A 70,457-nucleotide genomic window follows, 5' to 3' on the forward strand; every position below is an offset into this window, starting at 1 on the left:
TCCTGGCCCCCCATCAAAAAAATCTTCAGTGACACCACCACTTCTGAGATCAAGTTCAAATTTCTCAGCTTGGCATTCTGGGCCTCCATGACTCACCAAAATGTCGAGAAGATAAAATGGCAGAGCTAGAAGATATCATAGCAACCCGAAAGTCTAGCCCTCTTTGTCCAGGAAGAGGGGACTGAGACCCAGAGAGGGGAGGGGTTTCCCAAATATCCCAGAGCAAGTCAAGGGCAGGATGCAGGCCGGGGTTGGAAGCCAGTTTGCTTATCCCAGTCAGTGCTCTCTCTGCTTATCCTCCAGGCTCCTCTGGCAGCTACACCCCTGAGACAGGCTGACAGGCTCACTATATTAGAATTAGCTCAGCTGAGAGTACAGGAAAACCCAAAATAAGAGTGGCTCAATCCAGACAGAAGCCTATTTCTCTCTCAATTTTCCAGACATATACAGATAATCTGTCCAAGGTTAGTATGGTATTTCATGGTGCCATGGACCCAGGTCCCAACTCTCCTTTGCTCTACCAAGGGTAGCTTCCGTTCCCCAGGTCACCTCATGGTCCAAGATAGCTGCTGAACTGCAACCATCACATATGCATTCCCACCAGAAGAAAGGAGAGCCAAAAGAAACAGCTCACGCTCTCTCCCTTTAAGAACACTTCCCAGAGATCAGCTCGGTGGTGCTTTGTGACCGCCTAGAGGGGTGGGATAGGGAAGATGGGAGGGAGACGCAAGAGGGAGGAGATATGGGGATATATGTATAGCTGATTCACTTTGTTATAAAGCAGAAACTAACATGCCATTGTAAAGCAATTATACCCCAATAAAGATGTTTTTTAAAAAAAGTAAAGTTTGGGCTAAGGTATTGGATAATGCAAAGGTATCAATGCAAGTACCATGCTACCTTAACAATGAAGAATTCTGTAAAAGGAAGTTACCTTCTTCGTGTCCTAGAAGAGAGATAAGTGTGCTTTTTACTAGAATAAGCCTTCTTGAGGACAGGGACACTGCTGTATCCCAAAGGCCCCAAATGATGTCTGGAATAAAGTCGGCACTTAAGAAAAAAAAAAAGAAAAAAGAAGAACACTTCCCAGAAGTTGCACCCTCCACTTCCACTTCTATCCCTTTCTCACATGGCCACAACAAACCGCAAAGAAGGCAGAAAAATGTAGTCTTTTTTCCGGGTAGCCAGGTGCCCAACTAAAAAGTGGGATTCTACCTACTGAGGAAAAGAGAGGGAACAGGCATTGGAGGACTACTAGCAGTCAATGCTGCACTAAATCACTGCTAAGTCCACCATGCACAACAGCTCCTCACCTTGCCACGTGCCAAGCATCTAGACCTTCTTCCAGTGTCTGGTTCACCCCAGATGACCAATGAATGTTTCCATGAATGAACACACCGCCTGGACGTTTCTGGGATGTGTATTGTTTTTCCAGGTAAGCTGGAAGTACTTTGAGATCAAGGACCCTATGTTAGCTCTTTTGTATTCACCTCTGCCAACCTCCTCCCCAGCGTCCAGGTGCCAGGCACACTGCTAGGCACATTTACGCCAAGCCCAGCCCTAACTCTGCTCTTTCCACTCCTTCCCGGGCCCTTACAGAGGACTGTCTATTGCTAACATGTGGCTAAGTCCACTTGACAGGGAGACGCTTCAAAAGACCAATACATCATCTCCTCCTGGACTAGGCCTGAGCAAATGGATCTCTATCTTCCCCAAAAGGAAGGAGTTTTAAAAAATTAAAATGGCAGAAAATAAATAAATAATAGATGACCATCAATCTGGAAACAGTTCCCTCATTCGCTTTTTTTTTTTTTTTTTTTGTGGCTGCACTGCACTGCTTGTGGGATTTTTAGTTCCCTGACAAGGGATCAAACCCAGGCCCTCAGCAATGAGAGCATGGAGTCCTAACCACTGGACCTCCAGGGAAATACCCATTCCTTCATTCTTTTATTTAATAATTATTTAATAATTTTTTTATTGACCACCTGCTATGGGTCTGATGCTCTGCTAGGTACCCAAGAATCAGTGGATGGATAAACAAGGTCCTACTGTATAGCACAGGGAACTATATTCAATATCCTGTGATAAACCATAATGGAAAAGAATATTTTAAAAGAATATATAGGGACTTCCCTGGTGGCACAGTGGTTAAGAATCCGCCTGCCAGTGCAGGGGGCACGGGTTCGAGCCCTGGTCCTGGAAGATCCCACATGCCGCAGAGCAACTAAGCCCATGCACCACAACTACTGAGCCTGCGCTCTAGAGCTTGCAAGCCACAACTGCTAAGCCCACGTGCCACAACTGCTGAAGCCCGTGAGCCTAGAACTCCTGCTCAGCAACAAGAGAAGCCACCGCAATGAGAAGCACACTCACCGAAAAGAAGAGTAGCCCTTGATCGCTCGCCACAACTAGAGAAAGCCCGCACACAGCAACGAAGACCCAACGCAGACATAAATAAATAAATAAATAAATAATTTTTTTTAAGACTATATATATACACGTATAACTGAATCGCTTTGCTGTACAGCAGAAATCAACACAACACTGTAAATTACCTATACTTCAATTTAAAAAAAAAAGAATCAGTGAAGAGCCAGGCATATGTGAAGGGGTCCTCGCCCCCATGGAGCTTACAGTCTATCAAATAAGGTTGACATTAGTAAAATACCGCTGCAGATGAATAAATGACTGCAATCTACAAGAAATGCTTTGAGAACTTATTCTAGAAATACCCCACCTGGCCTGTGGAGTCCAGGGGCTTTCCTGCAGAAGTTGCATTTGAGCTGCACTCTGCAGAATCCCTGGAAGCTCGGAAGCCCGCAGAGAAAAGCCGTCGTGTTCCAAGCAGACAACAACATGTGCAATGGCCCTGTGAGGAAGTAATGTGATGTGAGCGCTAAGCCGCACCACTGAGTCAGAGAGCGCACGCTCTCTGTAGGAGCGCTGTCTGGGGGGCGGGGGACGGCGCTGAGGAGGGCTGGGGGCTGAGCAGGCCCAGGCTGTGGGCCAAGGCAGGGCCTGGGGCTTTATCCTGGGCGGCAACATTGCAGGGGGCTAAGTAGGAGAGTAACTGAATCTGATTTGCATTTTCTTTTTTTTTTAAAATAAAGTGAATGATTTATTCATTTATTTATTTATTTTTGGTTGCACTGGGTCTCTGTTGCTGCACGCGGGCTTTCCTCTAGTTGCGGTGAGTGGGGGCTACTCTTCCTTGTGGTGCGTGGGCTTCAGTAGTTGTGGCCCACGGCTCTAGAGCGCAGGCTCAGTAGCTGTGACGCACCGGCCCTGTTGCTCCGCGGCACGTGGGATCTTCCCGGACCAGGGCTTGAACCCGTGTGCCCTGCATTGGCAGGCGGACTCTCAACCACTGCACCACCAGGAAGCCCTGCATTTTCTTTTGATTTGCGTTTTTTAAAGTGCACCTTGCAGACATAGAAAACAAATTTATGGTTACCAACGGGGATATGGGGGAGGGGCCAGGGATAAATTAGGAGTTGAGGATTAACAAATACACACTGCTCTATATAAAACAGATAAACAACAGGTTCCACTGTATAGCACAGGCAACCGTATTTAATATCTTGTAATAACCTATAATTGAAAAGAATCTAGAAAAGAAGAGAGAGAGAGAGAGGAATCACCTTGCTGTATACCAGAAATTAACACAACATTGTAAGTCAACTATACTTCAATATAAAAAAAAAAAACCCAGCACCCTGGCAAGGGGCCCAAGGGACTCTTCTATGACACAGGAAATGTTCTATATTACAGTGTGAATGTAAGTAAAAATCCATCGAGTACTTTCTGCATTCTATTACATTTGGTATTATACCTGAGCAAAAAAATAACAAAGGGGGCTGTGACTGGCCAAGCTTGGCTCCCTCCACCCTTGTGGCCCCAGAGAAGCGGTGCTGTGAGGGTCGCACCTACCAAAACCACAGGGTAGCTGGAAAAACAGCTCCTGAAAGAAGAGAGATTTTAATACCTGCCTCACAGGATCCTTGGAAGGTTGAAATGTGCTGAAGCACAAGATCTACCACCAAATAGGTATTAAAGAAATGTTAGCGTTCATCCTTCCTCGGTGTCTCCCCTAAATGAGAATTGGAGATCCAGCTCCTTTACATCATTAAATACTGAAAGGTAGATGAGATGGTGTCTCCTAAATGCCGAGTGTCCTTGATCACATAGTAAATGCACAATAACCAAGAAAGGAAGGAGGAGGGGGAGAGGGAAAGGGAATTCTCCCTGGAGCTTTCCTGCCTTTCCCTAAGCAAGCAGCAGGTCGGGGGTGTGGAAACTCCAGGAGAACATTGGTGGGGCCTTTGGCTGCCTGCCCGCCCCCTCCCCAACCATGTGCCCACTGCCCCCGGGGCAGGGCCCAGTAAGACAGGTGGCTGGCTTCCAGGAGGATCGGGTGGGCTACAGTTGAAAATACTGACTTGGGGCCTCAGTGGACAGATTTCTCTCACTGGGTACTGCGCCTGCTCTGGGCTCTAACACCACCCTCTGGGCTCCAGGGACCTAGTAAGATGGCCAGTCACACATGAACAGAGGGCAGAAGGTTGGTACGGTTTTATGAAATTTTTCTTTCAGTTATATAGATATAAACGTTTGCAGGGGCTTCCCTGGTTGTGCAGTGGTTGGGAGTCCGCCTGCTGATGCGGGGGACGTGGGTTCATGCCCCGGTCTGGGAAGATCCCACATGCTGTGGAGCGGCTGGGCCCGTGAGCCATGGCCGCTGGGCCTGCGCGTCCAGAGCCTGTGCTCTGCAACGGGAGGGGCCACAACGGTGAGAGGCCCGCACCGCAAAAAAAAAAAAAAAAAAAGTTTGCAGGTTGTGATTAAAATGAATTTCGTACTGAGAGCTGCTGCCACAATAGTTGAGACACTGCTCTAGATAATGGCACTGTTAAATTTTCTCATGGAAGAGTTAAGTCCTTTATTGTGACAGAGTCCAGAACCCTGGCCCTGGTCCCAGGAATGGGTGGAGGGGGCGGAGGAGGTAGAATGCCGGGGCTTGGTCCGGAAGCAGCTCCATTGAGGTGGGCAGCTAGGGAGGTAGTGAGATGGGCCCCTGGTTGGGAGCCCAGGACCTGGGAAGCCTAGAGTCCAGGGAAAGGAGCCCTGGGAGACCTCACAGCAGGACCAGAACCTGAGCTTCCTGCTCCAGGCTGTCCCAACTACTGGACCCTCTGCATAGGTTTGTTCATTCTCCTTTAGTGTTTGGGAAAGTCTGAAAATGCCCCCATCTCAGCCATTCTAAGTAAGGGCATGTTCCACACTTAGTCCAGCACTAAGGGGCCAGCGTGTCTGCCGGGTAGTCCATGGGTGGTGGCAGTGGAGCCACTGCTCCACCCAGCCCCGCTCCTGCCCCGAGACAAGCAAAACCCCTTTACACACTTCACAGGACCCATCCACACCCAAATACACACAGCACGCCCTCCATCTGCAAACACAGAACGCACACACCCTTTACATACTCAGCTGTATATGGTACAAACACTGCATGTAAATGGGTGGAAAGGGGTGGTGGGGAGCCATGGGGGTGGGTGTTACCGAGTGAAGCACGGAAGAGGCCGTCTGTCAATGCCAAATCCTATACTATCTTGGCTTTTAGAAATTGTGGGTGTGACACACCCAGCTGCTGAGAATGGACTTTGGGGCTCTGAAGGGATGGGAAAACCAGGATTCCTTGTCCCCAGCTGCTAAGGAAAGATGTACAAAGACACCTCTCCCACCGAGGAAATGCCATATGCCTGGCTGAGGAAGACAGGCTTGAGAACTGGACGGTCCTGGGTTCGAATCCCAGTCAGCCACTTTTTAATTAGGCTAATTACTTGGTCTCTCTGGCCCTGGTCCTGATGCCGACCTCCTGTGAGGCCTATGGGAAAGGAAACCTCCTGATATTCCAATCTAAAACCTGCTCTGCTCCCCAGCAGGGTTTGTTGCACAGATAAAATGAAATGGGGTATTTGAAACCAAGGCATCAACGAGGTTTTTCAGCAAAGAAGTCTCTCTGGGAACAGCCTGGAGGAGGCCAGACTTTCCTCCACGTGTCCCCCAACCCCAGCCTTCTGATCCCAGACGGAGGCCTCCTGACCACCTCTCTCCCACCCCATTGACAGACAAGGGCTGCACACAGCAAAATGTGTTGGCAGAGCCAGCTGAAGCTTTATTCTGAAAAAGACACTTGGATTGGCTTTTAGTTGGGGGCATGGGCAAGAGAGGGAGCCCCAGGCAGTTGACTCCCCCAGGGCTGGGCTAAGGACGGGACTGAGCCTCAGGTCTTTGGTTCCAACACTCCCCTGCCTAACTCCTTCTTGCAGGAGCAAGTGATCAGGGAGGCTGGGAGGAATCGCAGGAGCCTTTCACTTAGGCAGGATGTCAGAGGACTCGGACACCAGCTTCCCATCACGGGTCTCAATCTTCTTCACAACCACAGCCTTGGAACTGCTACAGCTGAAGGAGCCAGAGCCCCCTCCAGAGCCCAAGCCGTAGCTGAGGCCAGGGGTCCCATAGGCTGAGGTCAGCCCACCTGGTCAGGAACAGAGGCAGCCACGTGAGCACAGGAGCCCATGCACACATCAGGTGCCACTCCCCCTTCTCCCTGCTACTCCGGACGGACGTGGTCCCCAGGGATAGGGAACCGCCCTGGTTCACTCCTCCAAGATGGTTGGGGAAAACCAGGAGCAGGGCGGGAAAGAGCTTTGCTCTTAGCTACGTGACCTTGGACAAGACATTTAACTGGGCCCCCAGGTTCCTCAGCTATACCAGAGGGAATTGTATAGGAGTTGCCCTCCTGACCTGCCCCCTCCAGGACCAGGACACTCACCTGAGTACCCGCTGGTGGTCTTGGTGTGGATGCTCATGTTCTGCATCCCAGACTCCAACCTGTACCCCGAGGACACATGGGATGTCAGGACCAACCCCTGCCTTATTCCCAGGACAACAGGACTCAAGTCCCACCCCTCCCCACCCCAGCCAGGTCCCAGGGATGGGGCACCAGGGCCGGTCAGAGAACACCCACACCCACCTGCTCTCCTCGCCCTCCAGCAGCTTGCGGTAGGTGGCGATCTCCACGTCCAGGGCCAGCTTGACGTTCATCAGCTCCTGGTATTCGCGCAGCTGCCGCGCCATGTCCTGCTTGGCTGTTCTCAGAGCGGCCTCCAACTCGGCCACCTTGGCCTGAGCATCCTTGACGGCCAGCTCCCCACGATGCTCCGCATCGGCAATGGCGGCCTCCAGGGAAGCCCTCTGGGGGAGGACGGGACAGGTACGCAGTTAGAGCAGAGTCTGCTTGCCTCCTGCCCTCCTCCCCCTGCACCCGCTCTCCCTTTCCCCTCCTTTAGGGACCCCCTCTCCCTGACCTGGACTAACCAACTCCACCTGGCTCAATCCAAGAAAATGCTACAGGTGGGTGAGATTCAGGAAGCGGAATGGGAAAATATGAGCAGCTTCCAGGCACTTCCCCCGCACAAACCTCTCACCTGGGACGCTGTGTGGCATTATCCCCACCCCCAGCTGGACTAGATCTCTGCTTTCTAAACTTCCTTAAAGCATCAGAGCCCAATCTTACCCTGATATAAAAGACAGAGATAATAAAGCAGGCTTGGGGGGACCCATCCTGGACCCCCAACCTACCTGCCCGACCCTCACAGAGGGGCCTCCTCAGCACCCCTCGGCCTCCCAGGAGCAGTCTGGACTCTAGCTGCCCCTCCATCTTCTGACTCTGGTCTAGGATTCCATCCCCAACCCCCAGACCTCTCACTCTTCCTGCATTATCTCCTCTCACCTGGAGGTGTCCCAAGACCCTCTCCCAGCCCCAGCCCAGCCCATACCTGGCCTTTGAGGCCCTCGATCTCAGCCTGGAGTCGGCTGATGTTCCGGTTCATCTCGGAAATCTCCGTCTTCGTGCGACGGAGGTCATCCCCGTGCTTCCCAGCCAAGGTCTGCAGCTCCTCGTACTGCAGATGTGAGACAAGGAGTGAGGTTGAGAGGGGACTCCCCGATCCCTCCGAGGGAGAATGCCCTCTCAGCCAAGTCACCAGAACCCAGGTCATCTCTCCCCTATCCCCCTCTACACCTCTGGGCCCAGGGACGTCCCTGTCCCCCAGCACTGCTCGGCAGCCCAGCTCGCAGCAGGCAGAGTCAAGTTTGAAATCCTGCTCCCTCCTCAAGGACTAGGGCACAGAACTAGCCAGAAGGGGAACACCAGCCTATAGTGACCCAGCTCTTCACCTTGATCTGGTACATGGTCTCAGCCTCAGCCCGGCTGCGGTTGGCGATCTCCTCATACTGGGCCTTAACCTCGGCAATGATGCCATCCAGGTCCAGAGAGCGGCTGTTGTCCATGGACAGGACCACAGAGGTGTCAGAAATCTGAGACTGCATCTCGCGGATCTCCTGTGGTGGGGAAGGGAGGTGGTGAGGCCCTGGGCCCGCACACAAGGAGTTCCCTTCTGCAGAAGGGCCTTCCATAAAGGACAAGACAGTGGAAGTTAGGGCTGGAGAGGAGGCAAAGTTCCTAAAGAAGGAAGATGGGTCAAAGACCTGGAACTTGGAGGGAAGTAAAAGATGAAATGAGGCCGGGATAAAAGGAAATCTGACTTTGGGTGAGAAACCAGAGGGGCAGAGCCCTTCCGCACTCTCAGTTAACAGTATGGTGCCCACAGAGGGCTCTCATTCGGCCCAAAGAATCTAACTAACGCCCTGGGGACAGAGCAGGCCTGAGCTGCAGCTGGGTCACCACTCTGTGTATGATGACCTTGGACAGGCTATTGCAGTTCTCTGAGGCCATTTTCTCATCTGTGAAGTGAGATAATAAACTCTCCCTCATGCAGGGGGACAGAACATATAGAACATCCATGCTGGGCTACTATGGGCAGCTGTAATTATTCAGTGGTGGGCCCTTGTCTGTTGATGCACTGGGGGCTGGGAGGAGCCTCTGATGGGGCTGGGGAACCTCAGTCTCCAGCGCCCAGGAACGTACCTCTTCATACAGTTGCCTGTAGAAGTTAATCTCGTCAGTCAGCCCTTCCAGGCGGGACTCCAGCTCTACCTTGTTCATGTAAGCTTCATCCACATCCTGCGGGGCAGGGGGAGGGGAGCCTGAGCTGAGTGCCCACTCCTGACCCCAAGCCAGGGGCACCCAATGGCCTGGACTTAAAACTTTCTAACTAATTGTCTTCCCCACCTCACTGTGTGTGGCCTGACCCAGTCCAGTCTCTGCCCCATCACACCTGCATCCCCAGCCCCAGCACTTTTACCTGCTTCCTACACACCCTTCCCTCTCCCCCACTTCCCTCCTCCTCCTCCTCCTCCAAGAAGCCTTCTATAGCCAGACCTCAAATTCTACTGCTCCGTTTTCTTAACCATGTCCCATCATTGATGTCCAGAGTTCTGTCCAAATGCACCTAACTACCTCTCTGTCCTTCTGTGCTAGATACCTAGGAGGCACCCAAATGTTGTCCCATTACTTAGAAACATTTAAGAACAGAAAGCCTCTAGCCTGAGTCTCTAAGCGCCAGCCTCCAGTGTCTGGTGGGGGAATGGGTACTCCCTCACCTTCTTGATGATGACAAATTCATTCTCCATGTCTGTGCGCTTTTGGATCTCTTCCTCATACCTGGTGAGAAAGAGATATAATCAGAGGATGGAGGCAAAGGTGAGGTTGCTGTGGGTCTTTCCAGCAGGTCAAGGATAGCTAGAAAATTCAGTTAATGGAACTGCAAGAAGATATGAGATGGCTGGTCTGGTCCTTCAGCCCCAACCAGCTACTGTTTCCCCACCCTTACTCCATGCTATCATCAGCCAGTGGGGAGGCCTGGAGCAGGAAATCTCTCTTCAGATCCACAAATACACATTGGATTAGGCATATGAGGAGGATTAGCAACAGGCACCGACATGAAACCTCAGACAGAACTTTCTGGAATGTGCTGGAAATCAGGGGTAAGGAAGAAATAGAGTCATGGGCTATTAGTTTACAAGAGAGGCCTGTTGGCTACCTCTGTCTCCCATTTTAGGTTTACTGTGTAAACATTAGCAGATAATTTGTTGTCCAAATTGGGACAGCTCTGAGATTGAAGGGGGAAGGGAGGTGCTATTAACAATGGACATAAACCTAGACTGTCCTGAGAAAAACTTGTCCTGGGGTCACCCTAATAATATAAGACTGCACTGCCCAGCAAGCAGAGGGCCTTGGCGTCTTAGGCCTCTGGTCCCAAGGGGCCGGGCGGGGTGGGATGACTTCAGGTGGGGAGGACAGAGGCTCACTTGGTCTTGAAGTCCTCTACCAGCCCCTGCATGTTGCCAAGCTCCACTTCCAGCTTCAGCTTCTCCTGAGCCAGGGTTTCCAGCTGCCGCCGGAGGTTGTTGATGTAGCTCTCAAACATGTTGTCTATGTTGCTCCGGGCTGTCTTCTGCTGCTGCAGAAGGTTCCATTTGGTCTCCAAAATCTTGTTCTGCTGCTCCAGGTGCCGTACCTACATGATGAGGCAGAAAGGTCCACATCGCACATCAGGCCAGGGCTCAAAGTCGGGCATGAAGCAAGCACTGTCTTTTCCCCTCATCCACTCCCCAAGCAGTGGGGTCTCTGGAACCCCATCAGTGCTGAGTTGGGGGGAAAGAAGGGGATACATGGTTGTAAGAGGATAGCTAGCAGTTATGTTGAAGCTATATTTGCAAAACAAATGGGTCTTATTGACTTCGATTGTATATTGCAGTCAATAAAAGTAGCCAAGTTTTAATTAACACTTTATATATGATTGAAAAAAATGTAGATTGTTCACAGCAGATAATATTATCATCATGATTATTATTTGGAGTGGCTTTGAGGGACTCATTGACTATAAGGAAACTTTAGCCCTACAGCCTGGAGAGCATTCGCCAAAAGACCTAGGTTTTAGCCAAACACTGCTACCTGATCTTGAATTGCTTCCCCTCTCTGAGCCTGGTCTCCTCAACCCAGCAATGGCCTAGAAGAACTCAGGTATGCCCTATCCAGAGCCCCACCCCTGTGCAAAAGTCCCTTTTAGCCGGGGAAGAGGCAAGAAACACGGTAAATCTGTCTGCAAACTGAAGACCCTCCTCCCCACAGCCCTCCCTTTGAGTTCTCTGACATCCAACCCCACCCCACCCTACCCTACCCAGAATCCACAACCCTGTCCTCCTGTCCCAAACACAAAGGTCCTAGGTTCCTTGGGGCTCAAGGAATCCAGATTTTAGGATGAAATTAAGGCACGTTGGAAGGGAAATTTGTAAAAAGAAAGAATAATAATAAACTTGTTCCACGAAGAGGAAGGACTTTTTTTTTTAAAAAAAAAATCAACCCAAAGTTGGACTTCTTTTAAATTGGGAGGACTTAGAAGGTTATCTTAAGGGTCTGGTCCAGATCCAGCAAATCCCTCTCTGTAAATCCCTTTCTTCCCCAGATGATTCTGCCCCAAAATTATAAAAAATAAGTGATAATAACATTTAGCCTTATTAGACTGTTGAATGTAGGCCAAACGCTGCCAAACTCTTACATACATTATATGCTTGAACAGGCAAAACCTCTTTGCCTTAGGGATTTGCGTGCCCATTTTGTAGATGAGGGAATCAGATCTAGCAAGGTAGTCCATCAAAGGAAAGGGAAGAGCAGTGGGAACCTTCGGCCTGTGCTTGGCTACCCCGGGCCTGGCGCATTCCCTGGGAAAGCGGAGCCAGTTCGTTGGGGCGGAGCCGGGGTAGTAGGGAAGAGTGAGCGGGTACAAGGGCCCGGCGGGGAGAGGGGAGTTGGCAGACAGACGCCTTATCTAAAGCCGTAAATCGTGGGGTTTAACAGGACAGGAAACACAGGTCGGGTGTCGCACGCCCGCAGACTTTGAATCCTGGATGGGCTTTCCTGAAGCCAAGCCCTGGCGTCCACCCGACCCCGATACACGCCCCCAGGCAGAGGAGCGGGTCCCCAGTACCGCGGGCCTCGGCCCCTCAGCCCTCGGTGGGGGCGGATCTCGGCCCCGCCCGGCGCCGCCCACACGGCCGGCTCCCGGGGCCCTGGCCAAGTTATGACTCATCTTGATGCCCCCAACACTCGGGCCCCGGTACGCCGAAGGCCTGGATCAATATTTGCCTGTTTGAATCAAGACAGCCGCTTCCTTCTCCCAGAATCCCATCAATCTCCTATTTAAAAAAAAAAAAAAAATTTAAAGCACAGGAGCACTGTTGAGAAGCCTTTGGGGCCATGCTAGGGAGAAGGGTGAACCTGAGGGAGGAACTGCCCTCCCACCCGCCAGGTGAACAGCTGGGACTTTTCCAGAGCTGAAAGCTTTACAGACGATCAGACCTCGAGTTGGGGTGAGATGGGCAAGTGAGGGAGGGAGCCCCAAGATTTAGAGTCAGAAGCCGCCCGGACCCCCTCTCTATCCCTTCCCCAGCCCAAACCAAAGTGCATGGGGCGGGGGGAGGGCGCCGAGACATCCGTCGGAAGCGAGAGTGCTGCCAGAGTGGGTGGGGCCCAGCAGGACGCCAGGAAGGGGCTGGAGATGTGCCCACCGCGGGTGGGGTGACCACGAGAAAGGGCTGGGATCCTGGTCCGGCCCCAGGCACCGCCGGCTACGCATGGGGAGCCCTCACCTTGTCGATGAAGGAGGCGAACTTGTTGTTCAGGGTCTTGATCTGCTCCTTCTCCTGGGTGCGCACGGCCTGGATGTCGGGGTCCACCTCCAGCTTGAGGGGGCTCAGCAGGCTCTGGTTCACCGTGACAGCTGTGATGCCCCCCAGACCCGGGGCCCCACTGTAACCTGCAGCCAGACTCATGCTGCTGCCCAGGCCTCCCCGGAAGCTGCTGCTGCTGCCCACCCGGGAGAAGGCCGAGGAGCTGATGCGGGCGCCCGGCCCACTGGTGTACGAGCGGCTGCTGAAGGACCGGGGGCCGGAGGTGGACACCTTGTAGGACTTCTGGGTCACCCTGATAGACATGGTGGAGGCTGGAGAGGAGGCGAAGAGGCCGAAGCACACAGAGACTCGAGGAGTTGCGAAGCTGCTCCTAGATGGGGTACAGCTCCCGGATGGCCTTTTATTAAAAAGAGCCCAGCCCAGGAGGAGGGGATCGGCCTTGCTGCTGAGTGGCTAGGCCCTGAGGGGGCAGGGCCTAACCTGACACCTGCCACCTACAGGCCGGACTCAGGTGGGGGCAGCAGAGAGCTGCTCCCGCCCCGGAGCCCACCCCTGCACCACCGCAGAGCCCAGGAAAGGGTAATTCGGTGAATGTGAGACGTGCAAGGGCTGCCAGCCTCTACCTGCTCCCTAACAGAGCCTTGCGGGGTGGCCCAGCCACTGCAACCCTGAATCCTGGGTCTTATCTCCTTCCCTCCTGTGGGAAGTAAATGCACAGACTGGGGAGCAGAGCAGGAAAGGGGTCTGTGGCATTTGGGTCTCCTCTGAGCAGCTGACACCCCAGAGACACCACCCCGTGTCCTTCGTGTTCTTCTCTCCACTTCGAGTGATTACGATGTTCTGCCCAGTTTGGAGGACAGGGCTGGGTTCCGAATCCTTGAACCCGAGGTCAACCATTTGCCTAGTCTCTCCTCAGTTACTGCTGTGCCCTCAGCGCTCGGTGCAATGCCGAGAGGGGCTGGGTAAACATTTGTGGAATGAATGAGTGAACACACACACACACACACACACACACACAGGCTGTCATCCCTCTGGGGCTGTACGTGCAAGTTAAAGTGAGGTCCAACACAGCACTTTTCCTGGACACAATCCCGTGTCTTTCTCTCTTCCCAAGATCACAGGATTCCCCGGACCAGGCTGAAAGGCACAGAGAAGGATGAACAAGAGCAAAAGGGCAGGCTGGAGAGCTCAGGAGAGCAGGCAGCTACATCGTCGGGGACTTCATCTCATCGCTCTCCTTGCTGCTTGGGGGAGTCATTCCCATAGCTCCCAGTGGGTGAATCACAGGAAAGGAGGCAGGACTGTGGAGTGGGGGGCACCGATGGTGAGTCAACCTGCACCCACCTGGGCCCTCCTTCTCTTTCTCTGCCCATGCCGCCAGATGGCCAGAGGAGAAGGGGAAGAGTCCCTGCACCTGTCTCCACAAAACCATTATGAGAATGAGTCAGGAGAGTGGGTTGGGGCACAGCATGCACCTGCAGAAGGCTGGAGAATGGGGAGCTGAGTAAGGCACCCCAGGCCTGGGTGGGGCAGGCTGTAGGTGGAAAACAAGAGGTTTGGGTCCCTGAGGCAGAGATTCTAGCTTCGAGATTCTCTAATGGCTGAGGCTAGATTCTCTGAAAGATCCTGCAGGGCATGAAGTGGGGACTGGATGGCTGTTAACTAGAGACCGACAGATCCCCTGGAGATAGAGGGACAGATGGCCCACAGCCCCCAACCCCCAACCCAGGGGAGAGGGTGACTGCTACCCTGACCACCTATCACGAGGGGGCAAATGTGCAAATGATTCCCTATCCTTCTCCAGTAAAGACACCCCGGGTTCCAGAAGACAGACATAGAGACCCCTACAGAGGGACAGCGAGACCAGAAGCCCCCTCCTTGGAAGACAGACAAATCCAAAAAGACAGACACACAGGGCTTCCCTGGTGGCGCAGTGGTTGAGAATCCGCCTGCTGATGCAGGGGACACGGGTCCGTGACCCGGTCTGGGAAAATCCCACATGCCGCGGAGCAGCTGGGCCCGTGAGCCATGGCCGCTGAGCCTGCGCGTCCAGAGCCTGTGCTCCGCAACGGGAGAGGCCGCAACAGTGAGAGGCCCGTGTACTACAAAAGAAAAAAAGACAGATACACAGATAAGCTCCCCTCGGATCACACACACCAGATCACACACAAAAGGACACACTTTGAAGTCCCTTCTGGAAAGCCAAAGACTCTTAGAGGGGACACATTGACCACATCCCTTTCTCCCCTCCCCTCTTTTCTCCTCCCCACCCTCCCCAGCCCTGGCCTCCTGCCACATGGAACCAGGCAGTACCTGTTTGTACCAGGCCCTCTCTCAGCCCCTTTAAACAATGCTTAATTTTCCAAGCAGTGATTTGAATGCAAGCTACCCCTTCCCCAACAAACTCCCACACCGTGCAGGGCAGAGACTTCACCTCCCTGAGACCAAAGGGAGGGGTATGGGCCCAGTGCCAAACCAGGCACAGAGAAGGCGGAAGGAGAGAGGGAGGGGCTGGTCAGACAGGTATGGCAGCCCTGGGGAGGGAGGACGACCAGCTCCCCATTTCTCCTCCCCAACAGAGTACACCTGGGCAGACTTGGAGGGGAGAGACCTCACCTGAAGTCCTGAACACAGAACTGCAGCCCAAAGCCCTCCCTGAAATCTCAGCCCCTCCACCCGAACTCACCTGGTTCTCTGGTTCCAGGAGTGCCTTTTGTTTAAGGTGAGGACAAAGCCGGCTACAAGGGACCCTGTGGTTTTCAGGCTGTAGGGCGGCCCAGATCTCACCCAGGGTGAGTCCCTTTTTGCTGGGGCAGCCCAGAACAATGCTCGTCAGCTCCCTGTCTCCCAAAGACCCCAGCCAACCCCTCCCCCATGCCCCAAGCCCAGCCTAGGTGCAAGAGAAGAGACCAAAGCTGCCCTCTCCCGTGGCCTCTGCCTGGGATTCCAGGGTGGAGGCAATAGGGGGAGGCCCCAGGATGAGGGCCTAGTGGTGAGGGAACAGAAAACCGGATTAAGGTAGCCCGTGCGGACAACTCCTTGTAAGACTGTCTCTGGCCACTGTGGTCTGCACACTGCTGCCTACCCAATGAAAGGGAACGTGTTTTTGGTGACTGCCCAACCCAGACGATTCTGCTCCAAACTGCCTTTCCTGGAGATCAGAAGAGGGAAAGAGGAGACGCGTGCCCCCTCCACCCCGATGGTGATGGCACAGGATGACACCGAGGAGGCCCTGAAGCCCTGAGCAGTTGTGTCAAGGCTGAGGGCAGAGATGGGTGATCAGGATAGCTCTTATCACTGCATCACTCACAATCATCGGAAAAGATGGTCTGAACACGTTCTTCTCGGTGATCAGGAATGGTGACACAAAGACGCCACATTCACAGCAGCTCTATTCACAGCAGCCAAAATGGAAACAACACGAATGTCCGCCAACTGATGAATGGAGAAACAAAATGCAACATATCCATATGATGGTATATCATTCTCAGTAAAAAGGAATGAATCACCAATACATGGTACAACGCAAGATCACATATTACATGATTCTATTTATATGAAACGTCCAGAATAGGCAAATCTGTAGAGACAGAAAGCATATCTGCGGTTGCCAAACCACCTCCAGGCTGGGGCGAATGGAGGTAATTGGTAAAAGTATGGGGTTTCTTTTTGGAGGGATGAAAATGTTCTAAAATTAATTATGGTGATCGTTATGTGAATTATAGCTCAATAAAGCTGTCACAAAAAAGAAAATCCACAAAAGCATAAATTAGCCACATATATAAAGTACGGACTTCGTGGGCCAGCAGACGGGTCAGGGGATAGAAGGGAAAGATTTTGTTTAGATGCTGAAGGTAGATTCCCTGCCTCTAGGTTAGTAACCAGGGCAGCATCTCCAAAGCACTGAAATCACTTTAAAAGATGAGCAATTTAAAATCTTATTGTTGGCATGGAAATATCTGAATTTAGCACCAAGGCAGCAAGAACAATTCATTTAAGTGGGAAGCCACAGATGGCGGGAACACCCATCAGTAAGCCACATCATGAATATAATAAAGTTGATTTGATTGTTGATTTTTGTGCCATGTGCCTCAAGGCCAAAATTGTTCATAGTCAATGCTCAGTAAATGGTAACTATTTGTCTTCGTGATAAACACAGCTCTGATGATTAAAGCCAGCCCAAATGGGAATGGACTGCCTAGAGAGGAAGCAAGCTCCTGTCCCTAGAAGTCTCGAGCCCAAGGTGTGCTAACCAGCTGTCCACTGGGTTCATTGTAGGAGGATTCCTAAATCAGGTAAGGGTTTGGACTAGAACATCCCAATCCTCCCCACTCTGAGAGCCTTGATCCATATTCTACCATCACAGAGCTTTACGCTTTGATTAGGCATCCATGAATGTTCTCCGAACCGAAATTTTGATTTTGATAGAAGAAATTATTAGAACAAGCATGGGGAGAACCTTCCCCATGAGGTAAACCTTCTTAGGGAGGAAAGGAGACAAGCCTGACAGCCTGGAGACAATGAGGTCTCCCACTCACCTTCCAATCCTCACACCCTTGTTTCCACAGATACCAAACCAGAAGAGGCCATCCGTTGGATGGACAGTCAAGCCTAGCTCAGCCGTTAGGGTCCTTCCCCTTAATTCTGATTCTCTGTCTGGAGCATGCACACCAAAGTCACCCAGCCTGCACCTGCATGTTTTATAAAGCTTCCTTGGTGCAGCCAGGGTTGAGCACCTGGCTTTGGCTCTGCTCTCACATCAAGACCTCCAGGAATACTCTTCTCTTACCCCTGGAAGAATACGTCAGAGCCCAGTCCAGTGCACTGCAGGGTCCCTGCTCAGAAAGGATGATACACCTGCGCCTCAGGGAGTAAAATAGAGAGTGGCCAGTCCCCAGAGCCTGACACTCGACTGGGGTGGCCAGAGACATAGAGATGGAGAGAGGACCCGAATGGGTCCCACTCATGGAGGTGAGGACAGCATGCGAGAGACCTGAGCGATGGGAAATGGGAAAGCAGGGAGTCACTGAAGAAGGCTCCCCAGGAGGACGGGACCCTAAGGAAGTATTCACACAGCCCAGCCCCGCTACACAACTCCACTGCAAGAAAGCTTTCCTAAAGGTGTGTCAGGTAACCAGACAGGAGCGCAGGAGCTACAGCCCCCAAAACACACACACACCACCACCCCCTCCAGCACTGAGAATTACCCCTGGCCTGGGCTGCTGGGCAATGGAGCTGTTGTCCACAGGTCTTTTGTTCTGAATTTCCTGCCCAGCAACTTGAGGACCAAGGTGGGGAGTCAGGGGCAGGGACTCCAGGCCTTTATTCCCTCCTGTTTTTGTTCACTCATTCATTCACTTGTCCACTCATTTACTTATCAGGAACTAGCCTAAAAAGTGTGGTGAGATAGTTTTTGTTCCTTTCACACCAGTTCAGTACAGGGAGGAGCCTCCTACGACCAAAGCAAGGTGTGGCCTGAAGGCTTCTGTTGAAAGGTGAATATTAGGAGTCCTTAGTCATTAATTCAGTATATTGGTGGCTGGCTATACATTGGGCACATGCTGGGAAGGCTCTGAGGGAATTGGGTCCCCAGTGGTCTTCACTGTGTGCAGGGAGAGACAGACAGACACGTAATGCCACTTATTCTAATAGGGTAATAATATGGTACAAAAATGTTTTCCAAGTATTAATTCATTTACACTATATAAGAACCCTCTAGGGCTTCCCTGGTGGCGCAGTGGTTGAGAGTCCGCCTGCCGATGCAGGGGACATGGGTTCGTGCCCCGGTCTGGGAAGATCCCATATGCCGCGGAGCGGCTGGGTCCGTGAGCCATGGCTGCTGGGCTTGCGCATCCGGAGCCTGTGCTCCGCAACGGGAGAGGCCACAGCAGTGAGAGGCCTGTGTACCGCATAAAAAAAAAAAAAAAAAAAAAGAACCCTCTAAAGTAAGTGCTATAATACCATTTTTACCTGATGAGCCACAGAGAGGTTAAGAAACATACCCAGACTCACACAGCAGTGTGGCTCTTTCTCCAAGGCCCTAACCACTATATCACACTTCCTGTATAATGATGAGAAGCAAGAAGAGTGGTGTGGGCATTTAGCAGCCCAGAGACTGTCCTCAGATCAGCAAACTGGCACTATCAGGGGCAGGGCTTGAGAGATGGGGGCCATACCTTGATGGGAAGAGGAGCAGAGTGTCAGCATTGAGTCCAAGGGTCCTCCAAGGAGGCAGGAAGACTGGTGAGGTGGAGAAGCAAACTGAAGTGAGCTCCCTTACCGCCACATTGCCTGAAGTCGGTCATCTGGGATGGACTTCTGATTGTCCATTTTTCAGCCCACACCCCCCAGCCTCAGAGAAATCTAGGGGCCTGCTTGAAAAGGGGAGCTCTTTGTGGTCTAAAAAACATCCACCCAGCACCCCCTTAAAAACCCATAACTAGGGATTTCCCTGGTGGCGCAGTTGTTAAGACTCCACAGTCCCAATGCAGGGGGCCCAGGTACGATCCCTGGTTAGGGAACTAGATCCCACATGCCGCAACTAAGAGTTTGCATGCCACGACTAAGAGTTTGCATGCCACAACTAAGGAGCCCACGAGCCACAACTAAGAAGCACGCCTGTCGCAACTAAGACCCAGCACAACCTAATTAATTAATTTAATTAATTTAAACAAATATATTTTTTTAAACCATAACTAGTGTGGTTGGACAAGAACCTTTGGGGAGGGATAAATTATGAGTTTGGAATTAACAGATACTACTGTATATAAAATAAATAAACAACAAGGACCTACTGTATAGCATAGGGAACTGTATTCAATAACTTGTATTAACCTATAAGGGAAAAGAATCTGGAAAAGAATATACATATATATATATGTATAACTGAATCACTTTGCTGTACACCTGAAACTAACACAACACTGTAAATCAACCATATTTCAATTTAAAAAAAAAAAAAAAAGGACCTTTGAATGCCCTGATACCCTGTACTTGCCAGGGTCCCAGGGTAGGGCCCACTCTCACACAGTAGCCCAGGCACCCATCCCAGCCCTGGGTGAAGAGGAAGGGCCCTTTCTTGCTCTCCTGATACACAGGAGCAGTGACCCTTCCACATCTAGTACAGAAGAGAAAGTTGCACAACATTGGAGGGGTCGTGAAAAGTCATAGGCAAGGCGTGGTCCTCTGAGAGTTCTCTGGGTATCTGGATCTCATTCCACCTCACCCCAGGAAACAGCCACTGCTTAGGCCATTCCCAACCTTCTCCACGGTCAAGGGTTGTGACTCACAGGAAATGATCATTTGTATATAGCAAGCTGGAGTAAATTAAACGGTCTGCTTGGGACTAGTTGTGGTCAGGCCAGAGGCTCTGGCCACCCAAGGCTTCCCTCTGGCACTCAGAGGGCTGGTGGGCCCAATGTATCACACAAGTATAGCCCACTCTCGGCACAAATGGTGCGACCAGGCACCCTGGCGGGGAAGCTCTGGTTTGGGGAGACCATCCTGTTCTGGTGAAGTGAAGAGCTGAAGGAGAAACAGGAAGGAATGGGATGCAAACAGCTAAGGCCCAGCCTACCTTGGAGAGAAGCCCTGGTGGCGCAGTGGTTAAGAATCCACCTGCCAGTGCAGGGGACACGGGTTCGAGCCCAGGTCTGGGAAGATCCCACATACCGCAGAGCAACTAAGCCCATGCGCCACCACTGCTGAGCCTGCGCTCTAGAGCCCACCAGCCACAACTACTGAGCCCGCGTGCCACAACTACTGAGCCCGCGTGCCACAACTACTGAAGCCCACACCCTAGAGCCTGTGCTCCACAACAAGAGAAGCCACCAAAATGAGAAGCCTGTGCACTGCAATGAAGAGCAGCCCCCGCTCACCACAGCTAGAGAAAGCCCGCGCGCAGCAATGAAGACCCAACGAAGCCAAAAATTAATTAATTAATTAATTAATTAAAGTATCAAAAATATAAAAATAAATGAGCTTCGGCTTGATGGAATTGAGCTTAGAAAAGAAAGATATGGAAATGCAATAAGTTATTGGATGAGAACAAGATTCCTACGGAACAGGAAGGTGGTCACGGGGGCCAAGGAAGGTGTGGGGCAGGAGGGGACATGGTTAAAGCGGTGCTTTAAGAAGATTCAGGGGGTTGCGATGTGTAGGTTAGATGGTAGTGGCAAAAACTGGCAGGAGACTAGAAAGGCGGCTATTGCAGCACACAAGTGAGAAGGCTTGTGGGGTGCCAGGAGCCATGTGGAGAGAAGAGGGTAAGAAGAAAGAATCTACAGGATACGGCAGTTGATTGCATGGCTGAGTCCAACATAGGCACTTCCCATAGCTCCCTTCTGAACCCTAGCACCTTCTGTCCAGCCACTTTGCTGCACACACTTGCCATGAGCTGCTGGACCTTCCCCTGCCATCACATTCATCTCAGTGACGTCAGACCATAGCTTTTTGCAGACAGGACAGCATCCTCTAGTGTCTGAGTATTGTTCCCATCTCTTGTGCCAGCCTCTGCCTGGCAGGGCGCTGGCCCAGAGTACATGCCACAGAGGGAATGTGTAGACCCTCCCCTGAACACACAGTTTACACCCATCACCTTACCTTTGTTCATCACACACACATGCACACGAACACCTTCACGCCAGCAACAGCATGACAAGGCCACCGTGAAACCCTCTGTGGTCCTCGGCAGCAGATCCAAGCATGGGAGAGCCCATTCCTCCCCTCTGATCATGCCATTCTTGGAGAACAGGGTTTGGCTCTTGCCTGACTCTTACAAGGGACCTGGACAAATGGGAGCTGATGCAAGGAGATGTCTGGGGTAAGTAGATGAATGGGAACCACATTCCACAGACCTCTTAAGTAGTTGCATTTTCAGCTGGCACTGAGAGTATGTTCCCTGGAGAAGAGGCAGGGACTTCCAGGAAGAAGAAGGGACATTCAGGGCTTCCCTGGTGGCGCAGTGGTTGAGGGTCCACCTGCCGATGATGGGGACACGGGTTCGTGCTCCGGTCCGGGAGGATCCCACATGCCGCGGAGCGGCTGGGCCCGTGAGCCATGGTCGCTGAGCCTGCGCATCCGGAGCCTGTGCTCCGCAACGGGAGAGGCCACAGCGGTGAGAGGCCCGCGTACCGCAAAAAAAAAAAAAAAAAAAGAAGGGACATTCATCCCTGTGGCCCAAGGGATACGACCAGCACCAGCAGGGAGAAGCCCCCAGAGAGAGACTTCTGCTCACTGTGAGTAAGGAACTCCCAAAGCTCAAAATGTGCATTGTCATCTGGGAAGTTGTGGCAGAGGGTCAATAGATGGGTTGGCGGAGCCCCAGATACACATCCTAAGGCCAAGTATGTGCACTGCAAACTTCAGCTCATGCAAGCTTATAAAGACCTCTCCAGGGGCTTCCCTGGTGGCGCAGTGGTTGGGAGTCTGCCTGCCAATGAAGGGGACACGGGTTCGAGACCTGGTCTGGGAAGATCCCACATGCCATGGAGCAACTGGGTCCGTGAGCCACAACTACTGAGCCTGTGCGTCTGGAGCCTGTGCGTCTGGAGCCTGTGCTCCGCAACAAGAGAGACCGTGACAGTGAGAGGCCCGCGTACTGCGATGACGAGTGGACCCCGCTTGCCACAACTAGAGAAAGCCCTCGCACAGAAACGAAAACCCAACACAGCCAAAAATAAATAAATTAAAATAAATTAAAAAAAAAAAAAAAAAGACCTCTCCAGGCAGGGATGGGTAAGTGCCCAGGTCCACACAGCTGTGAAGAGGACTGGACTCTGAGGCCCGTGGACTCCTCACTGGTGGGACTCACCAAGCCTGTTAATGCATGTTCATCGGCTCTGCAGCCAGGTGTGACTGAAGGCCAAAGGATAGTGAATGCAATCAAAAGAATTTTGGAGACACTTCCCAACTGTGTGAAACTGGACACTCTACTTAATCTCTCTGAGGTTCCTTTTCCTCAACTGAAAATGCAACTACCTAAGAGGATGGGTCTGAACATCAGGTAAGGGAACAGTGCCTGACAGTTGTAGGTTTTCAATCAACGTTAGCTCGACTCTCACCACACCACCCCCCCGTGCAGCCTCCCCCATCCCTTCACTGTCTTTGAGATCATCACCCCATGGAACTTGTGTTCACACCCTCTTTGACTCATTTGCCTTGTGAGAATTGAAGTCCTTGCAGGATGGGGCCATGTCTCATGCATCTCTGTGTCCTCTGCTGTGTCCACTCAGCCCACAGGAGGTGCTCAAGTGGGAGAGAGCGCTGGTTCAGAAGCACTGAGGCTAACTAGAGAGAGGTGGCACTTGGGACTATAAGAAGGAGTCTCTGGGATAGTAATAAAGCGATAACATGTAAAACTCTGCCACTATGCAAAACACAAGTTTGCAAATCCAATTCCCAGGCAGCCAGCCATGTCAACTGAGCTCTGCCTATTGACACGCCCTCTGCTTCCCCATCTCCCAACCCAGGGTTCCTCTCCCTGCCGACCATGATGGTGGTGGTGGTGGTGGTGGTGATGTAGGGAATGAGTGATGGTAATGATGATGGCAGCTTTCATTTGCTGGGTCCCCACTAAAGGTCAAAGTGTCAGATCTCTTACATATTTATAATCATAAAATAACCCAGGAGGAAGGTAACATTATCCCATTTTACAGATAAGGAAACTAAAAGTCCTTCAAGACTTGACCTCAAGTCTGGGGTCAGCCCAAAAGCCTGGGCATGCTGTTTCCAGTGATGCTTTCATATAGAGTCATTGTGGATAACCCAGAAGAAATGTCCCCAAAACATTTTTCTCATTTTATTTAGCAATCCAAAAAATAAATATTACATGCATTCATTGAACATTCAATGACCTCTCCTACTCAGTGATCCAGACATACCTAGGGGACACCTCCCGACCTAAAGGAAAGCTCCATGAGAGCAAGGACCTTAACTGCCTTGCTAACTACCACATCTACAGCATTAGAAAGTGCTTAGAAGGCACCGCACCAACATATGATGAATTCACTAAGGATTGACTCAGCCTCTGCCATCGTGTGTGTGTGTGTGTGTGTGTGTGTGTGTGTGTGTGTGTGTGTGTGTGTGTGTATCTATTAGAAAGGAAGTAAAAGGGAGAGTGGGAGAGCAGCTCAGGTCAAGGAAAGCCCTGCTACCAACCACCCAATTTCTTCAATTTCTTCCGGGATTCCCTAGTGTCTAAGGGCTAAGATGACCCCAAAGCAGGGCACAGTGTCACAATTATAGGTCTAATAACAAAGCTACTGACCTAGAAGGTGGGACTGGGCTTTGTCTGGGCCAGCTGGAGCCAATTTAGCCTCAGGGAAGTGTTCGGCAAGCTCCCATGGCAACACAACCCACTGTGTGCGTCTGCATTCCCAACTGAATTCCAGCCTGAGGCCAGGATTCCCCAAGGCTTCGCACAAGTGCTGCCCTCTCCTTCCTTGCCTCCCCAGGTTTCCCAGGTGATCATCTCAGGAAGCTAAGAGAAGCTTGAACAGCAGAAGCAGCCTCCAGAACATGGGAGGCAGAGGAGAGGGCCATTTCCCTACCAGACCAGAGCTCCAGAGCTTCTGGTTCAGAAGTATCCCGCTGCAGAAGTCAAACTCCCCAGGCCTCCTCCTAGACCCATGGGGCCATGGGAGCCATGGCCCCCACATGAACCCTCTGCCCCCAACTATGCCTCCCCATACATGGCCTGACCCTGTTCACTCGGTAGCCAGCTCCTACACAAACTCTTTCTCCACCTGGTTTCTTCACCAGACCTTCCTCCTCTCTCTCTGTCGCTCCAGCCTGGCTCCACTCCAAACACCTCCTACAGGAAGTCCTCCCAGACTTTCCCTCCTGGCTTCTCCCCCAGTCTCCCAGCCTGGACTCTCACCTGGTCTCCCAGAGTTGGACATGGGTCCAAGTACCCCCAATGATTTAGGAGTTTCCTTAAGGCAGTCATGACAGCTTTTAATCCTTACAGAAACTACGAAATAAGCAATATGTCCATTTTAGAGCTGAGGAAGCTGAGCATCAAGGTTAAGAATAGCTTGTGCTCCAACAGTAGAATTGGGCCCTGTCTGCCTCCAAAGCCCTGTCTCGCCTCCCTGCGGTACACCTCCCTCTCTCTGTATCCCTTCAGGGTAGTACCGTAATGCCAGGCACTCCCTGCATCACAGACTTTTTTTCTTAATAAATTTATTTATTTATTTATTTTTGGCTGTGTTGGGTCTTTGTTGCTGCGCGTGGGCTTTCTCTAGTTGCGGTGAGCGGGGGCTACTCTTCATTGTGTTGCGTGGGCTTATCATTGCGGTGCCTTCTCTTGTTGCGGAGCACCAGCTCTAGGCACGCAGGCTTCAGTAGTTGTGACTTGCGGGCTCTAGAGCACAGGCTCAGTAGTTGAGGCACACGGGCTTAGTTGCTCTGCGGCATGTGAGATCTTCCTGGACCAGGGCTCGAATCCGTGTCTCCTGCATTGGCAGGTGGATTCTTAACCACTGTGCCACCAGAGAAGCCCCCATAGACCTTTTATAACCCCATTTAATCCTCACAATTAAACCTATGAGGAAAGTACAGTTAGTCTTATTTACACATTAGGGTACGGAAGTTTAGAAACTTTCGACCCATTTTGTAAGGTCACACAGCACCTAAGTGTCAGGAACAGAATTCAACCCAACTCTTCAAGCTCCAAAACCCAGTTAGGTTTCCCAGTCCCACTGGGCTTCCCAGTCCTGAGTCTAACCAGACACAGACTGAAAGACGCTGGAGATAGGAAGGCAAGTTCTCCAGGCCAGCATGAAAGCTTTGACTCACATCAGCCAGCACCTCTGATAAAGGAAGATGACTTCCAGAAGGCCTGCAGAAGTTGCCCTGCTGATGTGGGGAGGCCTAAGAATCCCAGGACAGCTGAAAGCTGGCTCGCTAGCCAGCTGACTTCCTGGCTCCCCATTCTTCCCACAATCCTGTGAGTTGACACATCCTCAAGCCCTTTCACTTCTGCAAATTCCTATCACCACCTCCAAAGCGCTCTAGGTTTTGTCGTGAGAATTCATTTTCATTTTGAGAATTGTTTTCAGCAATTCTTGGAACAATATGGACCAGCAGGAAAACATAAATTGGGGAATCAAATAACCTGTGCTCTCGTCTCAAATCAGTCTCTAAATTGCTGTGTGACCTTGGACAGGTCACTTCCCCTCTCAGAGCTACAGCTGTCTCATCTGTACAGTGAAGGAACAGTCCCATTTATTTCTAGAATTCCTTGAAATTACATTTTATTATCAATGACATTTAAATTCATTCAGTTTTTAGAACTTTGAAATTCCCAAAGTGATTGCATTGTCTTGGGGAAAGCATTAAGCTTGAAATCACACTGATTTGAGTGCTCAGCTTTTGTTCTCTCCTCTATAAAATCAATTATATGATGATAATATTTGCAAGAGATTTTCTTTGCCCCTGTGCAGTCCCCTATAGGACTATTGCTGTGATGGGTGAAAAAGATACTCTTCTCCAAGAATTCACCCTTCCCCCTGTCTTTTACCTCCCTCTCCTCCATTAAAGGGCTCCTACGATAAGTCCACCCTCACCTGCTCTCCAGAGTCTACCTCACTGGATACCAACCCATGAACAAAACAGCATCAGCTCCTTTAAGGAATGCTTTCCTTTCAAAGGAGCATCCCCCCTTCCCTCTTCACTCATCTCTACTCCTATTATTCTGTTCCTTGGATTAGCCAGTCCTCCCTTCAGTCTAGCCTTTTCTCCCTTTCAATGTGGCACCAGCAAGAGCATTTCAAAACTTTAGCCTTTCCATGCCTCCTCCTTCCTGCTGCAAGCCCTGAGCTGTCACCTGTGAGCTTCTGACATGTCTACTGTTGGGTCTCTTTGTGTTCTTTGTTACTTGGGTGCAATTCCATCTTTCTCTGTCCATCCCATCTTTCAAGGTGTGTAAAGTTCACTTTTTTCTCTGAGGGTGTAGGGGGTGGGGGAAGTCAGCATGAATATATATTTTTTTTTTCCCAAAATCCAAAGTTTTTGTCAATATCCACAGTCTTTTTTAATTGAAGTATAGTTGCTGTACAATATCATATGTTACAGGTGTACAATATAGTGAGTCACGATTTTTAAAGGTTATATTCCATTTATAGTTGTTATATGGTTTATTTTAATGTAGAAAATGTGACCTGGATATAAAATGAAAATAAGTATTAAATTAAGTGGAAGTTTAATTTAAGAATTGAAAGGGAGAAAAGGCTAGACTGAAGGAAGGACCGGCTAATGCAAGGAGTAGTAGTAGAAATCAGGGAAAAGGGAAGGAGAGATGCTCCTTTGCAAAAGGAGTTGTGCTGGGTCTCTTTTCACTTGGACTTCGAGTGGGGCAGGCCAGCCCAGAAGCCAAGGCCCAGAGGAGAGTGGGAGCAGCAGGCCTCAGGGGGACAAGAGCAAGGCAAGGCCTGGATGAGAGGAGACCCCCTCCGGGGGAGGAGGTGCCAAGAAGCAGGTTTCTGAAAATAAATGGTGCTCAGACGCCTGAAATTCCTGGAAAAGACTGTGTAAGGCAGGGTCAGGCCCAGGAGGAATGAAATTGGAGGTATGTCTGCATAGCCCACCATCTCACAGATCCTGAGCCATAAACAGAACTATCTCACCATTCCCATGAGCTCAGGCTGAGTCAGCCTGGGGGGGTTGGGAGGATTTCAGGTCTGAGGCGCATACCTGAGTCACCCCAGCGTGGGTGGTCCATCCGGAAATGAGGTGGGAGCTAAGGGGAGCCAGGATCACTGGTGCCACCAAAGGCTGAGGGCCTCGATTCCTATCAACCAGCTCCCCAGCCAGAAATTTCCCTCCCAAGAAAGTTATGTCCGGGGGGCTGGACAGCACTGTATTCCAGGTAGCTCTCTGGGGTTCAAGACAGTGAAGTTCTTGTGGCCTGTGGGTTTTCAATCTCTCTGCCACCATGAACTACTTCTCCAGCTTTAAAAACCACAGTTGACTCACCCTATCTCTTAGAGGACAGGAGCAGGACCCAGAAGGGACCCCGATCCTAGTTCCAGCCCTGTCCCCCTCTCCCCCTCCCACCTCTGAGCCAGGCCCTGGGTCCCGTGGAGGGAGGAGGCAGAAGGGAGGCAGCGTTCCCAAGAAATTCTCCACCTCCCTGCAATGTTCCCTCCCTCCTTCTCGCAGGCAGGTGAGAAGGGCCCCCAGAGAAAGAGATGTGCTGCTGTGAATGCCCCTCTCCCTGCAGAGTTGCAGGGGAGGTGACCTCACTGCCCGCCTGAGGCTCCTAGACACGTAAGCTCTCTCCCTCTGGCCCAGCCCCCCCTTTACCTCCACAACGGACTCACTTTACTTTGCTCCAAGGTGTTTTCTCCCAGGGCCCAGGCAGACTGATCTTCTATAAACACCACTTGGATCCTGTCACTCCCCAGCTCAGAAATTCCCTTTGCCTTCAGAGTAAAGGTCAAGCTAGCTCCTCATCGATGATTGAGCTGAGCCTTTCCTGCCTGGCACTAGCTGCCTCCGTGCCCCAGCCCCGGGGCTCTGCCCATCCTGCCTACAGCCTTCCCTGGAACCTGCACCTACTGAACCCTTACCCTTGCAGCGCACCGTGTGCACTCTGCAAACATTTACTGAATGAAAACCACCCAGCAGGCACCTCCCTGCTGTGGTCACCACTGTCAGAAGTGGCCTCTCCCACAGACACCCCAAGAACTGGCCTCGTTACACCCTGGGCTGGGTCATACTTGTCTAAGCACTCCTCCCTGACTGCAAACCTGAGCCACAGGCATCCAACAGGCGTTGAACACCGGCAAATGAGGCAGTGGTCCATATTCATCTCATTTGATCTGCACAATAACCTTGGGAGTTAAGTATCATTATCCTTATTTACAGATGAGGAACCCAAGGCTTAGAGAAGTGACTTGTCCATCAAGTGGTAGTCGGGGCTCATACCAGGGTCCCCAGATTCCAAATCCAGGGCCCTCACACCAGCACCAAGGCACCTCCTCAAAATGAGGGTTGTGGGGCTTCCCTGGTGGCGCAGTGGTTGAGAGTCCGCCTGCCGATGCAGGGGACGCGGGTTCGTGCTGCGGTTCGGGAAGATCCCACATGCCGCGGAGCGGCTGGGCCCGTGAGCCATGGCCGCTGGGCCTGCGTGTCCGGAGCCTGTGCTCTGCAACGGGAGAGGCCACAACAGTGAGAGGCCCATGTACCACAAAAAAAAAAAAAAAAAAAAAAAAAAGCAGGGTTGTGTCTTACATGTTTCTGTTTTCCTCAGCACCCAGCACGGGAATTCGTTTGATTCACAGAATGAATGAATGAATGAATGAATGGTTCTAAGATTCACTTCTATCCAAATGAATCGTCTTCTCCACTCTGATCCATATTCTTCTCCTCCACATTTGTTTTTTCTATCTTCTCACTCTCACCCTAGGCCCTAAGGATCCAGGAGAAAGGAGGGAAGAAGCTGTAATCATTCTCACTGATTCCAGGGATTGGATCTAGGCCCCAGGAGAAACAGCCCAAAGGAAGACAGGAAGGCTCTTCCCTATATCCACCACCCAGCTTGATAGTGAGTCCCAGCCCTCTCCAGTTCTCACAGGACACAGGTGGAGCAGAAGGGAGCCTCAGGGCCAGCCAGAGGGCAGTGAGGGGGTGGAAAGGGGCCTAAATGCTGTGACTCACCATCCTTGTGCCTTCAGGGAAGCAGGGTGAGGGATACCTGGATTCTGGAAATTCCAAACCCTCCCCAGAGAGACACTTAGGTGTCTGGACTGGGAGAGGGAGAGCTCTGTTTACCCCAAACTAAGGGGCAACCATGGCAACGGAGGCCAGGGCCATCTGAGCAGGGAGCAAAGGTGAGGGCCCTGCTGCCAGACTGCTAATTGGCCTGTTGCCCCAGATCATGCGAGGCAGGCCTTCTCGGGCTCAACACCCCCTTGTGGGCACAGCCTGTCCTGAGAGCTGGGGAGGGACAGTCCTGAGGAAGCAGCCACCCATTTTACAGATACACAAGTGCTCCCATCCCCTCCTCACCTCCCTCCTTGAGCCTTCTCTCTGGAGACCAGAGACAGACAGACAGGCAGACACTGAACCAAGGGGAGCTCTTGGCCTCTGTGCTGAGACAAAAGAGGGGACGGGGAGCTGAGGCAGCTGCTGGGAAGGGGCAGAATGGAGTTATCAGCCAAAGAAGGCTTCCTGGAGGAGGACGAGGCCAAACAAAAGGAGGAGGGTGTCCAGGCTAAGGAAAAGACAGTATCTCTTCAGCTAGTGTGAGACCAGATGCACCATCACTCTTTCCCCTCTGCTAGTCACCAGCATCGTAAACTCTTGGTACCCAAAGGGGCCCTCAGGGCTGCCACCAGCATCCTTAACAATGCCCCCCTCACCCGTTGTCTGTATCCATCCCCACCCTTTCCTCCCTCTTGGAGATGGAGGTGTCCCTCACTGTGCTCAGAGCCAGGCCCGCCACCTGCACTCTGAACTCTATCCCCTCAGAACCTTGTTGCATCAAGGACCATCTCTCTCTGGTCCTGCTCCCCCCAGTCCCATCCCTGGAGGGACTTTTCCCCTCTACCTGTATCCCTGCTCAAGGGCTTTTCTACTTTAAAAAAAGCAAGGAAGAAAGGAGGGAAAGGAGGAAGGGAGGAAGAGAGGGAAGGAGGGAGGGAAATTATCCTTGACCCTTGACCCCTCTCTCTCCTCTTCCCAAAAAAAGAGGCCATGTTCGTTCTCATTTTTCACCTCATCCTACCTACTCCCACCTCAGCCACCAGCCACGGAAATTTAAAACCACCCGTGATCAACTAAGAGCCGAATTTGGTAGACCTTTTCAAGCTTTCTCTTATCTGACCTCCCTGCAATATTGGACTGGACGCTACTGACTCATTCCTGAATCCTCTTTATCTACCCACCACTTGTATCCATAGCCCTTAATCTTTTTGGTGGGCCATGTACACTTTTGAGACTCTAAGGCACAATCACAGATTGCCAGCATCTCTCATATGCCTCAAGGGATTCATGGACTCAGGAAACCATCACAGAGGCCAGATTAAGAGCCTCGGCCTTGAAAGTTAGTATCCCTGGGATGGTGCCTCAACCTCTTCTGAACAATCCCATCCACTCCCAGGGATGATGGCTCCTGGACCCACATCTCCCAACTCTCAGGAGAGTTTCAGACCCATGTTTCCAATTGCCACCTGGATGTCTCACCCAAGTCACAAAGTCAGTAGGTTCCAAACTGAAGTCCTTGTCTAACACCACCCTCCTGGCCTTTCTTCCTCTCATAATCCTTATCTGGTGGACAGCCTCACTGCCTCCAAAGCAAGAAAACTAGGAGTCACCTGAAGTCCCGGGGATGGTACTATAACCTGCCTCACATGGTTGTTATGAGCCTAAATAATATGATATGTGTAAAGCACATGGATATTGCAATTGAAAACACAATATCATTAACAATCAGACTTAAAACATAAAATACCTTCCAATCAAACAAAACATGTGCAAGATTTGTGTGCTGAAAACCACAAAACATTAATGAAAGAAATTAAAGAAGATCTAGAATGGTGAGATATACAAAGTTCATGGATTTAATGCAGTCCCAATCAAAATTCCAGTAAGCTTTTATTTAGAGATTGACAAACTGATTCTAAAAATTTATTTAAAAAAAACAAAGGGCCTAGACTAGCCACAACAATTTTGAAAAAGAAGAAGAAAGTTGGAGAACTCACACTACCTGGTTTCAAGACTTACCATAAAGCTATAGTAATCAAGACAGTGGGGTATTAACATAAGGATAGAAATATACATCAGTGGAACATAAAAGCCCAGAAATAGACTCACACAATGGTACCAAGGTAAATCATTGCAGAAAAGATAGTCTTTTCAACAAATAGTGCTGGAACAATTGGACATCCGTATGCAAAAAAAAAAAAAAAAAAAAAAATTAACCTCAACTCATACTTCATTTCATAGACAAGAATCAACTCAAAACAAAAAACCTAAAAATAAACAACTTCTAGAAGAAAACATAAGAAAAAAAACGTAGTGATCTTAGGTTAGGTAAAGATTTCTTAGAACACACACACACACACACACACACACACACACACACACACACACATAAACCATTAAAGAAAAATTTGACAATGGAATTTTACCAAAATTTAAAATTTCATCTATTCTTTTCTTTCTTTCTTTTTTTTTTTTTCTTGCGGTACACGGGCCTCTCACTGTTGTGGCCTCTCTCGTTGCGGGGCACAGGCTCCGGATGCACAGGCTCAGCGGCCATGGCTCACAGGCCCAGCCGCTCCGCGGCATGTGGGATCTTCCCGGACCAGGGCACAAACCCGTGTTCCCTGCATCGGCAGGCAGACTCTCAACCACTGCGCCACCAGGGAAGCCCTGTCATCTATTCTAATGACACTGTTAAGAAAATACAAAAGTAGGGACTTCCCTGGTGGCACAGGGAATCCTGTGCCTGCCAATGCAGGGGACACAGATTCAAGCCCTGGTCCACGAAAATCCCACATGCCATGGAGCACCTAAGCCCGTGTGCCACAATTACTGAGCCTGCGCTCTAGAGCCCAAGACCCACAACTACTGAAGCCCGCACGCCTAGAACCCATGCTCCTCAACAAGAGCAGCCAACGCAATGAGACGCCCACATACCACAAAGAAGAGTAGCACCCACTCGCCACAACTAGAGAAAGCCCGCACCCAGCAAAGAAAACCCAACGCAGCCAAAAAAGAAATTTATAAAAAAAAGAAAGAAAATACAAAAATAAGCCACAGATTGGGAGAAAATATTTGCCAAACACATTAACTCAAATGAATCTTAGGCCAAAATGTAAAGTCTAAAACCATAGGCCCCTGCCCGGGCCGCGCTCACTGAAAGTCAGGAGACCGGCCCATGAGCTGTGGCCTTCAGGCCCAGGTCACAAAGTGGGCCCTGCGGGACCTGCTGCGGTCCCACCCGAGTGTTAGTTCTTGATTGCGCAACCTTGAAATAGTCTGCTGTCAAGGAAAAAAACTACCATGGCTTCCAGTTCTTTGACAAAACCTCAGATGTGGGACTTCCCTGGTGGCACAGTGGTTAAGAATCCGCCTGCCAATGCAGGGGACACGAGCCCGGGTCCGGGAAGATCCCACATGCCACGGAGCAACTAAGCCCGTGCGCCACAACTACTGAGCTGCACTCTACAGCCCGCGAGCCACAACTACTGAGCCCACGTTCCGCAACTGCTGAAGCCCACATGCCTAGAGGCTGTGCTCCACAACAAGAGAAGCCACCGCAATGAGAAGCCCACGCACCAGAACAAAGAGTAGCCCCTACTCGCCACAACTATAGAGAGCCCACATGCAGCAAAGAAGACCCAATTGCAGCCAAAAAAAAAAAAAAAAAAAACCTCAGATGCATGGCCTTCTGGCCAAGCGTCTGCAATTTCATATTGTTGGAGCACTCGTTGTCTCCTTGGGAGTTGCAGCTTTCTATAAGTTTGCTGTGGCTGAACCAAGAAAGAAGGCATAGGCAAATTTCTACAGAAACTATGATTCCATAAAAGATTTTGCACAGATGAGGAAGGCTGGTATCTTTCAGAGTGCAAAGTGATTTTGGAATATAAAGAATTTCTTTGGGTTGAGTTCCATGGAAATTTGTCACTTACCTGTGTTCCTGAACTATGAACTACTAATATCTGGGCTAAGGAATCGTTTCTCAGGATAAATAAATGATTAACAAATTTTTTTTAAAAACCCAAATCTAAAACCATAAATCTTGGGCTTCCCTGGTGGCGCAGTGGTTGAGAATCCGCCTGCCGATGCAGGGGATACGGGTTCGTGCCCCGGTCCGGGAAGATCCCACATGCCGCGGAGCGGCTGGGCCCGTGAGCCATGGCCACTGAGCCTGCGCATCCGGAGCCTGTGCCCCGCAACGGGAGAGGCCACAACAGTGAGAGGCCCGCATACCAAAAAAAAAAAAAAAAAAAAAAAAACATTTAAAACCATAAATCTTCTAGAAGAAAACAGAAAAAAATCTTTGTGACTTTCACATAAGCAAAGATTTCTCAAATACAGCACCAGGGCATGATCCTTAAAGTAAAAACTTGATAAAATGGACTTCTTCAAAATCAATAGCTTCTCCACAAGAGACAACATTAAGAAAATGGAAAGACAGCTACAGACTGGAAGAAAATAGTTGTAAATCACAAATAGTATGAAAAACTTTAGATATATTTTTTAAAACTCTCAAAAATAAATAATAAAAAAGACAACCCAATATTTTTTAAATTTAATTTTTTTTTATTGAAGTATAGTGTATTTACAATGTTGTGCCAGTCTCTGCTATACAGCAAAGCGACTCAATAGAGACATTCTTTTTTTATATATCCTTTTCCATCATGGTTTATCACAGGAGATTGAAAATAATTCCCTGTGCTATACAGTAGGACCTTGTTTGTCCATCCTATATGTAATAGTTTATATCTGCTAATCCGACACTCAGTCCTTCCCTCCTCCAGCCCCTACCCCCCTGGCAACCACAAGTCTGTTCTCTATGTCTGTGAGCCTGTTTCTGTTTTGTAAATAGGTTCATTTTGCCATATTTTAGATTCCACGTATAAGTGATATCATACAGTATTTGTCTTTCTCTTTCTGACTTACTTCACTCAGTATGATAACCTCTAGTTTCATCCATGTTGCTGCAAATGGCATTATTTCGTTCTTTTTTATGGCTGAGTAGTATTCCATGTGCATATGTACCACATCTTTATCCATTCATCTGTTGATGGACGTTTAGGTTGTTTCCATGTTTTGGCTATTGTGAACAGTGCTGCTATGAACATAGGGGTGCATGTCTTTTTGAATTACAGTTTTGTCTGGTTATATGCCCAGGAGTGGGATTGCTGGATCATATGGTAGTTCTATTTTTAGTTTTCTGAGGAACCTCCACACTGTTTTCCATTGTGGCTGCACCAACTTACATTCCCATCAACAGTGCAGGAGGGTTCCCTTTTCTCCACACCCTCTCCAGCATTTGTTATTTGTAGACTTTTTAATGATGGCCATTCTGACCAGTGTGAGGTGGTACCTCATTGTAGTTTTGATTTGCATTTCTCTAATAATTAGTGATGTTGAGCATCTTTTCATATGCCTACTGGCTATCTGTATGTCTTCTTTGGAGAAATGTCTATTAAGGTCTTCTGTCCATTTTTTGATTGGGTTTTTTTTTTTTTTTTTTTGAGCTGTTTGTATATTTTGGAGATTAAGCCCTTGTCTGTCTTATCATTTGCAAATGTTTTCTCCCATTCTGTAGGTTGCCTTTTCATTTTTTTATGGACAATCCAATATTTTTTAATGGGCAAAAGATTTGCACTGACACTTCATCAAAGAAGAGATACAGATGGCAACAAAAGCACATAAAAAAGATGCTCAACATCATTAGTCATCACGAAAATACAAATTAAAACCACAATGAGGGCTTCCCTGGTGGCGCAGTGGTTGAGAATCCGCCTGCCGATGCAGGAGACACGGGTTCGTGCCCTGGTCCGGGAAGATCCCACATGCTGCGGAGCAACTGAGCCCGTGAGCCATGGCCGCTGGGCCTGCGCGTCCGGAGCCTGTGCTCCACAACGGGAGAGGCCACAACAGTGAGAGGCCCGCATACCGCAAAAAAAAAAAATGAGATATTACTATGCACCCACCAGTAAAGCTATAATTTTAAAAAAGAAAAACAATAGAAAGTGCTGGTGAGGGTGCAGAGAAATTGGAACCCTCATACATTACTGGTGGGAATGCAAAATGGTACAGTTACTTTAAAAAACAGTTTGAACACAATATTATAAATTAACTAAACTTCAATTGAAAAAAATACTTTGGCAGTTTCTTATAAAGTTAAACATATACTTATCATACAACACACCATCCCATTCCTAGCTATTTTATCCAAGAGAAATGAAAACTTATGTCCACACAAAGAATTGTGCACAAATATTTATAACACCTTTATTCATAATTACTAAAAACTGGAAACAACTCAAATATCCACATACTGGTGAATGAATAAACTAATTGTGGTACAGCCATACAGTAGAATACTACACAGCAATAAAGAGGAACAAACTGCTGATACATGCAATAACATGGGTGAAACACAAAAGCATTATGCTAAGTGAAAGAAGTCAGAGACAAAAGATTACATACTCTATGATTCAACTTATGTGGCATTCTGAAAAAGGAAAAATCATTGGGGCAAATTGTTGGTCGCCAGAGCTGGGGGTGGGTGAGGGAGATTTACTATGAAGGAATGCAATAGGACTTTCTGAGGTGATTAAATATTTTATATCTTGATTTATGGTGGCAGGTCTACAACTGTATCCTTCTGTCCAAACTCATTGAACCGTATCCCTGAAAAGAGTGAACATTTCTCTATGCAAATTGTATCTCAATAAATCTGAATTTTTTAAAAGAAAAAAAAATGCAGGAAGATCCAGCCTTACATCTAATAAGCTTGATTTCTTTGGGAATTCCCCAGCAGTCCAGTGGTTAGGAGACCACTCTTTCACCACCAAGGGTACAGGTTCAACCCTTGGTCTGGGAACTAAGATCCCGCAAGCTGCACAGCGCAGCCAAAAAAAATATTTTAATAAAAAAAGACTTCTTGGGCTTCCCTGGTGGCGTAGTGGTTGAGAGTCTGCCTGCCGATGCAGGGGACACGGGTTCGTGCCCTGGTCTGGGAAGATCCCACATGCCGCGGAGCGGCTGGGCCCGTGAGCCATGGCCACTGAGCCTGTGCGTCTGGAGCCTGTGCTCCGCAACGGGAGAGGCCACAACAGTGAGAGGCCCGCGTAACGCAAAAAAAAAAAAGATTTCTTTGAAAGCTCCAACTGAGGACAATATCCAGTGACGGGCAGGAGATACATATCTGAAACTCAGAGGAGGGGACTCTGTTGGATACTGTAACAGATCACAACACCGTTCTATCTGTAAAGACTTCTCCTTGACCCCCTTGTCTCTCTAACAAGTTCTTGTTCATTTTTTTGAAGCTCTGCCAGAGCATTCCCTCCTTCTTGAGGTTCTTCACAATCCCAACCCTTCCACCTAAAATGTGAGTTCCGCAAGAACAACAACCTTATCTGGCTTTTCTTTGCTGTATCCCCAGAGCCCAGAACATGGCTGGCACATAGCAGCTGCCTTACAAATTGTTAATGAATGGATGAATTATTCCCTCCTCTGATACTACTTTAGAACTTTTCATAGCACCTACCACACTGTATTTTTTTGGTCCAGTTATCTGTCCCCTCTAATAATCATCTCCTTGATTATTATTGTTTATTTGTATTTATCTCTGTATCCCCAGCTCACTGTAGAACTGAACCAAACTGAGAGACTTGAACCTCCATGCTGATGATGATTGCAGCAGAAGAAGGCAGGGGAGCACCTGCTATGCTCCAGGCCCTATCATGCACATTTAATTCCCGCAACAACAGATGAGGAAACTGTAGCTCAGAGAAGCTTAGTAACTTGGGCACCCAACTTGAACGAGGTCACTCAGCAGGCAAACAACAGAGCTAGAACACAAACTCAGATCTGCCTGACTCCAAAATCTATGCTCTTTTCCTATCCTTTCTTTTCCTTAAGATCCTTAACTCCAGGATTTTCAGCCACCCTTAAATGATATCATCTGCTCTGACCCCAAACTCCGACAATCCCCTCTCTGACATGCCACATCTCGTGCTCCCTTGTTTTCTAGACTGCACCTGCCATCCATCATGTCAGCTCCCAAGCCCTGAACTCCTTTTCCTCTGAGGTCTTCTGGTTGTCTTTGCTTTCCCACTCAACCCACCCCAAGAATCTATTTCAACAATGTTGTAAATCTAGATTCCTTTGCTTCTGAGTTTCCACCACTCCCTCCCGCTTAACTCTCAGCAAGAGATTCCCCCAGGATACAGATTTTTATGTAGCTGGTCTCATCATGGAGCCATGTGTGACCTTCACTGGGACCTCAGAACCATTCACAGAGCCTCATGCACCATGGGTAGACCATGTTATTTCATCACGCATGCCACAGGCTCTTCTGCCTCTGTCCTGCTCTTCCCATTGGTAGAGAGGCAGAAGCATGTAGAGGTTACGTATGACAGATCCCAGGTCTGCCTCCTACTAGTACTAGCCCTCTTCAGGTTTCCACTGAAATGTCACTTCCCCTAGGCTCTTAGGCTGGGTTAGCAGTTGCTGCTATGGGCTTCCACTGTGCCCTGGACTTGCCCTGGCCCAGCACCAACCTCACTCCATTGTCATTGTTTGTTTAATCACTGATCAGCCTGGCTAAACAGTACCATCCTGAGGTCACCTTCCATCAACCTTGCTACCTACAACAGGGTATTACCCCATTTTCTCCTTTCCTTCCCTGACAAACCTTTTTTTTTAATTTTTAATTTTTTTTTTTTTTTTTTTTTTTTTGCTGTGCCATGCGGCTTTCAGGATGTTAGCTCCCCAACCGGGGATCGAACCCATGCTCCCAGCAGTGGAAGCATGGAGTCCTAACCACTGGACCACCAGGAAATTCCCTAAACTTTTTTTTTTTAACTTTTTTTTTTTTTTTTTTTTGGCCACAACACACGGCTTGTGGGATCTTAGCAAGGACTGAACCCGGACCCTCGGCAGTGAGAGCGCAGGGTCCTAACCACTGGACTGCAAAGGCATTCCCCCAAACTTCGTAAAAGAAAAGTTTACATCCTGCTTCCACTTAGCACTAACCACTTACCCCTTGGCCTTTCAGCATCTGGCTTTGGTCTCCATCACTTTACTGGAAGTGCTCTGCTTGTCCTCAGCCTCTTTGATCTCTGTGTGTATCTGCCCCTCCTTGAAACTTCTTTTCCTTGGCTTTCATGACAGCCCTCTCTCCTGGTCTCTTTTGGGAGCTGGCAGGAGTCTGGACCTCCTCTCCTTTCTCCTCTCTTTTCCCTCTGTCTCTTCCTCCTCTTCTTGCCTTGAGTCCCTCTATGCAGATTCTACCCACTTTTTTTGTCTGATCTTTTTCCTTAGGCCATCTCATCCACACCAGGGTTTCCCCCAGATCCTCTAGGGGGATGGCTCCAGACAGGGCTACCACATCTGCCTGTGCAGGTCGGTCAGTGCACAAGGGCATCAGGCCAAGGAGACAAGGAGGAGGCTGACTTTGTCCAGTTTTTGCAAAGGCCCCGAGGCTAGCCTTGGCTCCACAAGCTGCATTCCATACCCCATGCCTCATACTCCTCTCAAGCTGTAGCCTTGCCTGTCTAGCTGCTCACAGGACAGTCTCCCTAGACATTGCTAGTAGATCTGCCTAGTTCAAAGCCAAAAGGAGAGAGACTGGTAGAGATGTGACCATTGATAGGATGATTTTTTTTTTTTTTTGCGGTATGCGGGCCTCTCACTGTTGTGGCCTCTCCGTTGCGGAGCACAGGCGCCGGACGCGCAGGCTCAGCGGCCACGGCTCACAGGCCCAGCCGCTCTGCGGCATGTGGGATCCTCCCGGACCGGGGCATGAACCCGTGTCCCCTGCATCGGCAGGCGGACTCTCAACCACTGCGCCACCAGGGAAGCCCAATAGGATGATTTTGAGATGGCTTTTCAGCCACTCTACTTTTCCATTTCACCCCCTTTTCCATAGACTCAGTTTTAGCTGCCCCTTCCCCGTGCCCAAATTGAAAGTAAAGAAATAGTGATGAGGAGGGGGCAGAAGGCTAGAGGGTAGTGAGAGCAAAATAAGGGATCTGGGAAGAAAAAGAGTAGATGGGGGCAAACCAGACAAGAGAGGAAATGAACTGATTTCTTCAGCTGTCAAAGCCCTTCCAGGCATATTGTCTCATTTGATTCTCATGAAAGCTCTCGGAGTAGATATAACTATTATCCTTATTCTACAGCTGAGGAGACCAAGGCAAGTAAATTTGCCCAAGATCACCCAGCCAGCAGTGGGACCTTGAACCCAGGTCTTTGGACACCACGTGCCACACTCATCCCTGTGCACCACACACCTCTTGGCAGATTGGAAAGAGGTGATGGGCTGGGGGGTGGCATTGAGGTACCGGGGTTGTACCAGAGGAGGGACCAGGAGCACCAGGGTCAGAAGGGGGAAGGGGAAGGGGTCATGAGAATAGGAGAGGCCACCCCTGGTGGGTGAGAGCTGGCTTTGCCAGAGGAGACTGCAGGGGTCCCCAGGGAGCTGAGGGGACTCTGGAAGGGCCAGATTTCCTGGAATCCTCTCTGAGCTTTATCGCTGGAGATTCCTGGGCAGCTACATGCTCCTCATGATCTTTCCTTCCTTTATCCCTGGAAAATAACCCAGGATACAAACCCAGCTGAAGCAATGATATAAGAGTACCAGAGCATTCCTTGACCTTCCCAACTGTGGGGGAAAAGGCCTGGCCCGAACCCTCAGAACCCTTCCCTCAGTCTACACTGGACAGGCAGGTCCAGGGTTTCCAAATGGGGCAGGGACACTTCCAGAGACATTCCCAAAAGTCTTGAAGGAGTCAGACTGGGCCTTGCTCCCAACCCAGCTGCCACCCCCAACATCCCACCTGCCTCCACAGCCTACCTAACCACACCCCTCGGCCCCCCTTTTCATTAATTGTTTAAATCAAAATCACTTATGGAGCTCCCGCTACATGCCAGACTCAGGGCTGAGCAAGAGGAATGCCCACGCAGCCCCAGACTCCTTTCCCTCGGGTCTCGCCCCGTTCCTCCCTCTGTGTGTTCTCTTCCTTGGAGGCTCTGCCCCTAATTCAGTAGCCCTTAGGGTCCTCCTGTGGGAGGCCCACTGGCACGCTGGGCCCTTCACTGAGAGGAGCTGAGGGGAGCCTCCCAGGCCAACCTCTCACCTCCTTGCTGCCCCCTACTGTCCCCACCAAAAAGACCTCTGACTGCCCCCAAGACACTCACACCTTTGGAAGGTCCTTTCTGGAGTCGTTCTCAGTCCTTCAATCCTTGGAGACGGTGATGAGAATCCGACTCCCGCCCCCCGCCCCCTGCTGTCTGGTCTATAGACGCCAACCATCATACTTCAGTTACTATTCTAAACAACCCGCTCCTCGGGGTTGGGTACAAAATTTACAGACTAAATGATAAAGCAAAGCCTAAAGGGCTCCAGGCCCCCATGATCCCCCAATCCCTTAATCTCCCCACTATCTAGTTCTCCCAGGGCTGTGGCTCCAGCTCTCCAAGGGAGAGTGTAGGGAGGGGGAGGAAAGAGCTGACCCGCCCCCTCTTATCGGGGTCATCTCGGAGTTTACTCAGTAGTTAAACCTGTCTCTCAGGTTCCCAGCTCCCCCTCAGCAGGACACCGGAACACAGGGCAGGATGGGGGTGGGGGACCATTTCCCCTCCTTCAGGACCCCCCTCTGCTGAGCTCCTTTACTCGACTCGCCTGCTCATCTGTCTTTGTTCCGGCCTCTCACCGGGACCCTTCCTGCTCCTCCTACTCCAGGGACCGGCCTCACCATCACCCATCCCACCACCACCCCAGAGCCCCAGTGCTGGGAACCTGGGGGCCCGAAACTCCCCCCTCACACCCCCTCCCCAGCTCTCCCAGGGGCTCTCGGAAGAGTGAAAAGGCCCTGAACCACAGAGGAATCTGCATGTGGTGGAAAAGGGCAGGCTGGTGCTGGAAACCTGAGGTCGTATTTGCCCCGATGCTGCAAGAGGTCAGGAATGTGCCACTAACATCAGCTATGGGAGATAAGACCTGGCTGGCAGCTCTCCTCCTCCAGCCCCCAGACAGTGCCTCCTTCCCCAGGCCCCACAATGTCCCAAGCAGTTGGAGTGGGGCAGGAGTCAGAGAAAGACCTGGAAAGGAGTTTAGATAAGAATCTTTAGATCTGGGCCTGATCCCTGTTGGAATTCAAAGTCCCCCAGGGGTGTTAAGCGACTTAGAAAGAGTCCTTATATCATGGGGACATCTTTACAATTACACTGACCCCCTCACAGCTGCCCTCTTGGAGATTTACTCCCCAGTAAGTAATTAGCATTTGTTTAGTGAATAAGTGAGTAATAATTAACATTTATATCCATTACCACCCAAGGAGATAGACTGGACAGGCTTTCTTCTCCTTTTACCAGTGAAGAAACTGAAGTGCAGAGTTAAGTGATTTCCCTCAGGTCACGAAGCTGGCAAAGTCCCCAAATCGGCTGACTTCAAGCTTAGCAAAAACAGCAAAGGCAACACATCACATATGTAACCTCTACACCTTATTGTGCAATTCGGCACAACATGACAATTCTGGAACTTCATGGCGGAATGTGAAGGTGAAAGCAGGAGAAACCCCTTTGACTGGCTGGCACTTCTAAGCTCCCAGAAATCTTCCATGCAAAACTAGTGGGCATTCATTTGTATGCTAATTTGCATCCCATTTGCCTTTTGACCTTCAGCAGGCCCTGACCCTCCCCTGGCCAGCTCCCACCCTGTCCTGCTCCTAGCCAGCTCCCTTTGGGTGCTGAGGGGCTTTCCCCACCAGAAGGTGCCAGGCGTGGGATGATCCAGGGCCAAGCCCCTCATCTGAGCAGTGCCTCCCCTCTGTCTGGTCCATTGACCTAGTTACTCCTAGGGCCCCTCCTCTTCCCATTCCTCCTCTCCCATCTGCCTTCACCTCTTCAGTTCAGCTGGCAGCTCGATAAGAATCGATAGGTCCTCCCCAGAGCAAAGAGCACAGACAGGTGTGTAAAGCCAGGCCCTGCCAGACAACTGAGCTGCTGGTGGCAACAGACTTGAAGGCCCAGTACCTCAGGATTCCTCCAGCTCATTCAGCAGGGGGTCACCTTCCAGCTTCAGGGGTGAAGGGAGCAGGGGGAACTTCCCTACATCCATCCTTCTCACCCATATCCTGACATAAGCTTCCTGGAGGGGGCAGCCCCCTGGGGACAGGCTTGGGATCCAGAGAGCCTTTGGAGGAGAGGTAGGGGAAGGATGGGGCCTGCAGAAAAGTCCTAGTAAGGAGGGAGAAAGGGCTGGCCACCAGTGCTGAGTCTCAGCCAGAATGTTTGGAGGTGTGCGTGTCTACCCTCTCAGGCCCCATAACAAATGGGACACATGACAGTCTCCATGAGGGATTATTGGTCTCTTTCCACTGCTGGTCTCCCAGCAACTAGAACAGGGCCTGATGCACAGTAGGTGCCCAACAAATATTTGTCGAACTGTAAGTGCTCAGAAATATTTGTTTACCCAAGGGTGTGAGTAAGGCTGATACGCAGGTGTGTAGAAGTGAGGACTCCTGTTCAAACCACAAAGTGCTCTGGGAAGGCCAGGCCTCCGTGGCAGTGGGCTGAGGGATGGGGAGGGGTTGGGAAGGTTCAGAGTGAACACAATTGGTGAGTAAGCGGGTCTGTGGGTAATTGACAATACACGTGGATAGGATAGGGGCTGAGCGTGTGCTAGGGAACAAGTGCAGGAGGGCACGATTGGGAACCAAGTGTGTGGGGGGGTCTAGTGTAAACCAGCACAATTGAGGCTCAGAATCGCTTTTCTCTTCCTCTTCTCCAGCCCCCAACTTTTCTTCCCCAGGACTCCTAGGGCTCCGGGATTCCCCAAGATGCCCCCTGCAGGTGGGAACTTGGGCTGCAGCTGAGGACAACGACGGAGACTCACACCCGACTCCAACACTCATCCCCCAAATTCTCAACCAGGCCTGTACCTCTCCTACCTGGGGGACGGAGGGTACCATGACGTCATTTCCTGCCCTGAAGTCCCAGCTGCCAGAGCCAACTTCACCTGCTGCCCACGACTGTCCCGGCCCCACTCACCGCCACCCTGGGCGCTGGAGGGTGACCTTGGCAGGGCGGTGCTGAGGGGGCGGGGAAAGGCTGGGGAGGGTCAGGAACCGGAGGCGCGGAGTTCCCGCGGTCCACCTGTGGCGCAGGCTTCCGCGCTTCCGCGGCGACTCTGGTGGCGGAGGCGGGGCCTGTCGGGGGGCGGGTTCCCACCGGGCGGGAGGCGGGTTCCCACCCACCCCCTCCCTGAGAGTTATAACTTGAGTTGTGGACCTCACACATTCCACAGTCCAGCACCTGAGTCCTGGCCTCGCTCTTCCCTCGCGGAACAAACATGAGCTTCAGCGCCCACTCCACCTTATCCAGCTACCGGTCCGTGGGCTCCGTGCAGCCACCTGGCCACCGGGTCCGACCGGCCAGCAGCGCTGCCAGCGTCTATGCAGGCGCTGGGGGCTCCGGCTCCCGGATCTCCGTGTCCCGCTCCACCAGCGTCCGGGGCGGCTGGGGGTCCGGGAACCTGGGCGCCGGGATGGCCGGGGGTCTGGTGGGTGTAGGGGGCATCCAGGGCGAGAAGGAGACCATGCAAGACCTGAATGACCGCCTGGCCTCCTACCTGGAGAGGGTGAGGAGCCTGGAGGCTGATAATAGGAGACTGGAGAGCAAAATCCGGGAACACCTGGAGAAGAAGGGACCCCAGGTCAGAGACTGGGGGCACTACTTGAAGACCATCGAGGACCTGAGGGCTCAGGTAAGGGGGCATGGAGGGAGCAGTCCCAACTCCCAGCCACGTTTGACCCTCCAGTTTTCCACTCCCCTCTTCCTCCCCCTCCGCCAAGGATAGGAATTTTAGTAGGGTGGGTTGCATGCACTCCTTCCCCCTGTCTATCTCCCGCCCCGCCCCCAACTCCACCCGCAGAGGGTTAGGAATGCCCCGAATTTCCGTAGACATCGCCCCTGGTCACAAGGACCCCAAGGGTGGTGAATGGGCACAGGAGGGCCCTTCCCCAGGACAGAGTGGGAAGAGGAGGGGGGAGCTTCGCAGAGGAGTCGACAGCATAGAGCATAGAGGGAGGTGAAACAAGGCCCATAAAGAGGGCCCAGACACTCTGGCTTCTGGTGGAGAGGGGACAATTGGAGGGGTTAAGCGGATGTGGCTAAGGCTGAGTCATCTGGGAGTAAACAGGAGGCCTACCGGTGGGGCAGGGGGATGCTGAGAAGGTGCACTAGGGAAAATGCTGGGAGGGGACCAGAGAGAGGACGTTTTAGTAACTGCTCACTTCTGGGCTGGCCAGCCAGCAGAGGCCTAGAAGGAAGGGCTGCAGGAGACTGGGAACGCTGGGATTTGAGACTCCAGGAAAGGAGGGAACAGTATGAGGGGACACGGGTAGAAGGGGATAGGTATACAAGGAAAGCCTCTGGTTATTCCAGGGACTGGGAAGGATTTTTCACTGAGACACATAGCACCCTCCACACACTCAGCCCACCCCATCACTGACTTCCCATTCATGGAGCAACCTCTCTCTACAATCCCCCCAGATTTTTGCAAGTTCTGTGGACAATGCCCGCATCGTTCTGCAGATTGATAATGCCCGTCTTGCTGCTGATGACTTCAGAGTCAAGTAAGGCTGGGGGCTAGGAAGCTGGGGTCCGTTAGGGGGATCTTGTTCAGCTGTGGGTAGAGCTGGGTGGATGAGAGTAAGGCTCCATCGATTTATTCTTCATGTAACCCAGTGTAAGAACACTGTCCCCCAGGCGCCAGGAACGGTGCTCAGAGGATTACTGCCTGATTCCTGAATCACGTGGCTGGTTTGCAGTGGGCATGGGGCTGCTCTTAGTAGGTGGTGTGGGTTGAGAAGATTCAGGATCAGAGACGGGGCCCTTCCAATCACCTCCACTCCCACAGGTATGAGACAGAGCTGGCCATGCGCCAGTCTGTGGAGAGTGACATCCACGGGCTTCGCAAGGTCATTGATGACACCAATGTCAGCCGGCTGCAGCTGGAGACTGAGATCGAGACTCTCAAGGAGGAGCTGCTGTTCATGAAGAAGAACCACGAGGAGGCAAGCAGGGGACCTTGGCCAAGCCAGGAACCAAGGGACCAAGATGAGTCTGGGCTGGGAACTAGATGGAGCAGGCCACCTGCAAGACGCCTGGCAGGGGAGTTTAGAACTACCAGCCTGAGTGCTTCTTCATCAGACTGTTGCCACGCTCGGTGGGTCACCTGAATTAGAGTGTGATGAGGTCAAAAGGACATGGGTGAGAGGATGAGATGAGGACCACTGTGGAAACAGCTAGCAGTAGAAGTGAGACCTGATGGAGGAGGTGAGGGAGGAAGGTACAAGGCACAGATTTGTAGATGGAGGGACAGGGTGAAGGGAGGAGAGAGAAACCACCACGTGTGAGTGACAAGCATGGCGTTGACAGCTGGCATTTTACCCATCTGGAGTAGAAGGCCCAGAACTGGCAATGCCCAGAGAGCAAAGTCAAGAGATTCCCCTGTTCTGTTCTCCAACTGATCCTGTAGGCCTCCTGGAAGAGGCAGCAGTCACAGATGAAGAGGCTTCCTGGAGCTCTGACCCTGAGCACCTCCTCACTTTTGTCCCTTTCTCCTTTAGGAAGTAAAGGGTCTACAAAACCAGATTGCCAACTCTGGGTTGACCGTGGAGTTGGATGCCCCCAAAGCTCAGGACCTCAGCAAGATCATGGCAGACATCCGGGCCCAGTATGACGAGCTGGCTCAGAAGAACCGAGAGGAGCTGGACAAGTACTGGTCCCAGCAGGTACACGAGGGAGAGGGATGGATGCCAGGCTAAGCACAAGAGGCACGAGGGTGCGGGAGGGAGGCCAACAGAGGAGGGACCTGAGGACCATATCCCCCCCGCAGATTGAGGAGAGCACCACAGTGGTCACCTCGCAGACCGCTGAGATAGGAGCTGCTGAGATGACACTCACGGAGCTGAGACGCACCGTCCAGTCCCTGGAGATCGACCTGGACTCCATGAGAAATCTGGTGAGAGCCCTCAGTGCCTTTCGCTCAGAAAGAGTTGTTTCTCGCTGTATTTCCCACTGCTCCTACTCACTACCCTAGTACCTGGCCAACAGTAGGCACTTCGAGTTTCAGAGAGGGCTGAAAGCTGCAGAGACTCTCCCTCCACCCTGTCTCACCCGACCCTCTCCCTGTGCCCCTGCAGAAGGCCAGCTTGGAGAACAGCCTGAGGGAAGTGGAGGCCCGCTATGCCATGCAGATGGAGCAGCTCAAAAGGGCCCTCCTGCACCTGGAGTTGGAGCTGGCCCAGACCCGGGCAGAGGGGCAACGCCAGACCCAGGAGTACGAGGCCCTGCTGAACATCAAGGTCAAGCTGGAGGCTGAGATCAACACCTACCGCCGCCTGCTGGAAGATGGGGAGGACTTCAAGTGAGTGGGGCTCTCCTCCTACATGTATAAGCTGGGGTCAAGCTACCACTTCTCCCCAAAGCCTGAGCTTTGGTAAGCCCCCCATATGCCTGTTCATTGGTACCCACTGAGCACTGGGCTGGTGCTCTGTGCGTGCCCCGAGAAGAGAATAGACTAAATATTGCTCCTAGCCATTCTTGGAGCACAGGTGGAATTTGGCCTTCAGTTTTCCTCTTATAGAGGAAGCAGTGAAGGGGAACTTGGACGTGCAGGCAGGGATCGGGAGACTTCTTTTCTCCACTTTCTTTGTTTCTCTTTTCTCTGCGGTGCGGTTTATAACTGGGGCTTTGTCTTCTGTTACAGTCTTGGTGACGCCGTGGACAGCAGCAACTCCATGCAAACCATCCAGAAGACCACCACCCTCAGGCTCATGGATGGCAAAGTGGTGTCTGAGACCTCAGACACCAAAGTTCTGAGGCATTGAGTTAGCAGAACAGCTCCCTCAGGCTGTTCCGCCCTGGGGAGCAGGAGGCCAATAAAAATTGAGACATTACTGCATATCACTTTGTGTCTTCCGTGGCTGATTTCATACTGCGAGCGTACGAATGCCCTGACTCCATAGTCCTATCTCTCTGATCAGGCAAAAATCACCTCTGAGCCCAGAGGTTTCATACAGGGTGGGGAGTGGGCAGAGGAAGGGTCTGGGTTCTTGGAAACACCTTCTCAGAGAAAAAGAAGGGAGCCACTAGATGGGATGGGCCAATGGCAGTGGGGAAAATTACAATAGAATTGTGAATCTTAACCTTAAAGAGAACTGATCATAAAGCCCCCACCTGACATGTGCTCCTTAGTAGAAATCTGAGCCTGAGGAGGAAGTGGAGCCTAGGAGAGAGGGCAAAGGAAAGGGGAAGAGGCGAGACCAGAGTACAACTGGCCCTCCCCATCCCTGCCACCCTGCATCCATGACCCACGGCCCAGTGCTTCTCTCCACACACCCTTCCCACACTCGGCCCCAAATCAATGGTCCCCTATGCTCTGCTCATTCACTTAATTGAGAATGGGATATGATTTTTAGAGTACTACAGGTCTGTCTAGAATTGGAGTAAATGCAATCATGGCAGGTGAAGGACTGGTCTACACCAGTGGTTCCCATCTAAGTAAGTGGTGCCCTTAAGTAACCATCCACTTGGGTAATAATGAACACTTCCAGTTCTGTGCGTGTGTGTGTGTGTGTGTGTGTGTGTGTGTGTGTATGTAAGTGGTTTTCTTGTAAATAATAATTATTATCCTGTTAATTGCTACTATGCACTGAAAGTTTGCTTCTTGCTTGGTTGGTCCTTTGCCAGGTTATTTCATGTAATGCTCATGATCTTCCTAATGGAGTAGGTATTATCCCTTTTCTTCTTTTTACATCATATAGACATTTTTTTATATTCTTTTCCATTATGGTTTATCCCAGGATATTGAATATAGTTCCCTGTGCTATACAGTAGGACCTTGTTGTTTACCCATCCTGTATATAATAGTTTACATCTGCTAATCCCACACTCCCAATCCATCTCTCACCTGCCACCCCCCAACCCCCGCCTTGGCAAGTCTGTTCTCTGTGTCTGTGAGTCTGTTTCTTTTTTGTAGATAGATTCATCTGTGCCATATTTTAGATTCCACATATAAGTGATTTCATATGGTATTTGTCTTTCTCTTTCTGACTTACTTCACTTAGTATGATCATCTCCAGTGGCACAGTTCTGTGCTTCTGATTGGAAGTGTGTCATCTAGTAGTGAAAACAAAGGATGTCTAAAACTAGTATGCTTTGATTGGAATGCTAATTTGTTTTTAAATTAAAAAGTGTAAAAAACAAGCACAAAATCCAAAAGGAAAGAAGGAAAGAAAATTAAATATGCCCCATTCCACTCCCCAGAGGTAACCACTGTAAAATAATTTCCTAAACTAGACATATACAAACATTTTATTTTAGGTATGTAGGCTTATACTGTTCTTCATCTTGATTTCTTAAACTCTGCTTTCTTCATTTCACAGTATAATTTGGACACCTTTCTGAATCAAAATATGTAGACCTACTATTTTTTTTTACCCAGATGAGTGAATTTGGAATTTCTTCTACCTTCATTTGGAATCCATATGCATATTCCATTTACTGTAAGAAAATTGTTAGCCCAATATTGAGGGGGGGAAATGCAGAATTGTAGTGATTATGCATTCTGTCACCTCCCCTGTTTTGGTGCCAATTTCAATTAATTTTTCCCTACCCATTGTCCAGTTGAATGTTTATATCACATAAATCTGCTCTTAATCTGCAATAAAGAATAACTACTACACTCTACAAATTCTTTCTAAAAATCAGAACCTTGATCTGTGTAATGTCCAATCATGCTCCACAGACCAATTTGAGAAATGATATCTAGGTCTTTCCTGACCCTTGCCTTAGTAATTTGTCATCCATCTAGTTTGAGAAACATCATACAAGATATATCGGCTTCTCTGGTGCCATAGTGGTTAAGAATCCGCCTGCCAACCCAGGAGACTTGGATTTGAGCCCTGGTCCAGGAAGATCCCACATGCCACAGAGCAACTAAGCTTGTGGGCCAAAACTACTTAGCCTGCGCTCTAGAACCTGTGAGCCTCAGACCTGTGTGTCTGGGGCCCTTGCTCCACAACAAGAGAAGTCACTGCAATAAGCCCGTGCACCGCAATGAAGTGAGCCCCTGATCACTCGCCACAACTAGAGAAGGCCCACACACAGCAATGAAGACCCAATGCAGCCAAAAATAAATAAATAAATTTATTTTTAAAATATATATGATTTCTACATAAAATTTCTATTGCATCTGTACAGGAATGATGTTGGGATCATTATTTTATTTATTTATTTTTTAATAATTACTTTTTTAAAATTTATTTATTTTATTTGTTTAGTTTTGGCCGTGTTGGGTCTTCGTTGCTGCGCACGGGGTTCTCTAGTCATGTCGAGCAGGGGCCACTCTTCCTTGCGGTGCGCGGGCTTCTCACTGCGGTGGCTCCTCTTGTTGAGGAGCAGGAGCTCTAGGCGCACGGTCTTCAGTAGTTGTGGCTCGCGAGCACAGGCTCTAGAGCACAGCCTCAGTAATTGTGGCGCACGGGCTTAGATGCTCCGCGGCATGTGGGATCTTCCCCGACCAGGGCTCGAACCCGTGTCCCCTGAATTGGCAGGAGGATTTTTAACCACTGCACCACCAGGGAAGTCCCTATTTTATTTTTTTTATTATTATTATTTTTTGGCCGCGCCATGTGGCATGCGGGATCTTAGCTCCCAGACCAGGGATCAAACCCATGCCCCCTGCAATGGGAGCACGGAATCCTAACCACTGGACCACCAGGGAATTCCCTAGGATCATTATTTTAGAAAGAACTTCAATAATTTTCTCTCAGGTCTTGGCAACAACAACCAAAAAGAAAACTGTTGTTTGGTGGGAAGGGAGCTATTATATTTAATTTCACATATACCTCATTCTTTTTAATAGCTGCCTGGTACTCTAGTGTGTGGAGTACAAATTCACTTAACCGAGGTCTTCTAGTGATGCACGTCTAGTGCATCAGGTCTCTACTAGTTTTGCTTTAGCAAAAATGCTGCAATTAATGTTAATTAATATGCCCTGTGTGAGCATATCTAGGAATTTATCTATAAATTCCTAAAATGGTATGCTGGACTGCCATATTAACAAATATTTATGAAGTGCCTACTTTGTGCCAGGCCCTGTGAGTATATACATGGTAAAGAAAATTGGTATTGGTAAAGAAATTGGTATTGCCCCTACCTCGTGGAGCTCACAGCCCCTAATGGTCAAAAGCATTTGCATTTTTATTAATTCCTCACACAAAAACTTACTGAGCCCCTATTATGCACCAGCCACTCTTCTAAGCACCAGGGATTTTCAGTGAACAAAACAGACAAAATCCCTATCCTCATGGAGTTTATACTCTGGTGACAGGAGACAGATAATAAATGTGATATAACATGTTAGCAGGTGACAAGTGTTGTAAGTTGGATAGAGCAGGCAGGGAGAATTGTAGTCAGGAAAGTGAAAAGGTGATGATCCCAGGATAATGAATCTTCAACTAATGGAAAACTGAGTTTTTACTTAAAAAATACAGTGTGTCTATTCTGCAGTCTCTAAAAACATGAGGGTCCTTGGAGAAAAGCTAAAGACAGCACTGTTTGAGCCCCTTTGTTCTTGAGAGGCCCAGAGGAGGATTAGGCCAGGACTAGCAGTCACTAAGGGGGCAGGGAAGCCCCCAGAGGGAGGGGGTGGGCGTCTTTATCACTGTCAGGCCCCAAGAGAAGATGACTCAGAGAGGCTGAGAAGTGAGCAGAGCAAGGGCTGGTCTTCCTGAGCCCCATGAGAGGTCACCTGGGAGCTTCTGCAGTCAGGGAACCCCACCGCCTCTGGGTGTCTGGGTTCTACTACCTGGAGGAAAACATCCTACCTGAAAGCAAGGCGCCCTGGTGAGGTACGTCTCACCCTTCTTAAACCTACCTTCCCTGAATAAACATAACAATCACCTATCCCGCTTCTTCCTTCCCAATCTCTCTTCAACCCCCACTTTGTCCCCCGACCCCAATCTTTGCAGGAGTCTACAGGATATGAATCCTTGGGGCAAGATGGCTGAGTTTTACTTTCTGACATTTGTTTTAGGAAAGCCATTGAGGTAGTATTCTTGCCCCATCTGCCCTACCATTTTCCATTTGTGTAAGTATGACATGACACGTTCTCCCTCTGACCACATAGGTGCCCCGGAAGTCTGATGAGCCCCTACCAAAGGTTGCGCTGCCCTGGCTGGCCATCACTGGAATTTAGCCAGGAGGAATCTATCTTTCCTTGGGCCCCTTAAAAGGAGAGACTGATGTGGTACGGTGAGCAGACAGGCCTGAGACTAGACTGACCCCAGCCAACATTATGGGATGTGTACCTGCCCCAGGATGAAGCAGAAAGTCCCTGGCAGAGGCTGAGCAGTGTTTGCAACTAAGTTGATTGAAGTAACCCGAGATGATGCGTCGCAATCCTGTGAGGTATGCAAAGCAGTGGTTATTACTGGCTCTGGCCCAGAGAGGTGGGTGTAGAGGTTCACAGAGATCATGTGACTTATCCGAAGCTACAGAGCGAGAAGCTTAACGCAGGAAAACACATCTCCAGATTCCCAGTCCCAAACTCTTTCCTGTGTGGATTACAACTTAACCCAGGGGTTCTCAGCCCTGGATGTACATTTGAATCACCTGGCGAGATTTATAAACAATACCAAGGCCAGGTCCCATCTCCAGAGATCCTGACTCAGTTGTTCTGAGGTTGGGGTGCAGGCCTCCAGGCAAATGTTAAAAGAGCCCCTAGGTGATTCCAATGGGCAAGCAATGTTGAGAGTCAGACCCAAGTTGCACCGAGGGTCAGCACCATGGCCTTCCCTCCTTCCCTCCCAGAAAGGAGAAAGGAGATCAAGGACTCTGGTGTCGTCTGGCTGCTTTGGCTGTACTAATGAGCCTAAGAAAAGGAAATGGCAAGCTTGACATTTTAAATTCTTTTTAAATTTTTAAATTTAAATTTTAAATTCTTGGCTCAAGAGGACAGGGCTGCTCCTGAGAAAGATTTCCCAAATGAATCTCTTAACTCCTATAGCCACAGGGCTGATGCCGCTGAAACCTTACTAGGTATAATGGGAAAAGCCGAGAGATTGAGGAGGAATCCTAAGAATGAGCAAAGGGGCTTTGGGATCTATGTGAGGATGCTGAATGCCCAGGCCCCACTAAATCTCACTGTCTGGCAGAGGCAGCCCTTCCTTCTCTGTCTAACGAGGCTGGTCCTGTCTTGCTTGGAGACTCTGTAAAAGCCTCACCTGAGTTGGTCAATGTGCAATGGGTGCCTCAGACACGTAACTAGGGGGACAAGTACAAAATCTGACCCTAGAGGAAAAGACTCACAAGATTAACAAAGATTTTGCTAGATTATTAAACATAAACTTGGGGAATATGGGTGGGGTGGGATTCTAAATATGCTAAACCAGAGAGGAAGGAACACAGTTTTAGAATTGGGCTGATTTTTTTTTTTTTTTTCTTGCAAGGGGGGGCCTCGCCTTGCAGTTTGTGGGATCTTAGTTCCCTGACCAGGGATTGAACCCGGGCCCTTGGCAGTGAAATTGCAGAGTCCTAACCACTGGACCACCAGGGAATTCCCTGGGCTGAATTTTTTAATATGAGTTCAGAGATTCCATACTCAGTGTCCTCAGAGATTCCAAACTCAGTGTCCTAACTCCAGCAGTTAGGAATGATTTTTTTTTTTTTTTTTTTTTTTTTTTTGTGGTACGCGGGCCTCTCACTGTTGTGGCCTCTCCCGTTGCAGAGCACAGGTTCCAGACGCACAGGCTCAGTGGCCATGGCTCATGGGCCCAGCTGCTCCGCGGCATGTGGGATCTTCCCAGACCGGGCCACATACCCGTGTCCCCTGCATCGGCAGGCAGACTCTCAACCACTGGCGACACCAGGGAAGCCCCAGGGATGATTTTATCTCTTTCCTTAGTTAATTTGTTAAAACCTGGATTCAGGAGTGGTGTACAACAAATGAAGCTGCAATGCAAGAAATCCTATTGCATAATGCAGAGAAAGGAATCCAAAGACTTAAAGAGAGAGGAATGTTGAAGCAGATTTATCATGTACAATCCACTCACTCACCCCTAAATAATTCCCCCAAGAGGGCCTAGGGGAAAAGTCCTTCACTGAGGCATTGAGAAATATACTGGTAAGAGAAGCACAGCATTCTTAAAAAGGGCTGTGCTGATTTTTCTCTGCACTCAGGAATGAATATGGATGGGATGCTATGGAAATGGGCTTCCTGATTTCGATAGCAGTGATGGATCCCAGCATGGAACAGCCAGGCGCAGCAGGTGACAACTAGAGGCGAGGTAGGTTTGGTTACCTTAAAAGGCAACTGGGTCAGTGTAATAATCAGAATGGTCTGACCCACAGGAATCTTTGGCAGTAATTACCTGGTCATAGGATTCTAATTCTAAAATAAGGAGGCAGTCTATTAAAGTCATCTTTTGTTTTTCTCTTATAAATGTGTCTATAAGAAATTCACTTCAAATCAAGGATATAAAAGTAAAAGAATGAAAAAAGAAGATATATCATAAAATATCAATCAAGAGAAAGCAGAAGTGGCAATATAAATATCAGATAAAGTAGACTTCAGAGCAAAGAAAAATTGCCAGAGATAGAAAGAGACATTACATAATGATGAAAAGTCAATTCACCAAGAAGATATAGCAATCCTAATGTGTATGCACCAAACAACAGAGCTGTAAAATATGTGAAGTAAAAAAACTGATTGAACTGAAAGGAGAAATGGACAAATCCATAATTATAGTTGGAGACTTCAACACCCTTCTCTTATTAATTAATAGAACAACTAGACAGAAAATCAGCAAAGCTATAGAGGAACTCAAAAACAGCATCAACCAAGACCTCATTGTCATTTATAAAACACTCCACCAACAACAGCAGAATACACATTCTTTTCAAGTGCCCACTGGACATATACCAAGACAGGCCATATCCTGGGCCACAAAACAAACCTCAAAAAATTGAAAAGAATTTAAAGCATAGAGAATGTTTTCTCTGACCACAATGGAATGAAACTAGAAATCAACAGCAGAAAGGTAACAGGAAAATCTCCAAACACTTGGAAACTAAACAACACACTTCTAAGTCATCCATGGGTCAAAGAAATCTCAAAGGAAATTTAAAAACACATTGAAGTGAATGAAAATTTAAAAATGGTAGGATACAGATGAAAAATTAAAATTAAATTAAAAGTGGTAGGATACAGATGAACCAGTGTTGAGAGAGAAATTTATTCTCAGCTTCCATTTTGAGAACCTAGAAAAAGAACAGCAAAATAAACCCTTAGCAAGCAGAAAGAAGGACATAATAAGGAGAGCAGAAATTTTGAAAACAGTGACACAGAAAACAGAAAAGCAATGGAGAAAATCAGTGAAACAAAGAACTATTTCTTTGAAAAGATGAATAAAATTACAAAGTTCTGGCAAGACAGACAAATTAAAAATGAGAGAAGAAAGAAGAAACAAATTGCCAACATCAACAATGAAATGGGATTTTTTGTTTTGTAGACAGAGACAAGATTATTCTAAAATTTATATGGAAAGGCAAAGAAACAAGAATAGCTAAAACAATTACATAAAAGTGGGAAAAATCAGTCTACATGATTTGAAGACATTATTATCACTATAGTAATCAAGATTGTGTGGTATCGGTAGAGGGACAGACACATAGATCAATGGAACACCATAGAGAACCCAGAAATAGATCCACAGAAATATGCCCAAATTTTTGACAAAAGCATAAAAATAAATCAATAGAGAAAAAAATAGCCTTTTCAACAAGCAGTACTGGAGCAACTGGACAATTACAAACAAAAAACAACAACAACTGTCTTGACCCATGTCTTACACCTTATACAAAAATTTACTCAAAATTGATCACAAACTTAAGTGTATACATAAAACTATAAAACTCTGAGGAAAAAACATAGGAAAAAGAAGAAAATATTTGAGATCCAGAGCTAGGCAGAGCTCATAGACTTGACGTCAACAGCATGCTCCATAAAAGGAAAAAATTGCTAAGTTGGACTTCATCAAAATTAAAAGTGTTTGCTCTGTGAAAGAAGCTGTTCAGAGGATGAAAAAACAGACTAGGAAAAAATATTTGCAAACCATACATCCTACAGGTACCAGTGTCTAGAACATATAAAGAATTCTCAAAACTGAACAGTGAAAAATAAACAATCCACTTAGAAAACGCGTTAAAGACCAGAAGAAACAATTCCCTGAAGAGGATATACAAATGGCAAATAAGCACATGAAAAGATGTTCAGTGTCACTATTAGGGAAATGCAAATTAAAATCACAACAAGATATCATGACACACCTATTAGAATGACTAAAATTTAAAAATGGACAACACTAAAAACTGGAGCAGATGTGGAGAAACTGGAACACTCATACATTGCTGGTGGGAATGTAAAATGGCACAGCCGCTCTGAAATACAGTTTGGCAGTTCCTTAAAAATCTAAACACACAACCCAGCATTTGCACTCCTGGGCATCTATTCTAGAGAAATAAAAACTTCATCTTCACACAAAAACTTGTACAGGAAAACCAACAACAAAGAATAAACTTAAGGGCTTCCCTGGTGGCGCAGTGGTTGAGAATCCGCCTGCCAATGCAGGGGACACGGGTTCGAGCTCTGGTCCTGGAAGATCCCACATGCCACGGAGGAACTAAGCCCGTGCGCCACAACTACTGAGCCTGTACTCTAGAGCCTGCGAGCCACAACTACTGAGCCCGTGTGCCACAACTACTGAAGCCTGTGTGTCTAGAGCCCGTGCTCCTCAACAAGAGAAGCCACCGCAATGAGAAGCCCGTGCACTGCAACGAAGAGTAGCCCCCGCTCGCTGCAACTAGAGAAAGCCCACTCACAGCAACAAAGACCCAACACAGCCAAAAATAAATAAATAAAATAAATAAATTTATTTTAAAAAATAAACTTAAAATAGCTAAAAACTAGAAGAAATGCTGATGTCCTTCAACAGGTAAATGGTTAAATTGGGGTACCACATCCATGCGGTAGAATACTTCTCAGCTAGATATGAAATAGCCCAGATGAATCTCCAGGTAATATGCTAAGAAAAGCCAATCCCAAAAGGTCACATATTGTATGAGTCCATTTCTATTCCATTCTTTTTTGTTTGTTTGTTTAATATTTATTTATTTGGCTGTGCTGAGTCTTTGTGGCAGCATGCAGAATCTAGTTCCCTGACCAGGGATAGAACCCAGGCCCCCTCCATTGGCAGCATGGAGGAGTCTTAACCACTGGACCACCAGGCAAGTCCCTCTATTCCATTCCTGAAATGAGAAAGTTATAGAAATGGAGAACAGCTTAGTAACTGCGGGGGATGGGATGGGGGGGCGGGGGGGGCGGTGGTTAAGGGGGAAATTGGGTCAGAGGGAAGTGTGCGTGGCCATACAAAGACAACACTAGAGATCCTTGTGGTGATGGAAATGTCCTGTATCTTTACTTTATCAATGTCAAAATCTTGTCTGTGACATAGTACTACAGTTTTGCAAATGCTACCCTTGGGGGAAACTGGGTAAAGGGTACATGGGATTTCTCTGTGTTATTTCTGACAGCTGCATGTGTGTACAATTATCTCAAACTAAAAAGTTTAATTTTTTAAAAAATGGGTATGTTTCGCATTTATTTTCTCCAAAAAAAAATTAAGGTTGCTATTTAATATTCAATCCTTACCCTAAACATTCATGGGCGTTCAGCGCGCGCGCGCGCGCGCGAACACACACACACACACACACACACACACACCGAGATTTTTTTCCCTTTGAGTGTTATGTGTTACGATAGGAAAGTTCTCCTTCTTAGGAGACTGAGGGTTGGTTGCAGGTGCCACGGGACTCTCCCTGGGACTTACTCCCAGGAGCCCCAGGACAAACTGGAAACCAGAAGACTCTCCCAGCTGTGGGGTGCCGGGGAAGCGGCGGCAGGAGGCACGGCGACCCTACCCCGGGTGCGAACCTAGCCTTGGCGGGGCCACGGGACAGGCAGCACTGCCCTGAGCTCTCGGAGCTGCAGACACCCAGGCGCCCCCCGCTGACTCCACTGGGGACGGGGGATGCGAGGGGGGCGGGAGAGGCGGACCCGAGAGTGTGGGGACTGAGTGAGAGAAAGGAGGGCGTGGGCCGGAATGCGGCTTCCCCACGCGGTTTGCTCGGGACACGACCCGAGACGGCGGGCGGCGCAGAGCCGGGAAGCAGCTCTCCCAGCTCCAGAGAGTCCTTTAGGGCGAATTTTTGAGAGTTAGGGTCCCGCTCCCTACCCCTCGCCGCCCGTCCGCATGCCCCGCGCTCCCCGCGGTCCCGGACTCTGGCACCACCTCTCCATCCCTCCCCACATCCCCATCCGTTCCCACCAGGCCTGTGGCTTTAAGGGGAATCTCCCCTGCGAGACACAAAGCTTCTTTTTGTTCTCCCAGTTCCTCTTTGCCCCTCAGCCCCGCCCACGAGGACTGCGACCTTGGCAAAGGCCTTCGATGTGGTCTGGTTTGAGCAGGGTCAGCGGGTGCCAGGGCAGTGGGTTGGCCGGGTGCCCGCTGACAGAGATCCGGACGAAAGACGGCTCCGGACCCAGGTTAGCCCTCCAGCTAGGCTGCCCAGCCACAAACCCCAGGAGAACCACTCACTCGCTGGGCCTGATTATTTTCCTGAGTGGAATAAAGATATTGCTTTTTTGAGTACACATTTATTAGGTGTAGGCACTGGCCTGGCCTGCCCTAACAACTTTAACGGTTGTAGTGAGGATTACCTGAAATGATACAGGTGGAAGTGAGTCATGAAGTTCCATAAAGTTCAACACATTCTACAGTCCTGGAATTATAGAAGAGGCCTGCCAGGTCACACAGTGCCTGACTGCCCACTCCTCCTACCTCCCAGCCATGTTAGCTCCAGGAGATTAGGGATTTTGATCTGCTTTGTCCTCAGAAATGACCCCAGCACCTAGCACAGTGCATATAATAGGTGGCCAATAAATGTTTGAATGAATGAATGTTCAAATTTGGCCTCTCAGGGTAGGAATCTTCTTTGTAGCCCTCCTGACATCTGGCTTCAGTGTGAAGACTTTAAGATAGCCTAGAAGTATCTGAAAAAAAAAAAAAAAAAAAAAAAAAAAAAAAAATATATATATATATATATATAACTGAATCACTTAGTTGTATACCTGAAACTAACACAATATTGTAAATCAACTATACTTCAATTTAAAAACTTTTTTTTAAGATAGCCTGTAAGTGATGTTAAGATAGTGCCCCCATTGCACACTCTAATTACTAGAACATTAGTTCTACTTATACTGGGCTGAAATCTACCTCCTTCCAACTTTCTAGACACAGCTCTGCCCGCTGAAGTTACACAGGACTCCCTCCTCCGTGAGATTTTATCTGTGAGTGATTATTATTTTCTTAACCTGTGTAGAGGGAGCCCCAAGCACTGTGTACAGATTTAGCTCCACTGCTGGCCTCAGCCCCACCCGCCTGGGGCTGAGCTGGGGAAGCACTGCTCTACAAAAGAGTAACTCAAGGAATTTGAATGAATGGATGAATGAATGAATGGTTTTAGTGATCCTCGGGTCTTGGGAAGCTGTTTCTCCCAAAGGCCCTGATCAGAACATGATGAAGTGGGTGGTGCTGCAACAGGAGCAATTTAGGGTAAGCTTCTAGGGAGGTGTTGCAATGCCCTGGGCCTAAAGCACACAGAACTATCCCCCACCGCACCCCAAGCAGCAGGGCTGAGTGGGCGCCTGCCAAATTAATTTACCTTTCTCCACCACCCAACCCCGCAGGATCTGAAGACATTCATTTACACTGTTGAACTTCCTCCAGGCCCTTCCCACACATACCTGTGTTAGAGTCCTGCTTTGTATCCCCAGCTAGAGCTAATGATTTACACTCAAGTCCAGATGAAAGGACTTGGGAGCCCTTCCCTTCCTCCCCAGTGGGGGAGGGAGGGAAGCAGGGAGAGGCTTTGAAGCCTCCTAGGTTTGGGGAATGAACTACAGTCCCTTGTGGCCCATGTCCTACACCCCTAGTTAGTTCCCTTGGCCAGACATATAGCTCCTTTCCCTCTTCTTCCAAAAGCCACTACAGTCTCTTCCAGGAAACCTTCCTCACTCTTCTCTATCCCCATCACCCTGCCCTACCCTCACTAATGTCTAAAGCAGTATTTTTCAAATGGAGGGGTATGAGCAGAAGAGTTGACTAACCAGCATATAAATATATATATATATTTTTTAATTTATTAATTTATTTATTTTTGGCTGTGTTGGGTCTTCATTGCTGCACACATGCTTTCTCTAGTTGCGGCGAGCAGGGGCTACTCTTCCTTGCAGTGCGCGGGCTTCTCATTGCAGTGGCTTCTCTTGCTGCAGAGCAGGGGTTCTAGGCGCGTGGGCTTCAGTAGTTGTGGCTCGCGGGCTCTAGAGCACAGGCTCAGTAGTTGTGGCGCACGAGCTTAGTTGCTCCACGGCATGTGGGATCTTCCTGCACCAGGGCTCGAACCCGTGTCCCCTGCATTGGCAGGCGGATTCTTAACCACTGCGCCACCAGGAAAGTCTGAATATATTTTTTAAATAAAATTAATAGAATAGGATAAAAAACTAAATCAGAATGTATCCCATGTGGTAAGGGTGAATACTGTTATACCGTTTCATGAAACTCTTGATGTATACGTCGACAGAGATAGAGGGAGAGATCTGTTATATATATTACTGTGGATTTTAATCAAAAAAGTTTAAAAGCCACAGTCTAGAGCAGTTGGTTCTGTCATTCTGATGACATATATCTGGGTCTGGATATATGACCCGTCTGCCTTACCCATTCCTCTTCCTCCTTCTGCCTCTAGACAGTATGCAAGAGAACTTTCTGCAGTAACGGAAGTATACTATATCTGTGTTGTCCAATATTGTAGCCACTAACCACACGGGGCTACTGTACACTTGAAATATAGCTAATGTGACTGAGGAAATTATATTTTTTATTATATTTAATTCCATTAATTTAAATTTATTTATTTTTTGTTTTGTTTTTTAAACAATCTGGAGTTCAGTATTTTTATTATTTATTTATTTATTTTTGGCTGCGTTGGGTCTTCATTGCTGTGCGCGGGCTTTCTCTAGTTGCGGCGAGCGGGGACTACGCTTCCTTGTGGTGCGAGGGCTTCTCATTGCAGTGGCTTCTCCCGTTGCGGAGCACGGGCTCTAGGCACGTGGCCTTCAATAGTTGCGGCATGCGGGCTCAGTAGTTGTGACTGGCCAGCTCTAGAGCGCAGGCTCAGTAGTCGTGGCGCACGGGCTTAGTTGCCCCGCGGCATATGGGATCTTCCCAGACCGGGTCTCGAACCCATGTCCCCTGCACTGGCAGGCGGATTCTTAACCACTGCACCACCAAGGAAGTCCAGCTGGTCTCTGAGCTTCTCCACGCAGCTGTGGAGGATAAACAGTTTTATTCTTCTCCCATTTTCGAGATATTTCAAGAGAAGCACTTGTGTGGATATGTGATTGGAGTAAAATGCTGTGAGATGAAAAAGCCCCAAGGCCAGCTTCCCCCTCAGATTCTGCATCCATAACACACCCAAATGATCCAGTATTGCCCTCTCACTACCTTTTGAATGAATGAGTGAATGAATGAACAAATAAATGAGTGAATAACCTACCAAGATGAGACTCTACAGGCAGAACACTCAATGAAAGGAGTAATAAGGAGAGTAGGGGGATCTTTTAAGCTGGTAACAGTCATCTTTCTCCCTTTGTACCTCCTCTTTGTACAAAGAAATAGAACCCAGTGGGAGACTAGTTGAACTTCCTCAGTCTGTGGCCCCACTTCACAGCCACAGACTCTCAGGAAACCTCAAGGGCTTTCCAACAGGCCCCAACCTAAGCCATCCTAGCCAGAGGAAAATCCTGTATGTTACAAAAGCTATAGAGTGACTATTAAAGCATAGGGAATGAATACTAAGCTCATGTAAGGTCGTTGCTACCATTTTTTTAAATATCCAGGTACAGAAATTACACAGCCTCCCTGAGTCACTTAAACAGCCTTTGTAATAGGAAGTGCTAAAACTATAAATCTTGCTATCATTTAGGAATGCTCAGTGCAAATGTTTTTAGGCCCCAGGCACCATTTTCCACCTCTCCTTTGAAGGGCTTTGCAGTTCTCCTCTGGGGTCAATCCTGCATTCCACACATGTTCAAGGAAGGAGGGGCAGGTTCCTACTTTGGGGATAGCTTGAACCAGGTGGAGACCTTAGCCCTAACTGATTCAAAACAAGATAGTGTTCAAATAAAAATTCAAGCAACAAAGTATGAGACAAGGATTCAAGAAAGGTCATGGGGCTTCCCTGGTGGCGCAATGGTTGAGAGTCTGCCTGCCGATGCAGGGAACATGGGTTCGTGCCCCGGTCAGGGAAGATCCCACATGTCGCGGAGCAGCTGGACCCGTGGGCCATGGCCGCTGAGCCTGTGCATCCGGAGCCTGTGCTCCGCAATGGGAGAAGCCACAGCAGAGAGAGGCCCGTATACCACAAAAAAAAAACCCCATAAAAACAAAAACAACAACAACAACAAAAAAAGAAAGGTCATGAGCTAAATTCAGAGCCAAGGAATGGCAGGACAGTAAACACTACAGGAGTTCAGAGGAAAGACAGTGATCATGATTCATGCACAAGTGGAATCCAAGGGATGCTAGGGCTTGTGCACTGGGAGAGGTGTGCGTTCCAGCTGAGAGAATAATGAGAACACGGTCCCCAAGGTCAACTGTGTGCCTAGCACATAGTAGGTATTCAATAAATACATGTTCATAGGGTCCCAGAGAATCTGAGTCTGCTCTTGGCTGTAGCAATGGCAAGAGAGCATGGGTGGGCAAATGCCAGGTCTCAGGCAGTCAGTCCATCACCAGGGAGATAATCTCGGACCAGCAGGAGCATACAGTGGGGCTGAACTGAGCCAAAAACACAGACAAAAAGGTCTTTTCCCTGCAGCTACTATCTAGGATGCCAGCCGCCTAGCTGCCCCAAGACCTCGGGCCTAAATAAGGAGGTGACATCCTGCCTGTCGAGCCTGGCTGTGCCCAGCCAGGGTCTCAAAGGCCTGCTGCCCACCTTAGCGCTGCTTTGAGCCTGTCTGGCACCAGGCCCAGCTACGCTCTGCTCCACAGAGCTCTCAGATCCTTGGGTTGGCAGGGCTAAGGGTGGCTGGACTGTGACAGCCCTGGTCAAAGCAAAGCCTTGCTGGGGTTCCCTGGAGCTGTCTTTCACGTGCCACCCACTTCCAGGCCTCTATCACCCCTCCCCAGCCCTCCCCAGCAAGTTCTCTGGCTTGTTCAAGCTCCCACTAAGTAATGTACAATCATCCATAAAAGGCAATATCAAGCCCTTATCTAACAATTTCAAACTCCAGAAAGCTCTGAAGACCAGAAGTTTTTTTTAGTTCCCCAGCCAGGGACCCCGGATTGAAGCTGCGCCCCCTGCAGTGGAAGCACGGAATCTTAACCACTGGACCCAGAAGTTTTTTGTAACTCACTCACCTGCAAAACCTAACCTAGAAACATCTAGGTTTTATATATTCCGCCTAGGAGGAATGTTTCTGCGTCTCACTGCGTAAATAGTAAAGTATCTGATTCCATGATTCCAGGGGCCACCTCAAACCTCACTGGGTTTTTCCTTATACATTATAGGCACTACATTTCCTTTCTAAAAATCTAAAAGATTCTGAATCCCAAGAGTCATCTGGACCTCAGGGTTGGGTTTCAGGGGTCGTGGATTTGCAGCATCAGCCCAGGCTTAAATTTAGAGCGAACAGATTCCAAGCTTGAAACGCCTGCTCCTTAGAGCTGATTGCGGGGAGGGATCCCAGGAAGACAAGACAGGGTGGGGGGACGCGGACAGCTCAGGCAGTAACTATTTCCCAAATGGGACACAAGTGCAATGTTTCCATGCTTTAACAATCACGCAGCAGCCCAGGGCATACCTGCTGCCTAGCAGCCATGGCTTCACCCTTTCCAGCAGTCAGAACTTGAGCAACAGTCATTTCCTCACATGGGTTTCTTCATTTAAATGAACCCACCTTGGAGGAGCACCAGGTGGGGATGAAAGTAAATGAAACGCATAGCACACTGAAGGAACTCAGTGGGCATGGGCTACCTCGAGATTGTTCCTTCACCCGGTGAAGTCTTCCTTGACAGCCCTGTACTGCTAGGCCCCTGTGGGCAAGACAACATATAAGTTACAGGGTGAACTCAAGGAGAGATAGAATGTGCACACTTAAGAGTGAAATTGGACTGAGAAGATCAACGTAAGATCTCAAGGGAGAGGAGAGTTTGGCCTGGAGAATAGGAAGCTTGGGAAGCAAGAAAGGTGCCCTGGGCGGTGTCAGGAGACCTGGGTTGGGTCAGGCTGACTCATTATGCAACTCTAACGTAGCCGTTTCCTCTCTGGGCCATTTTTCTCACTGACGAAATGTACATCTAGCCTTCAGTCTCCTCTGAGTACCCTTCTACTTTCTGTGATGTCAAGTATCTGAAGGCCTGTCACTTAGGAGAAGAGAAATTAGAGCTGGTCTTTGTAACTCCCAGGGGAGCAAAGTGAAGGACTTGGTAAGGGGCTCTCCCACAGTCAGGATGCCCGCCGCATCCTCACCCCAGTGAGGCAGCCTGGGGACTGGGCATTGGGCAGGGAGTCAGAGAAGGGGGCCATGGCATGAAGAAAGGCAAGTGGCCTGCCCTGGGACAAGGAGAGGGAGGAATGAAAACCCAAGGTTCTGGGATCCCAGCACGCTTGCTGAATGTTCTCTCCCTTCCTGTAATAGTAGCTGCAAACAGCCCAGGCCCAGATTCCCAGAGACATCCCGAAAGGCAGTCCAAGAGCCCAGCCAATGTCCCCACAAGACAATCCTGGAGAGATCATCATTGCCTCCATTCCCTGTCTTGGGGAGACATTCTCCTAGACCCAGGATCTGCGTTCCAGTGAACAATTCTCTTCCCAGGACTTGACTTCTGGGGGTTGGTAAGGCCTGGGTCTAGGGGTCACAAGAGAGAAAGGAGACAGTCTGGGGAGCCTCTGTGACTGGACTGAGCCTCTGGGATGTACTCCCGGACTCAGTGAGCTTGCTCCAAGCCATCCCTTTGCTCTTGAATTTCTTTCCTCCGCTTGCTTCTCCATTCCCCACTCCCATCCGCCACCCCACCACTGAGGTCAGAGCCTGCAGAAGCCAGGTGGCACCAGTAAACTGAACCCTTCCCTGAATGGTGCCAGGTCATCTGGTCCAGAAGAGTTCACCCTGTCCTGTGCCACCCGAGAGGCAGGGAAGCCCCACTGTGGACAGAACCACTGGCCAAGTGTGGACCCAAGGGCTGAAGAATCCCTGGATTGGGAGATGGGGGGACGTGTGTCTCCTGGCTCCCTCAGTCCCACGCATCCTGGATCTCTGCTCCAAACATTCTTGGGCCCGCTGCAGACAGTGGCAACAGCAAAGGGTAAGAAGCAGGGGAGATAAGAGACCATGGGACCCTTACCTCTCTACCCTGCACAAGGGTCCACACTTTACTTCCAGAATTATCTGTAAATCCCCATCTGTCCCCTGTCACCACTCCCTCCCCCAACAAACACCTTCATTGTTGAAAGTATAAAATCCCACCTCCTTATTCTTGCATTCCATCTCTCCTACCACCCTGTATTTGTCTCCCTACTTAACTCTCCAGTCTCCTCCTTCTCCAAACTCTTTGCTCCCTAACAATGTTTCCTCAGCTGCCTCCTGCCCACGCCTCTATAATACCCTCTACTCTTCTGTTTCCTACATCCCACACTTCCCTCAAGGCTCAGCACTAATGACACCTCCTCCCTGAAGTCTTCCCCATAGCTCTGGCACCGGATCCTGGCACCCTCTCATTAAGACCACTCATCAAGATTGTTCTTTTAGTACTTGGGGTGCCTGGTCCCATATGTTGGCTGGAATTGATTATTTGAATGAAAGGTGTATTGATCCAATGATGGCACCTGTTCTACCATCCTGGAAGAGAGAGGATGGAGAAGCCCATAGCAGGGGTCATTGACCCCCAAGCCCAAACCCAAGAGATGTTCATATTATGATTAAAGTGAGATGTCCCCCTCCAGGTTCAGAAGCACAGGCCCTGTATAAGATGAGGAAGCCGTAAGGGATGAAAAGAGACCCAAAGATGGAGGCAAGGGCTGAAGTAGGGGGCATGGAAAGCACTTGGGACGCAAAGATCCACTCCCCCCAGGAAAGAGGATAAATTGCAGGGACTAAGGGGGGCAGAAACTAGTTCCTGGGAAAGAATGTGTTATTCATCCTAGAAGAAAGAAAATGGAAGCTTCCTGGAGGGGAGGGAGTGCTGATCTTATCTGAAGTTTACATTCCAGAGGGCCCCTGCTGCTGCTTCTTGTCATCTTAATTAGAAAATACCTGAGGATCCCCACTAAGTGCTAGGAGAAAGGAATTCAGGCGCCTCTCCTGACCCCCACCCCAGTCCTGCTCCCTTCACCTCTGACCTCCAGGCTTGCTGTGTGGATTTCTGTTTCTTCATCTACATTGGGCGGATCCTTTAAGCTAGATTCCTTGAGAGATAATATGAGAGGGTCTCGGAACTGTCAGGACTCCACTCCTGCAGGAAAAAAAAAAATCAGTGCCATCCCCAACATCGCCCTTGCCCACTACCGTGGGATGGGGTGCTGACACTTCACCCATTCATTTATCTGGTCGTCCATTCAAAGTCATTTATTAGGGCCTCCTATATAGGTGCCAGACACAATGCTGGGGTACAGACAGTTAGTCTCTGTCATCGATAATATATGATAAAGCCTATAATCCAGCTATAAACATGCTGTGAGTGGGTGGAGACAACGTTTGTCTTCCAGATGGCCCAGAAGCAGTGACACCTGAGCTGGTCTTTGAAGGATCAATACAAGGTGGAAAGGGTGGTAAGGCTCGGAAGCGCATTGCAAGCAGAGGGAATAGCATAAGCCAAGGTCTGGACCCCACCCCTTCCCGCACATCATCAGCTGACCTTCCTCTCTCTCCTCCGTCAGATTTCTTTCTCACTCTGCTAGGTCCTTCCATTGACATTCAAATACTGTTGTCCACCTTAAGACAAGCTCCCTGGACCACTGACCCAGCAGCTCCTTCCCTAGCTCTCTGCTCCTTTCCACAGGCTCTCCCCTCCCTTGCCCCCGCTCACTCTCAGCCCACTCCAGGCTGGCCAGGGCTCCCATCGCCCCATGGCAGCTGCACTAGCCTAGGTTCCCAGAGACACCACATTGTTAAAATCAGTTGACACTTGACATTCTTTCTATTCCTTGACCTCTTAGCCTTCAGCAGCCGAATATGAACACTCCCTCCTTCTTGGAACACTCTCCTTCCCTCTTCTCCTTGACACCTCACTCCAGGTTTTCCTCCAGATGTAACTCCTCAGCCTCTTTCCTCAGCTCACCTCCTCTATCTGCTCTATAAACGTTGACATTCCTCTGCTTTTATTCCCTGTACTATTTCCTTGAGTAATCTCACCCATTGCCATGGCTTTAACTCCATCTTCTGTAGACCAAAGGCTCCCAATTTTAGATGTCCAACCCAGATCTTCCTTCCGAGCTCCTGATTAGTCTATGGAACTTTCTACCTGATGCTTCCTTTTGTTTTTGTTATTTTTTGTTGTTGCTGTTGTTCGTTTTTGTTTTGGGCCATACCGCGAGGCATGAGGGATCTTCCCTGACCAGGGATCGAACCCGTGCCCCCTGCACTGGAAGCATGGAATCTTAACCCCTGGACCACCATGGAAGTCCCTGATGCCTCCTTTTAGATGTCTCTTAGGCATCTCAGATTTAACCTGTTTAAAACTGAAAACTGAACTATTGATCTTAACCGCCACTGGTTCCTTCTTAATTATTGCTCATCTTACTAAATGACACTCCATCCATTCAATTGCTCACGCCTGAAACCTGGGAATCATATTCAACCTTTCCTTCTCTCTTACCCCATCCCTCTGCAGCTAATGAATTACTAACTCTACTTCCAAAATAAATCCAAACTTGTCCCCTTCTCTTCATCTACACATGGTGTCCAGGCTGCAGCCATCTCTCCTCTGTACTACAATATCTACCTAACAGTAGGCCTTCTCGTGGCTGCCTATGACCCCTTAGCTTTCCTCCACACACCATCCAGTGTGGTCTTCTTTAAAAATAACTCTCATCATATCCGTCACCTACTTGGAATCCTTCAATGGTCTCAGAAACGTGCAAACTACATGGTCAGTCCCCTGACTCTTTCCAGTCCCATCTTTTCCAGTCTCCCCCACGTTCACCAGCCTTCAGCGACACTGGGCTTCACCCGGTTCTTCTAACCAGGCACACTTTTCCAGCCCAAGGACCTGGGAGTGTGGTCCTCTCTGCCAGTCACACACCCACCTACGCACACACGTTTTCCCTCACTTAGCTCCCTCCTACCTCATGCTCAAAAGATCTCTCAGGATCTGGCTTCCTCCCCAGGCTCTAGCTAAATGGTCTGGTACCCAGAAGGTGCTCAGTGAACATGGGGAAGGAAGGGAAGACACAGGGAGGGAAGGAAGAGGCATGGTGGGTGAGTGAGGCTCACAGCAAGGAGGTGTACGTGGGAGCAGGGGCGGGCTGAGGGCAGTGTTTAGACAGGTCCTTTGAACTGCCTTCGAGCATTTAGTTTCTTTTCTTTCTTTTTTTATAAATTTATTTATTTTTTTATTTTTGACTGCGCTGGTTCTTCATTGCTGCACGCGGGCTTTCCCTAGTTGCAGGGAGCAGGGGCCACTCTTCGTTGAGGTGCGCCGGCTTCTCATTGCGGTGGGCTCCTCTTGTTGTGGAGCACGGACTCTAGGCGCATGGGCTTCAGTAGTTGTGGCTCGCGGACTCTAGAGCACAGGCTCAGTAGTTGTGGCACCCGGGCTTAGTTGCTCTGCAGCATGTGGGATCTTCCCAGACCAGGGCTCTAACCCATGTCCCCTGCACTGGCAGGCAGACTCTCAACCACTGCACTACCAGGGAAGTCCGAGCATTTAGTTTCAAATCTGCACCTGTTTTTTTTTTCCCTGGCACTTCACTGTTACAATGATCTGTTTTATCAAATGGCATTGTACACCGGGGACTCCAGCAGGCCCTCTGGAAGCAGCACCCTCTTAACCTTCCTCTGCCGCCTGGTGGCCTTCCAGGAGCAGACGGCCCTTCCCGCCTAACCCGGGACTACCGTGCTATGCTCTGATTCTCTGCCTTATAGCACCACCATCTGGCCAAAGCTGCCGATAGTCGGTTTCTCCACCCGCATTCACCTCCAATTTCTTTTCAACCTTCCCACTGGGCAGAGTTCAAAGAATCATGGCCTGTTGGAGTGCAAACGACCTCAGTGGACAAGTTCCCATCCAGAGTTCATCTATGCTTGAAGTTCATTCTGGAGGGCCATGCTAGAGGTGAGGACAGAGTGGCAAATGACCATAGTCCAGCAGTCAAGGAACTAGCAATATGCATGGCAGGTGTGAGGGCCCAACCCCTGACATCTCCTTTGTGCCTAAGCTATCCCAGGTTTCCTGGTCCTGCCCTCCATCTGCTCCCCCGACACACACACACACACACACACACCTCTCAACCTCCTTCACCCTGGGTGGAAAGTCATCAGCCTCCTAAGAGGTTCTCTTCCGGATTAGCTCAGTCCTATTAACCTATTAACACAATCTTTGACCCTGTCCACTTAACGCTCACCACACTTTAACAAATAATTGTGGGGACTTCCCTGGTGGTCCAGTGACTGAGACTCTGCGCTCCCAATGCAGGGGGCCCGGGTTTGATCCCTGGTCAGGGAACTAGATCCCACATGCCACAACTATAAAAAGATCCTGCATGCCTCAACAAAGATCCTGAGTGCTGGCAACTAAGACCTGGCTCAGCCAAAGAAATAAATAAATGTTTTTAAATAAATAAATGTGGTTTTTCCTTATTACCTAAGCAAGATGTGTTCACTGTAGAAAATTAGAAAACACAGATGAGCAGAAATAAGAAAAATTTTAAACCGCCAGAATACCTCCACCTAGCCATTGTTAATTATAACCATTGTTAATACCTTGATGTGTAACCTTCAAGACCTTTTTGTTTTTGTTTCACAAAAGTGAGATTGGACTGTACCCACTCTTTTGTAATCTCCTCTTTTTTTTTTTTTTTTTTTTTGTGGTACGCGGGCCTCTCACTGTTGTGGCGTCTCCCATTGAGGAGCACAGGCTCCGGACGCGCAGGCTCAGTGGCCATGGCTCACGGGTCCAGCCGCTTCGCGGCATGTGGGATCTTCCCAGACCGGGGCACGAACCCGTGTCCCCTGCATCAGCAGGCGGATTCTCAACCACTGCGCCATCAGGGAAGCCCAGGGAAGCCCTGTAATCTCCTCTTTACACATCATATAGATAATGGGATTTTCGTTCCCTGTCAAATAATTTTTTTTTTTTTTTTTTTTTTTTTTTTTGTGGTACGCGGGCCTCTCACTGTTGTGGCCTCTCCCATTGCAGAGCGCAGGCTCCGGACGCGCAGGCTCAGCGGCCATGGCTCACGGGCCCAGCCGCTCCGCGGCATGTGGGATCTTCCCGGACCGGGGCACGAACCCGTGTCCCCTGCATCGGCAGGCGGACTCTCAACCACTGCGCCACCAGGGAAGCCCCTAAATATTATTTTTAAGGATTGAATAATATCTCCTCAATGAATGGATAGAGCATAATTTATTTAACAATTCCCCTAGTTGGTATTTTTACCATGGCATAGTGGAAAGAGCTTTGAAATCAGCCCAGACCTCAGTCTGAATTGCTTATTACTCATGGGTGTCACACGGTGTCAGCCCATGCCACAGAAGGATATGTCTCAGAAAGGAAAACTGACGGTGAACGCCTCTAGGCAGGGCACACCCTCCACGGTCTTCCATGGACTGCACAGTGCTATGTGACTTACACCACTTCACATATGTGCCTCTGAACCCTGCAGCATTTGAATTTGAGTTTGAGACCCTGGAA

At 49.5% G+C, this 70,457-nt stretch overlaps 2 protein-coding genes across 8 annotated transcripts; one reads left to right on the plus strand and one right to left on the minus strand.

Annotated features, from left to right (window-relative positions):
* Positions 1-6,143: 6,143 nt before the first annotated feature.
* KRT8 (keratin 8) lies at positions 6,144-40,839 on the minus strand. Of its 5 annotated transcripts, XM_067009350.1 has the most exons (13): positions 40,551-40,801; positions 18,831-18,894; positions 15,965-16,045; positions 15,341-15,461; positions 12,613-14,756; positions 10,273-10,481; positions 9,565-9,625; positions 8,990-9,085; positions 8,239-8,403; positions 7,839-7,964; positions 7,034-7,254; positions 6,833-6,891; positions 6,144-6,535 (listed from the first exon to the last, which is right to left on the minus strand). In XM_067009350.1, the coding sequence occupies exons 5-13, from the start codon at positions 12,955-12,957 to the stop codon at positions 6,369-6,371; spliced, it is 1,449 nt and encodes a 482-aa protein (XP_066865451.1). In that variant the 5' UTR covers positions 12,958-14,756; positions 15,341-15,461; positions 15,965-16,045; positions 18,831-18,894; positions 40,551-40,801; the 3' UTR covers positions 6,144-6,368. The 5 variants fall into 5 exon arrangements, with proteins under 5 accessions (XP_066865451.1, XP_066865454.1, XP_066865452.1 ...); XM_067009353.1 differs by lacking the exon at positions 15,341-15,461 and having other exon boundaries at positions 40,551-40,839; XM_067009351.1 differs by lacking the exon at positions 18,831-18,894 and having other exon boundaries at positions 40,551-40,813.
* A 2,026-nt stretch (positions 40,840-42,865) lies between these two features.
* On the plus strand, positions 42,866-47,322 carry KRT18 (keratin 18). Of its 3 annotated transcripts, XM_067009355.1 has the most exons (9): positions 42,875-42,969; positions 43,142-43,203; positions 43,285-44,116; positions 44,905-44,987; positions 45,272-45,428; positions 45,984-46,148; positions 46,253-46,378; positions 46,560-46,783; positions 47,126-47,322. In XM_067009355.1, the coding sequence occupies exons 3-9, from the start codon at positions 43,703-43,705 to the stop codon at positions 47,244-47,246; spliced, it is 1,290 nt and encodes a 429-aa protein (XP_066865456.1). In that variant the 5' UTR covers positions 42,875-42,969; positions 43,142-43,203; positions 43,285-43,702; the 3' UTR covers positions 47,247-47,322. The 3 variants fall into 3 exon arrangements, with proteins under 3 accessions (XP_058938124.1, XP_066865456.1, XP_066865455.1); XM_059082141.2 differs by having other exon boundaries at positions 42,866-42,969; positions 43,163-44,116; XM_067009354.1 differs by having other exon boundaries at positions 43,142-44,116.
* The last annotated feature ends 23,135 nt before the right edge of the window (positions 47,323-70,457 follow it).

The sequence above is a fragment of the Kogia breviceps genome, chromosome 12 (genome assembly GCF_026419965.1).
Source record: "Kogia breviceps isolate mKogBre1 chromosome 12, mKogBre1 haplotype 1, whole genome shotgun sequence".
Lineage (NCBI taxonomy): Eukaryota > Metazoa > Chordata > Mammalia > Artiodactyla > Physeteridae > Kogia > Kogia breviceps.

Bases quoted from the DNA above. Each gene is read 5' to 3' on its own strand.
- KRT8 (XM_067009353.1), bottom strand. From the start codon at position 12,957: ATGTCTATCAGGGTGACCCAGAAGTCCTACAAGGTGTCCACCTCCGGC. The intron at 8,404-8,989 runs GTACGTTCCTGG...TCCCCACCACAG, and splicing joins ACAGGCAACTGTATGAAGAG to GAGATCCGCGAGATGCAGTC. The intron at 7,965-8,238 runs GTGAAGAGCTGG...TCACATCTGCAG, and splicing joins AGACCATGTACCAGATCAAG to TACGAGGAGCTGCAGACCTT.
- KRT18 (XM_059082141.2), top strand. From the start codon at position 43,703: ATGAGCTTCAGCGCCCACTCCACCTTATCCAGCTACCGGTCCGTGGGC. The intron at 44,988-45,271 runs GTAAGGCTGGGG...CCACTCCCACAG, and splicing joins GCTGATGACTTCAGAGTCAA to GTATGAGACAGAGCTGGCCA. The intron at 46,149-46,252 runs GTACACGAGGGA...TCCCCCCCGCAG, and splicing joins ACAAGTACTGGTCCCAGCAG to ATTGAGGAGAGCACCACAGT.